General features: G+C 40.4%; 1 protein-coding gene and 1 pseudogene across 1 annotated transcript; one reads left to right on the top strand and one right to left on the bottom strand.

The window, feature by feature from the left end:
• Nucleotides 1-30,663: 30,663 nt before the first annotated feature.
• CGA (glycoprotein hormones, alpha polypeptide) lies at nt 30,664-32,621 on the bottom strand. Its single transcript, XM_026511847.2, has 3 exons — nt 32,522-32,621; nt 31,150-31,334; nt 30,664-30,741 (listed from the first exon to the last, which is right to left on the bottom strand). Exons 1-3 carry the CDS (start codon nt 32,619-32,621, stop codon nt 30,664-30,666), a joined length of 363 nt encoding a protein of 120 aa, XP_026367632.1.
• An 8,969-nt stretch (nt 32,622-41,590) lies between these two features.
• LOC113264705 (60S ribosomal protein L27a-like) lies at nt 41,591-65,697 on the top strand (annotated as a pseudogene).
• Nucleotides 65,698-72,089: the final 6,392 nt, after the last annotated feature.

The following is a 72,089-nucleotide window of genomic DNA, read 5'->3' as shown; positions in this document are numbered from 1 at the left end:
GCCTAGTTATCATCCACCCCCACGCATAGATATAAATGTTTGTTCTTGTGTTGAAAACTTTTAAGACCTACTCTCTTAGCAACTTTCAAATATAAACGTAGTAGTATTAACTAGAGTCACCACACTATGCACTACATCCCCAGAACTTATTTATTTTATAACTGAAAATTTGTACCTTTTGACCACCTTTACCCATTTCATCCACCCCCACCCCCATTGCCTCTGGCAACTAGTAACCTGTTCTCTGTGTACCTATGAGTTTCTTTTTTGTTGGTTGGTTGGTTGGTTTTTTACGATTCCACATATAAATGAGATCACATGGTATTTACCTTTCTCTGATTTATTTCACTTACCATAATGCCCTCGAGGTACATCCGTATTGTTGCAAGGGGCAGGATTTCCTCCTTTTTCATAGCCAGATAACATTATACATGATTATAAAGAACATACCACATTTTTTATTCATTCACTCATCCATGGATACTTAGGTTGTTTGCATGTCTTGGCTATTGAGAATAATGCTGCAATAAACATGGGAGTGTGGATATCTTTTCAAGTTAATGTTTTTGTTTCTTTTGGATATATTTCCAGAGTCAGACTAGATGGATGACATGGTATTTCTATTTTTAATTTTTTGAAGACCCTTCATACTCTTTTCCATAGTGGGTGCACCAACAGTACAAGATGAACCTTTGATATGTTATTCTACTCAGCTTTTCAGGGTAGGTGGGTGGCTCAGTTGGTTAAGTGTCCAATTCTTGATTTCAGCTCAGCTTATGATCTCATAGGTGGTGAGATGGAGCCCACATGGGGCTCTGCACTCAGCGGGGAATTCTGCCTGAGATTCTTTCTCTCCCCTCTTTCTGTTCCTCCCCCACTACTCTAGAAAATAAATAAATCTTAAAAAAAAAAGTCTCTCAAACAAATAATAATAATAATGTTAAGTTTAACACATACACATATACCCACTCTGAAAATATGAAAATCTTATATAAATGTCAGTAAGTGGCTTTTTCCCCCATTCTGCTAGTCTTTATTTCTAATTTTTCGACAATGAAGCTGAATTACTTATACAGTTTTTAAGGGTTAAGTTTGTTAAAATGTTCATGCATGGAAGAGTAATGGTTGCTAGCCAAACTTAGGGTGCTTGAACTGAAAAATTAGAGAGTATTTCATCCAATGTTTCTATGTTACAGATGAAAAGACAGATACAGAAAGATTATGTCAGTTTTGCTAATAATGATCTGAATGTATAGATGGTGTAACTCAGTGATGCTCAACCCTGGCTGATTTAAAGAATAATAAAAGTATGCCTGACCAGAGCCTATCCCAAGGTAGGATTGTAGTTAGAGCTATTGTGGACCAGAAGTTCAAGGTTCTCCACACTGCCTCCAAAGGATCTAAGAAAAATACTGGGGACAGGAGATCATTTCACCAAAAATAAAATCAACAGAAACTTTAACAAACATCTCTGTATAAATTCCCTTTCCTAAACATATACTTGTCTATTAAATGTGTGAGCCAGCTCATTCTGAAACAGAGCTTGGCAATAGGGATGATGTATCTGTCTCTTATGGTAAGGGTGTGAAGTTCTTCTTTGCACCCTTTAGACACATTCACATCTCAGATTCTGCAAAGCATAAAAAGAGTAAATATTGATTGAATGCTTACTATATGTCAGGCACTGTTCTACATATTTTATTCGTTTTATCATCTCAATCCTAGGAGGTAGGTATTACCACTATCCCCGTCTTACACGGACACTGCAGCTCAGAGAATTTAGGTAACTTTGCCTACAGTGACTAAGCAATTTAAGTGGACAAGCCTGGAGCTGAACTCAACCATGTTCCGAACATGTGACCTTAAGCTGCACACTGCCGTGTTATAGGATGTTTATACGTAATCAGGTCCAAAGAATTAACTTGAATTCCGAGTACCAAAGGAGAATCTAAGTTGTTTAAGCAGTTCCCAAGGGAAAGTCTCCAAGCTTTAGTATGTGGACTTCAAGTCTGTGCTCTGAAAACTGAGGTGGCCCGAGGGTGTCCACTGTATAGGGGAGTGTGGCTGCATCATCAGATGTCTGCTGCCTGATCAAGTATATGCATTTAAAATAAAAGAAGTATTCCGGGGTTCCGGTGTCTATAAACAAACCAACCAACCTCTGAGATGAAGAAGAAAAACAAGCCACGGTTAATATTCCTGCCCCACATGGAAACTGACATTTTCCCAGCAGTACAGCAAACAGGTTAGACTGAATCCGTGTTCCTCAAACTGGAATCCACAGATACGTTCTCAAGGGTAACTTTCTATGAGAAACTTAATGTTGTCTTCTTATTTTAGTCACAATCTTTTTTAAAAAGCATATTTTGAGTCATCTGGATAACTAACTGCCTTATTAGCGAGACTGCCATGTAATTCAGTACTTGTGTTTGTCCTTGCATTTCCAATCCTCTCATGCCCAAGGATCACCTGTAATCATGGTAGTTATCTTATGTATAAGTTGAGCAACAAGTGTGACCACCATTCTGTTGTTATATCCTAACACCACAAGCATGACAGTTGGCCCACATTTACTTTCACCCATCAGTTGTAAATAAAAAAAGTATTTTTCCTTTGCTGTTTAAAGACTTTTTTAAATTAAGACTTTATTTTCTTTATTAAATTGAAATTGACTGAATATTATTAAAAAGCATATAGTAAAGCAGAATAATGTGTTCCTTGTCACCAGCTAATGGAAAGAACATAGATATAGATATATAGTAGATAAATAATTCCGTTTGCACCAAGTTACATAGTAGCCTTTCCCCCAACCTCCCTTCCCCCCTGGGCTCACTCAGTGCAAGCTAAACTCATATTTTCCAGAAATGTCAGCTCCCCAGATGTCCTTGAAGACCTGGTTTCTCTCCCTCCGCTCACCTTCTGCCCTACGTGCAGGTTGATGTGATTAACATTTGCATAGCTCTTCACAACCTTAAAAGCGCATTCACCTACATTATTGTATTTAATTCTTATAATATGCCTGTTATTTTCATCTCCATTTCACAGACGAAAAGATCAAGGCTCAAAGAAATCAGTAACTTAAGGATAAAAATAACAATAATAGATAACATTGGCTACAAGCACTGTGCTAAGTACGTGACATGCGTTACTCATTCAATCCTCAGAACACGTCCAGTAGCACGATTCTGGGGTGGTCGTCAAGATTCCCTGCTCTTCTTCCCCACCCCTTGTACAGTCTCTGGACAATCCTCCATACTGTGAATATGGTGGCTGTCTCATTAAAGTCATTAAAAGCAGAGCTGACAAACTCGTTACATAAAAAGCCATTTCCCTAGCTTTTTCCCCTGGTCACCCTCTGTTCTCCTCAAAATCCAACAACGGAAGAATTAACATCTGGTACAGCGCATCTAAAAGGCACCCCTGAGGGGCTGGTGCTTGTGCCTATTTATTGTTAAATATGGTGATGTGAACCCTGACTAAGAAGACCGAATGTGCCCCAGCTTCATGTCCATTGGTGTCCTTCGCTTCCAATATGTCTTTCGGGCTTGCTCAGTCTAACATGATTTTACGTGATTTACAGGCCGGAGTGCTCATACTCACCACGCCTCTGTGGTATTGCATCAGTCATACAACGAGGTGGCTACAGGTGGCAGAACCCAACAGTCTGAATGGAGCACCCTGGCTTTTGGCAAAGTGCCATTTTGCCCTCCTGGGTCATCACGGCCATCTAGCAGGGAATAAATACACAAATCCTAATCCTGTCCTCCTTCCAATACCCCAGGGGGCTCAACTCTGACTCATGAAGTACATAAATGCCCAGCACCCACCTCACCAAGGGGAGTGTGTGAAGACTAACCTGCAGGTGACCTGATAAGGCTGGAATCCCAGAAATGTGTCCTCAAGTCTCATGTTGGGGTGACATAGAAAACAAAGCTGTCTAAGCCCAAGCCTAACAGCTTCTACAACCCTAAGTAGGACACATTAGTTCTGCCTCTAGATAAGCCGAATGAGAAAGAAGGATGATATTTTTGGTTAAAAAGTCTGTGACAAAATGTTTTAGAAATATTTACAGATTAAGAAGTATTCTAAATAATTTATAGGTCAAATTTAATCATCACAACAAGCAATTCCTGGCTCAGGGCCTGTGTTCTTGCTGTTCCCTCTACACTTGAAATACTCTTACCCATATAGACCATCATTTCCTTCATGTCTCTGTTCAAATGGCACATTGCCAGTCCCTGCATAGGGTGTCTGCTCCCATATCCTCCCCTGGCCGTCCTTGTTCCGTCTCTCCCATTGTTTCTCTCCATAGCTCTGTCTCCATCTGCCACACTATATACTTATTTATTTGTTTACAGTATACATATTATATAATTTACATAATATAGTAAATAAATCATATATAATGAAGCATACAGTTACATGTATTGATTATATATACATATTAACTAAATATATAACTAATAAACATGTTACTAAAATATAAGCTGGAATAGAGCAGGGAATTTGTATGCTTAGCTCTCTGCTGAAATCTCAGTCCTTAGTTCTTGAAACATAGCAGGTGTCAATAGATACATGCTAAATATTTTCTACTGAACGAGGAAATTGCACTAGAGAAACTAGGTTAGTTTATGACAGCTCCAGAGTTCTGACCTAAAAGTTCAGATGACAAGTGTGAATTCTGTATGTGGAATAAAAGGGACAGGTGAGAGGTACCCTTGATATTCACTGAGGAATTAAAGGTGAATTCGCTCATGCTGGGAAGCTTGGTCTGTAATAGGTGGCTGATCCTGAGAAGGACAAGCAGGCTCAGAAACAGATGCAGCAGAGCCAACAGGCTCCACCTCAAAATTCTCTGAAAGAGTGTGGTTTCACAGAAAAATGAGATGCTCTGTGAGTCAGGAGAGGGAAGAAAAAAGAGAGGACAAAGAGGGACCAGAAGATCTTTCTCTCTGTTCTAGGCTATATCAGTTACAAGTTTCTAGTGCTGACTGATTAAGCAGGAAAGGAATTTTTAAGTAAAAGGATTTGGGGTTGTTCTAAAAATCAGGGTGGGGTGGAGAAACAGGGTTGGGACTTGACGACTCTTCACTGACAAGGATGGTTTTTCAGCTGACTGATCATTCTTGGGTATACAGCTCAGGAGCTGGCTTAGGGGCTGAGCTATTGGACAAGATGGATCAATGAGGGGATGGCAGGGGGAAGGAAGGAATGGCTGCCACAAGGCACAGGGCTGAGAGGGGATGGGCGGTCCAGGCAGCATCACACCATAATCTTACAGGAGGCCTCTGCTGTCTCAAACTAGTTTCAAAACTCACAAGAAACTTTACTGCTTGAGACACAGAGGAAGAAACAGAACCAGCAGGAGAAATACAGGTAAGTAGGCTGCCTTTCCCATGGATTGGCCCCCAAAGGGCTCCAAACAGAATGTGCAGGGCATGCCCGGATGCCTCCTTCCTGTCACACAGCAGAGAGAGTGACAGGTTCAGCCTGCAACGACACTGTCTGAGGAGCTAAGGATGGTCAGTAGAGCTGAAAACAGCAACACGTCACATATTCCAAACATAGGGAAGAACTGGGAAATAAGCCGCAATGCAATGTGACTAAACAGCCAGGATAGTTCGTCTACTACACTTCATGCACTTTCCCAGAGAAGCAACTCATGCTCTGTTCTGTAGCCACTTACTCTTCGCTTCTGCAAAACTCTATCAGGTGTAACATCTACATTCCAAGCCCTCAACATACTAGAAGCAGGAGGAAAGCCAACACACCAACTTCCACAAGAAATAGCAGATAAGAGTTCGATGTTGTGGGAAGAAACAGATAAAATCAGAAGCCTACGAGTCTGACGACATTTCATACAAAGGCAAAAAACAAAAACAAAACCTTACATATCTCAGTAGCCCCATGATATCATTAAGTTAGAACAAATTATAGTGAAGGAATTGCTCTGGGGCGCCTGGGTGGCTCAGTCAGTTAAGTGTCTGCCTTTGGCTCAGGTCATGATCTCAGGGTCCTGGGATCGAGTCCTGCATCAAGCTCCCTGCTCAGTGGGGACCCTGCTTCTCCCTCTCCCTCTGCCCCTCCCCCATCCTGCTCATTCTCTCTCTCATAAATAAATAAAATCTTAAAAAGAAGAATTGCTTGGGGGCACCTGGGTGGCTCAGTCAGTTAAGTGTCTGCCTTCAGCTCAGGTCATGGTCCCAGGGTCCCGAGATCGAGTCCGTCATTGGACTCCCTGCTCAGCAGTGAGTCTGCTTCTCCCTCTGACGCTCCCCACTCTCGTGCTCTCTTTCTCACTCTCTCTCAAATAAATAAAATCTTTAAAACAAAAGAATTGCTCAATTGATTCATTCATTGATATATTCAAGAATATTTATTCAGCACCTAACATGTGTCAAAAGTGGGCTAGTTGCTTGAGGCACAACCATGAATGACACAAAGTTCCTGCTCACAAGGAAGGCTTGATCTAAATGAGGATACATATCATTTTCATGCAATCCAGTTGATAGTGGATCACAAAAAAATAATAGAGAAAAGCCAAGAATGCTATTACAACACAGAAGACCAGCACAAAACCTCATCGAGAAAACTCAGGAGAGGCTTTCCAGAGACATTAGGGTCTACACCAGGGCTTGAGGGATACATAGGAGTTAGCAGGGGAAGCAGAAGCAGGAGAAAAGATCTTCCAAGCAGCAAGAACAGAATGTATAAGAGTCCAGAGGCAAATAGCAGCCCAAGGTCAGTTTAATGGGCATGCAACCCATTCTCAGGCCTCATGCTCAGAAGCCTAACTCCTGGATTGGAGTTAAGATGGCGGAGGAGTAGGGGACCCCTTTTTCAGCCGGTCCCCTGAGTCGAGCTGGATAGGTACCAGACCAGCCTGAACATCCACGGAATCAGCCTGAGACGCAGGAAGATACATCTGGATCTCAACAAATGAACATCTCCAGTGCTGAGTAGTGAGGTACGAAGCGGGGAGCCATGAAACCGCGCACAGACATAGGAAGATAAACGGAAGGGGGAGGGAGCCGCCGCGTTCGGGCGCCAGGAAGCGGTAGCCATCTGCACGGGGTGGGGGCGGACTCGCGGACTGGCATCCGCGAGAAAACAGACTGGGACTGTGAGCGGGGAGCGCGCACCACCAGACTTCTCACGACTCCGGAACTCTGGTGTGCTCACTGGATCCAGACTGAGACCGGGAGCTCCGGGAGCACAAGGGGGCGGCAGGTGGTGTTAGAAACACAAAGGACAGAGACGCGCCGGCCCTGGAAGTGAGGGCTGGGACGCCGGGTGTGGGGCGCACATCCAGGGACGCTGCAGGGTTGGGCAGCACCAACAGAAACAGAGTTAAAGTGGCCAGAACATCAGTGGAGAACGGTCCACGATCCCTCTGTTCTGAGACAGAGGCTGAGATTCGGCCACTGCTGCTCTGACTCTCAGAAGAGGCACAGCAAACCGCCAGGGAAAGCCGCCAGAGAACAAAAGCCTGGATGGCTCACAGCGTGCCCATCTCCATCCCCCCTCGCAGGGGACACGGAGACTCTACCCAAACAGGGTTGCCTGAGTATCAGCACAGCAGGCCCCTCCCCCAGAAGGCAGGCTGAAAAATCAAGAAGCCCACATCCCGGGGTGCCTGGGTGGCGCAGTCTTTGAGCGTCTGTCTTCGGCTCAGGGCGTGATCCCGGCGTTCCGGAAAGGAGTCCCTCATCGGGCTCCTGCGCTGGGAGCCTGCTTCTTCCTGTCCCACTCCCCTGCTTCTGTTCCCTCTCTCGCTGGTTGTCTCTCTGCCACATAAATAAATACAATCTTTAAAGAAGAAGCCTACATCCCTAAGATCCCTATAAAACAAGGGCGCACGGCCTGGGTTCCGGTCAATAATTTGGGCTCTGGACAACCCCACAACCTCTCCTCATCAGAATGACAAGAAGGAGAAGTCCCCCCCAGCAAAGAAAAAACAATGAGTCTGTGGCCTCTGCCACAGAACTAATGGATATCGATGTAACCAAATTATCAGAAATGGAATTCAGAGTAACAATGGTCAAGATGATGTGTAGACTTGAAAAAAGTATTAACGAAAATGTTAATGAGAATATAGAATCTCTAAGGGTGGAAATGAGAGCGAATCTGGCACAAATTAAAAATTCTATGAGCCAAATGCAATCAAAACTAGAAGCTCTGACGGCCAGGGTGAATGAGGCAGAGGAACGTATTAGCAAATTGGAGGATGGGTTAGTAGAAGAAAAAATGAAAATAGAAGCTGGACTTAAAAAAATCCACACGCAACAATGTAGGTTACGGGAGATTACTGACTCAGTGAAACGATCCAATGTCAGAATCATCGGCATCCCCGAGGGGGTGGAGAAAAACAGAGGTCTAGAAGAGATATTTGAACAAATTGTAGCTGAAAACTTCCCTAATCTAGCGAGGGAAACAAACATTCGTGTCCAAGAGGCAGAGAGGACCCCTCCCAAGTTCAACCATGACAAACCTACGCCATGTCACCTCATAGTGCCATTGCACTACTGGGTGTTTACCCCAAAGATACAGACGTAGTAAAGAGAAGGGCCATATGCACCCCAATGTTCATAGCAGCAATGTCCACAATAGCTAAATCGTGGAAGGAGCCGAGATGCCCTTCAACAGATGACTGGATTAAGAAGTTGTGGTCCATATATACAATGGAATATTACTCAGCTATCAGAAAGAATGAATTCTTAACATTTGCTGCAACATGGACGGCACTGGAGGAGATAATGCTAAGTGAAATAAGTCAAGCAGAGAAAGACAACTATCATATGATTTCTCTCATCTATGGAACATAAGAACTAGGATGATCAGTAGGGGAAGAAAGGGATAAAGAAAGGGGGGGTAATCAGAAGGGGGAATGAAACATGAGAGACTGTGGACTATGAGAAACAAACTATAGGCTACAGAGGGGAGGGGGGTGGGGGAATGGGATAGGCTGGTGATGGGTAGTAAGGAGGGCACGTATTGCATGGTGCACTGGGTGTTATACGCAACTAATGAATCATCGAACTTTATATCGGAAACCGGGGATGTACTGTATGGTGACTAACATAATATAATAAAAAATAATTAAAAAAAAAAAGAAGCCTAACTCCTTGCCGTTTGGTTTAATATTCTGCTCCCACTGTCTTGAAATTCTGAATGATTTTATCTTTGAACTTGCGTTTTATGAGTGAAGGCCAATGGATAATGTGTCACGTGCCTGAGCGGAGGAGACTCTCCCAACACACAGTGGGTCTCCGGCATCCCTTGCTGCTCCATTTGCCCACGGCATTCACCTGATGAGCACTGGATTCTGGCAGGCCCACAATTTGTGCAAGTTCAGCAAGACTCACAGCAAGTAAGAAATAAGCATGTAGAATGTATGGGTGTCAAAAAGGGAAAGAAAAACAGTTGAGTGAGTTTTGTGAAGTGTTTCCACTGTCCTGAAGAAAACCATATCCATACGCGTGTATAAACTACAAAATACAAATTGTGCGATGTCAGTAAGCGTGCAAGATAAATGCTTATACATATTCAAAACCAGCATCACACAATATAAAGATGAATGATAAAACTCATGACAATTCAGAATTTTAGTTTTTCTTTACTTACAATGATATTAAGCGGCAAATGAAAAACACTATAACAACTGGAGAGAGAGACTGTGGAAGAAAGGACAAACTATATATTTTTCCTGCTTTTGGAGAAAGGGCCCCACATTTTCAGTTTGTACCAGGCCATGCAAATTATGTAGCCCACTGTGACAACATAAGAAGTTTGTGTAATGTAGAAAGTTCCAAATTAGAGGAACATATAATGTATTGAATCAGTGGTTGTTGGGAAGGAAGGAGAGATATGAGTCAGGGAAGACCATCGGCAATCTGGTTGTAAGGGTAGGACAGTGGCTTTGAATATCAGTGAGAAAATAAACCTTATAGGAAGGGCTGAAGTCTTGCCAAAAACTCACCTAAAGCTAAAAGTCACTGATGAAAGAAAAACAACCCAACAGATTTGCGCTATATGGGAAGACTGCTTCCATGGCCGCCACAGGGGGGAAACGGTATATGTGTTCTAAGGGGTATATACACAAATATTTGTAGCACAGTGTGTAATAGCCCCAAACTTGAACCAGCCCGGGTGACCGTGAGCAGAAAGATGAATGAATACACAACGGCACAGGCATACAGTGGAATGCTGTGGGATGACTGGACTACAGCTACCAGGCAACGACACAGACGGACCTCACAAACAATGTCGGACCCAAAAAAGGAAGTCACAGAAGAATAACAAAATACGACAATTCCATTTATCAATTTCAAGTATAGGCAAAATTAAATTACATATTCTTAAGATGTGTACATAGATGATGAAACCATAAAGAAAAGCAAACCATTAACACAAGTGTTAGGATAATAATTATCTCTGGGGAGAAAGAAGGGAAATCTCAGTGGGCTCTTTTTTTTTTTTAAGGTTTGTTTTATTTATTTATTTGAGAGCGAGCATGAGCAGAGGGAGAGGGAGGAGCAGACTTTCCGCTGAGTGCAGAGCCCTACACTGGGCTGGGTCCCTGAGATCATGACCTTAGTGAAAGTCAGATGCTTAACAAACTGAGCTGCCCAGGCACCCCTCGGTGGGCTGCTGCTGCTTCTTCTGCTGCTGCTGCTGCTGCTTCTTCTTTTTAAGATTTTATTTACTTATTTATTTGAGAGAGAGCGCGCAGCAGTGGGAAGGAGGGGCAGAGGGAGAGGGAGAAGCAAACTCCCCGCTGAGCAGGGGATTATCCCAGGACCCTGGGATTATGACCTGAGCCGAAGGCAGATGCTTAACCCACCGAGCCACCCAGGGCCTCTCTTGGTGGGATTCTAAGAGACATTTCTTTACCTAAAAAATGGGTTCATGCAAGGATATTCATGTTAATACTGTTCCTTGGACTGTGTGTATATGTCTTATAGACTTTTTTCTATTTATGATGTATTTTACAATAAAAATATTTAATATGACCATTTTATTAGACATATAAAAAATTTGCTTTTTTAAAAGTACTTTCAGCAAGCTACATATAGGGGGAAAATCTGCATTCTAATGAAAGCTATCAAACAGAAACTTGCATTAAGCATCACAAGTAAGAGCAGAACATGAAAAGCACCCCCAATGGGGTCAGGAGAGGTGCAAGGCTGCACTGTCACTGATAGTCTTCATCCTAGATAAGCATACAATTTTTTTATAAATCTGAAAACATTTAATTCATTAATGAGTAGTTGGTACTTATGCCATTTATCATGTTAGCAAAAGCTAAGCTGACGTTCTCATCACAAGGTGACTTTGTGGTATTCCCAAGAACAATTACAAATATGCATTCCAACTCATTTAATAATGAATTAATGTTCCCAACAGTACTAATTGTTTTGAACTGAACTTTGTGGACTTGTAATTCTATTTCTCTGCTTCCTTTGACCATGGATTACCTTTTAGAGATCCTTGTCTTCAGAAGATGAAACAATGGGGCAATTTGGTAGAGCAGAAATGTGTAGACCTCGGGGTTGGTCAGGTGTATGTGCCAACCCAGCTCAATCACTTCCAAGCCGGGTACAACCACAGGCACATCATTGAATGTCTCCAGTCTTTGGTTTGATATCTTAAAAACTGAGGATAATAATGTAGACTTCAGGGTCCACTTTGCAGAAATGCCATTTCAGCCCTCAAAGTTATACATGGTAATAATACATGCCCGGATATAAAAGACAACTCAAAACAATGTAATTGAGGAGCGCCTGGCTGGCTCAGTCAGCGGAACGTGCGACTCTCGATCTCGGGGTTGTGAGTTAGAGCCCCATCTTGGGTGTAGAGATTAAAGAAATAAAATCTTTTAAAAAATAAAATAAAGGGGTACCAGGGTGGCTCAGTCGGTGAAGCGTCTGCCTTCAGCTCAGGTCGTGATCCTGAAGTCCCTGGATCAGCCCCTGGCTGGCTCCCTGCTCAGCGGGGAGTCTGCCTTTCCCTCTGCCCCTCCCCCACCCATGCTCCTACTATCTCTCTCTCAAATAAATAAAATCTTTTTAAAAAATAAATTAAATTAAAAATACATAAATACATAAATAAAATGGTGTCATTGTGATTATTTTTTTAATTGCATAAGAAGCAGCTGGCTAAATTCCTGAAACTTACCCACAGAATGCTGCCAAGGAGTCCTGGACAGAACTCAGCTGTGCTGCCACCGTTCTTGTTGGCTGTCCCCTATTCTACATGTTTATCAGTAGCGTGAGACACAGATGGAATGGTTATTATATTTCTAGATGATGTAAAACTAGACCAGATGAATAAAATAATTCAGTGGGCCCCAACAATACTGGGACCAAAACCAATGAGGGAAAATTTGATGTGAGTGGAACGAAGGCCCCGTGCTTGGTCTTTCTGACATTGGTACCTCACCGCGCACCAGCAGCCTGTCATGTCTGAAAGACCTACGTGGCTTTGAGCTTGAGAAGAGCGAACATGAGACCCCTATCACAGTTAGATCAGCCACCCTTATCCACAGGGATACATTCCAAGACCCCTAGTGGATGCTTGAAACCTCAGATAGGAAGACATTATATGTGTTTTTCCTATATAGACATACCACTGATAAAGTTTAATTTATAAATTAGGCCTAGTAAGATATTAACAATAACTAATAATAAAATTGAACAATTATAACAGTGCACTATAATAAAAGTTATATTCATATGGTCTCTCTCTCTTTCAAAATATCTTAATGTACTGTACTCACCCTTCTTGTGATGATGTGAGACGATAAACTGCCCGCATCATGAGATGAAGTGAGGTGCATGACACAGGCTTTGTGACGTAGCATCAGGCTACCACTGGCCTTTTGATGATACATCAGAAGGATCATCAACTTCTGGACCACTGATCGTGTGTAACTGAAATTGCAAATAAGGGAGGGTTAATGTACTTGACAAGCAGGTGGTGTCCACAGGAAACAACAGGGACACATGATGGGACGGCCCCGCGCAACAGGCAGGGAAGGAAGCTCTCCTCTCACCAGTCTACTGCCCTTCTCAGAGGTCCTCCCACAGTGGCGGCGGGAACACGCAGACTTGGATTACGTTGATATTGATCCAGTGTTTAAACTACTAAAGTGTCTATTTCAACAACAGCCTCAGGAATAAATACTACAAGTTATCACAAAAACTCGGGTTTGTATTTGGGGGGGGGGGGGGTTGGTTGGTTGGTTTACTTTGCTTTGGTTTTAATACATGGCAGCAACGACATAATGAAACGTCATGAAATAACCAAAGGAACAAAAGCAAAGAGAAAGAAAAGGTGAGAATTACAGTCATGGCGACTGCAATGACCTCTTCATATGCCTGCTTCGGAGTCACCCATTTCTTCAGCCCATTTCAAGGAAAAATAATCAATTGTTTCTGATACTTTCTTCCATCTCCAAATTCTTTTTTTTTTTTTTTTATGTTTTTGGCCACACATCGCCACTGGGCGGTGCTCAAAGTCCACAAAAGTATCTTGGGGTCGCAGAAAGCAAGTAACTAAAAAGCAGGCAGCTGCTGACCGGTTTTCAGACATGCACACAAAACATTTAAATATTTTCTCTCTTGTGTTGATGCATAAAGGAGCACAAACACTGAAAGAAAGGGGGTAGAAGGAAGTGGCCATCTTTAAAAAGAAAAAAACGCATCTCTGCTACTGAAGGAAAAACAAAAACAAAAAACCAGCCAGCTATGGAAAGAGGTTGCTGAAGCAGTTTTCAGAGATCAATTATGTCCAGTCTCCTGACGGTGTGATCGGTGGCCCACAATAATGACAGAATTGAGGTGCTTATGCAGAGATTTGTTTATTTTTTGATTCAGCCTTTTCACTTGCACAGAGACATTTGCCTCTTCTGAAGCTGTTTTGCATATGGACGCTGTGTGGACGTGTGCTTCTCTTATGGGTGTATGTTAAATGTGTTCCTGCAAAGAAGGCCAGGGATGCCCTTGGGGCCCAGACAGTCCGTCTGGCTCCAACATCTATTTGATTTGGGAAAATCAAATACAAATGCCGCTCGGACAACCAATTATTGCCCTGTTTTAGATAAAGCAACTTGCATTTTCCCCCTTTATCAAATTCCTGAAAGGAAGGGTTGCAACCCAGAGAAGAAAAGAATAATGAGCTTTTCATTACCTATAGAGCATGTGCTGAAAGGTCCTCTGACAAAGAGAAGATGGAAATCAGATGTGTCTTGATTGGCTCTCGCATTTTCTTGTGTAGCTATAATAACATTCATTTCAATTTTCAGTTTCTTTTTATTGTACTGATTTACCCAACACAGTTTTAACAAAATATAGTTGGGTAATAACAAAATAGCTGGTGGTGCTGGGTAATTAAAAAAATAACACCCTGACACTGAATGAGCTTTTATTACATGCCAGGTGCTGAGCAATTTGCTTCCACATTCCCTTTAATAACCACAACAACCCTATGAGGAAGGAATTATTATCACCTCTACGTGGCAAGTATAGAAATGAAACCTCAGCAAGGTTAAGTAACTTGTGCAAGGACACACAGCTAGGAAATGGCAGTACCTGGCTCACCATCTCTGCACCAAAACACATGCTCCTCCTTTCCTGTAAGCTCATTTCACGGAGTCCTCAGGTGTCCTAGTTAATGCACTGCTCCTGAGTGAAGGAGTCCTGGTTATGAGCTACCTTGCTGGCCCCGCCCCTTCAGCTCCTTGGTCCCACAGAGCAACGCTGTGATCTGAGGGTGAAGGAAGACCCAGCCTTCCAGTGGGAATTTCACCTAAAATAAGCTCCCCATCCCCTCTGCTCAGCAGAGTCTTGATTCTGCTGACCTTCCTTTCCATCCGTGGCAGTCACTGGAGATCACCCAAATCTAATGAGCCATGAGGTTACTTAACCTCACTTGTGTTTCTGAATCTTTGAAACACAAATAATAACAATACCTACCACCCAGGGTGTTGTGAGAACTGAATGAATGTGTACAATGCTTCCAACATTGCCTGGCCCACTATACAAGCTAACAAGTGTTGACCATTATCAGTGTCATTGATCCTACATATCTGGGTTTGCACCCCCTTTTCCCATCACAGCCTCTCTACCTGCCAGCCCTCTGCACACATGACTGCTGGTCCTCCACAGAAACATCTGCACTTCCAGGTCCCTCCCTCTCCAAGGAATCTTGCAGCTGGCTGACAAGACTATTGTCACTAAAATGCCACCAGGTTCCTCACACTCTCCATATTAAATAAAAATAATACTTCTCCATGTTCTAGAAGCTAAAGTTTCCTGTCCTTCCACTATCCAATGTTTTCAACAATCTGCTTCCAACCTGTCTTTCCAAGCTTCTCTCCCCAGTTCTTGCTTTATTTCACTAATGCCTATACCAAGCCTTTGTACCCAAGGCTCCACATGCCTGTATGACCACCTCCATTTGTCAAAAGTTGACTTACCACTTAAGACATAGATTAAATTCTACTTTCGGCCAGCCTGAAATAACTGTTTTCTAGTAGGAATTCCCGCAGCTTTCTTTTTTAGCCACTCATTTATTTCCCTGCATTTGTTCACTTGTTTTATTGTTATTCCATCCTTGCTTTTATGACCTTTTCCTCAGGTTGGTTATAAGCAGAATGAGAGCAGAAACTCTTGAAACTGTATACACTTAATTTCTATAGCTAAAGGTCCTGAGCTGGTGTATGAGAAGCTCTGAAGGAATGACTTACCAGAGCAAAGCTAGACAGAATTCCTCCCCCAGACTAACAGGAGTCAATATTTGCGGTCCTGAGAGCCTGAAAGCTTAAGTGGAAGCTCCTAAGAGGGTGGGTGGGAGGTGTTTGGGCCTCTGCATTTCCTGAGGTAGCAAAGCATTGTTGGAATTGCCAAAGGTTGAGAATAGCAACCTCACTGGCACCAAGCACTGGGCAGATTAATTTTTCCTGAGGGCTCTGGTCAACCAAACACTCCATCAATCTCTAAGAATGTAATAGAAACTGCTATTACCAGGAAATTTTAAGAATAATCAAGAAAGAACATACAGTATATTTTTAAAATAATTTTAACATTCTTGAATGTGGAGCTATTCCCTAATTAAGTATCAGAGTCTTCTGGCCACAAAGCTTGTGAAGTAAAATGTATTTTGTTTAAAAAAAAAAAGAAAAAGAAAAAAGATATGTTTTGTTTTGTTTATCTACATATTTTATTGCTTTAATGTGCACCGCTCCCCATAGGTTTGATTTTGATGTACCAAACACTGACCACTCTGAAAAAAACAAGGTCTATGTCTTGGGGAATTTTTTGGTAGGTCATAATGCTTGCACTGGTCAAGTCTAGGTAGGCAGTGCTACAATGGCCCAATTCTCAGTGGCTCAATCGAACTAAGCTTAGTTTTTCACTCATGCTACATGCCCATTGCGGCTGGGGAGCCCTGCTGCATATAGTAGTTACTCAGGAACCCGGGCTTATGGAGGTTCCATCCCCTGGAAATTCACCCTGGAACCGTCCGTGGGAGGCAACGAGAACGTACATGAACGTCACTTTCACTCATAGCTCATTGGTCAGAAGAGATCACATGGCTCTCGCACCTGTAAGCGGGGACACACATGGACATCTTCTTGGTGAGCACCCCTGTGTTCATCCAAGACACATTGATCTACATCTCTCCTCTAATGGATATCAGTTTCTGTGGCTTCTGTAAAAGGTTCAGGAAACTCAATAATGTTTCTTAAATAAGTGAACACATTGGAAAGAACACATAGTCCAAGCAAATGACTTCAGTATGTTTAATTCCTGGATCAGGAAATTAAATTACTTCTGAATCCCACCAATATCTGTCTCTTTGAGTGAAAATAATCATCTAGGCCTTCTTTGATATTTTGGTTAATGGAACAATCACAGAATGTGACTAAGTGGAATATTTTTCTCTTTCCCTTCTGAGTAGAGAATGGACAGACAATAAACACTTGAATTTATTTGGTCAAGAACAAGGTTAAAGACTTACCATTTTCCTTTGTGCTCTGACTTCATGGAGTTGTTGTTTGTGGTAGTAGTGATTTTTTTTTATTTCCCAGGTCCTATGAGAAGGAATATGCATTAATAAGAACCCCCTAACCAGCTTTCTTCACGTAAAAATGTGAAGTGACATGACAAATGAATCTATTGGGAAATTCCTCTAATTTGGGTAGAGCCAAAACTACAGGGACTAGCAATAATCATTGCTGCTTTCTCTTGCTAAAACTTAGCCCAAGATGTTTATTTGAGAGAGTTAAGGGAGAAGAAATGCAAAATAAAGGATTTTCAAGCATTACTTCAAAATTAAGACCAAATATCCTTGAAGAAAGCAATTTCAAAAATAAAAATAGATGACACCAGTCCCCGTTTTAATTTGCATTCTTATACTAAAGAGGACTTTCAGAATCATCTGGAACAGCATTTCTTTACAAATGATGGACATTAGAAACACCTGTGGAGGGGTGCCTGGCTGGCTCAGTTGGTAGAGCATGCAACTCTTGATCTCAGGGTTGTGAGTTCAAGTGGGAGTTGGATGTAGAGATTACTTAGAAATGAAATCTTTAAGAAACACCTGTGGGGGCGCCTGGGTGGCTCAGTTGGCTAAGCATCCTACTCTTGATCTCAGTTTAGGTCTTGACCTTGGGGTCATGAGTTCTAAGCTCTGAGTTGGGCCCTATTTTGGGTGTGAAGCTTACTTAAAAAAGGAAAAGAAAGAAAAATCTGTTGAGTTTTGAAATGTACACATACTTAGGCTCAAAAGCTAGGGATACTGATTCATTGGGTCTGGGGTTGGGCACAAGGATCTGTAATTTTTAAAGTCTTAAATGAGATTATGATTTTTTTAAATTAGGAAATTAAAGGAACCCGTTACCTAAAGGAACATGACATTCTGGCTTTTATTCTTCAGTGCAATCACTAATTCATCCTCCGTCTATCGAACTAGGCAAACTGCGTCAGGCCATCAAGGGAAAGAGTCATTATCAGAGCAGCAATTACACCTAGGATTTTCTTAACCAATAATCATTCTCCATTATTTGCAGCCACATAAGTGATAATTAAACCCTGTTTATCAAAGTTAATCTCTGAACTGTGTATGGTCTTCCTCTGGCTATGAGCAGGTTGTTGACAAGAGAACAATTAGTATTTATCTTCTCTCTGTACTTGGGACAAAAGCAAATTCTTTGTGATGTGGCCCCTGCCTACCTTCACCCATTCCAGCTATACTAGCCAGCTTTTTCTATTTCAACACGTCAGCTGGACTCTTGGTGGGGCAGGAACTGGGGCAGAGACCCAGCTGTGGCCCTGGGAGCAGTCCAGTCTGGCTTTATTGAGGAGTGGCCGGTCAGTGTCACAGAGATCCATCACAAAGTGAGGAGTGTGTGGGGTACGTGGTCACCAAGAATTCAGAGGTGATTGGAACCTGGGGAGCCACTAGCAGTTAGACTTTCAGAGTCTGGAAAGGCATTGAATTAGGGCTCCAATAAACATAGAAAATTATCTTAGATACTTTCAACAAGATTGAAAGTCAGGAAGATTTTGTCACAACAGTTTGTGATTAAAGAATTAAGCAGCTTAATTGAATTTCTTTACTAATTCTTTAAATGAAAACATGAATAATTCTTTTACTGACCCCTTTACATAGATTGAAAGCAAAACTCAGTTGAGAACCATATAATTTCCTTAAAGCATCCCCTTTGTCCTGTGGGCCTCCCGTTCAGATTTAGCCAGGGCCCCACATTTCCCTGCACACAGCACTGAACCACTGTGCTGGAGTCCTGGACGACTTCCTCACTCACACCAGGTCAGAGCAGGCCCCAGAGCATGGGGACAAGCCATTCCCTCTGACTGACGTGTCCTTGGACTTCCTTTCCTGCCTTGTGAGGTGCTGTCTGTGGGTCAACGCCTGCCTTAGACATTCCCACCCATGGAAAGTGGTCCCTTGCCCAAACCTTCCATCCCAGCAGAGCCGAATATCCCTCCTCTCCACCTTAAGCCAGCACATCTCAAGGCACTCTCAGGGGCAGCCAAGGTTGAGAATCATTGTCTTAGAAAAAGTATCTATTTCACATTTATTTGAAAGTCAACAATTTTTTCTTTTCCACTTAGACTGAACCCAAATGAAACTATATTAAAACAGCATATACAGTGTGACTACGTAAGTCTGCATATTTATCCTTTTTTGTGTGTATGGGTTAAAATATCTGTTTATGATGATTGTTTCTGAGTAGTGGGATTATGAGTAATTTTTTGTGCTGATTTTTGTGTTTTTCCATATTGATAGAATTGTTTTAATGAGGACTTTTTAAATAAAATTAATAGTCATTTTAGGGTGTCTGGGTGGCTCATTTGGTTAAGTATCTGCCTTTGGCTCAGGTCATGATCCCAGGGTCCTGGGATCGAGCCCTGCATGGGTCTCTCTGCTCAGCAAGGAACCTTCTTCTCCCTCTCCCTCTGCTGGCCACTCCCCCTGCTCGTGCACTCTCTCCCTCTCTCTGTTAAATAAATAAATAAAATCTTTTTAAAAAATTAATAGCCCTATTAAAAGAGACTTTCTCTATCTTATTTTAAAAAGTCTACCCACCCCCGCTCCATTATTCTCTATCACTTCATGATATTGGTTTTCTTTATAGTTCTTAGCACAATTTGTGGTTAGATAGTTATTCATTCATTGGTTTATTTTCTGTCTTTGCCTTTTGACCATAAACTCCTCAAGGGAAGAACTGTATTATTTCACTCACCAATGTATACACAAAACCTAGCTCTGGGCCTGACACAGAGCAGCTGCTCTGAAATATTTGTTGCTGGAGGGATGGGTGGACAGACAAATATGAGATATAATAGAAGAAGGTCCAGCATGCCTTGAGGAAAAAAGAAGAGAATGAATACAGTTAGAGAAGATTGAAGAAGGCATCACAGAGAAGGAGACACATGAACTGAGTCTGGAACAATGAACAGGATTCTGGGCAGAGTAGAAGGAAAACTTTTCGGGCAGTGAGACTATCCAGAGCAAGGCTTCAGAAGCAAGAAAGGATATACATGTTTGTGAAACAGAACCTGGGTGTGGCCAGAATGTAGGCAGAATTATATGAAAAAATGAGGCAGGAGGGTTGGCTTGGAGCCCACTGGCAGGAGCATTGGGTTGGAGCCCACTGTAAAGAGCCTGTAATCACAGCATGTAGTGGGGACTTTAATTACAAGGCAACCTTAGAACATATGGGCAAAAGAAAAGGAAGGCAAAGGACAAAACTCTGAGAAATACCTTCTGGAGAGACAGAGATGGGAGACGGCTTCAAATAGAGTGGAGTTGAGGAAAATCAGGAGAAGAAAATGTGCTGTAAGCCAAGGAAAAAGAGTTTTAAGGAGGAAGAGGCTCAGAGGGTCAGATGCTGCAAAGAGACAAGAACAATAGAATTTGGCACATAAACTGATCAATAATGACCATAAAAAGACTCAATACAGTAGAGTAGGGGATGCAGGCATATGATTATAAGGAGGGTTTCTGCTAACTTCTTATTTTGAAATTATTATAGATTTGCACAAAGTAGGGAAGTAGAACAGAGTCCCCACGTACCCTTCACTCACCTCCCACAAACATTAACGTTTTGCATAACCAGAGTACAATGATCAAAACCTAAAAGTTAACATTGGCACAGTACTATCAACTAAAGTTCGGATTTGATTTGGATTTCAGAGTTTTCCACTAAAGTCCTTTTCTTATTCTGGGATCAAACCCACAAACCCCACTTGGCAGTTAGCTGTTGTATTACCTTAGTCTTCTCCCATCTGTGACAGTTTCTCATCTCCCCTTGTCTTTCATGACTTTGACCTTTTTAAAAAGAACTGGTCAGTTATTTTGTAAGTTTTCCCTCAATTTGGATTCGTCTGATGCTTTCTCATGGTTAGATTGAGATTACGCATTTCTGGTCTGTCTTGGCATGTCATTTTGGGGGCTTTGATGTGAATAACACCTTATTACTGGTGTGAGGTTATGCCTTTCCCCTTTGTAATGAGTAGGGTCTTTGAGCAAATTCTTTTTGATAATGCAAATATCCTGTTTTTCCTCAAACTTCTGCCCACCAATTTTAGCATCCAACAGTGGACCTGTCTGCAACAATTATTACTGTGGTGATGACTTTCTATTTTTCTCATTCCTTCCCCTTCTATTAATTGGGATTCCGCCATAAGGATAAGTTGTATCTTGTCCTCATTTACGCATGCAGTTACGCATTTGTATCAGCATGGATTCATGGATATTTATATTATGGGTTTAACCCATTATTGTTGCTATTTATTTTGTTGCTCAAATTGTTCCAACTCTGGTCATTGGGAATTCTTTTAGGTTGGTTCCTGTGCTTTTCAATATGCCTCTATCAAGTGGAGTTTCTCATTTAGAGATTTGATTTCAGCTTTTAAAATGAAATCAGCCTTGTAGAAAGATTGCGCTACAATACTCTGCTCTGATAAAAACTCTCCACTCATTTCCTCCTCAAACCTTGGAACAGATTGATTAGGAGCCTTGGAACATGTCAAAAGCTGCTATAAAGTGGCCAGTAAGATTTTAAATTATGTGCTGCCATCTTACAGGTGGGTATGAGAAGAGGTGTGAGAGGAGGCACATTCTCCTAGGGCGAGTGTCAGAACCACCTGTGGGGGGCCCCAACCATACCATCTCCTTCAAAGTGGCAGTGAGCACCTGTTACTAATGTGTATGCACACAGTCCTTCAGGTCAGTTGTGTTGGGGGGAAACATAAAGGTAGAGAAACACTAATATAGGAAATTCTGGAAGTGAGAATGCAGCTGTTTGTCAACCCCTCTTCTAACCTGCCTTTGGCCATAAATTTATTGCCCTTTTATAACATAACTTTAAATGTACAACTCTTGAATTCCCAGGCTCATTGACCTTCCCAAGATGCAATTCTGAAAGGCAAAGGGACCATCTGGGACTCAAATGGGCCTGAGCTAGGAGAATTTGAAATATTGTAATATTCCTGGTGTGGGGTAAGCATCAGCCTTCAGGAAGGTCTCCTCCACCCCCGACTTTCACCACAAATTGCTGCTTCCCATTTTTATGTTGAAACTAGTCATGCTAAAAAGTAGAAGTATATTATTTCTGTTCTAAAGTCAAAGATTTACTGAGTTTCTGATATCTGGGATAAAAGAGCCTAAAAACTTCAAAGGTTGATGCAACTGGAGGTGCCCTTAGGAAAATTGTGGGATTGATAACAGAATTTCTTCAAAGACATGGGGTAGAATTCTTTGAGAGGAAAGTTTGTGATGTGCCCAGTGAGAGAGCCCATAAACCTTCCCAACTTCAGTCTTTCTCTATCTCTCTTTTTCTTTCTCTTCTCTTCATGCTTCTGAGGGGGTAAGGAGGGCCAATTAGGGCAGCAAAGTGATCCAGCTACAACCCCTCTCCCCCAGCAAACAATGGATAGGTGGAGGGAAAGTGTCCTTCAAAGTTCAGGAGCTAAATAAGACTTGGAGATGTAATGTACAGCGTGGTGACCATAGTTAACAATATATTGTATATTGTATATTTGAAAGTTGCTGAGAGAGTGGATCTTAAAAGTTCTCATCACAAGAAAAAATTGTAACTCTGCGAGGTGATGGATGTTAACTTGTGGCAATGATTTCACAATAAACAGATATCAAATCTTTATGTTGTATACCTTGAGCGAATACAATGTTACATGTCAATTATATCTCAGTAAAAGTGAGGGGGAAACAGATAAATTAAAAGCATAGTGGTTCCAACAATATCTCCCGAATAAATTAATTTAAAATTCAATTTTATGTTAAAAAAAAAAAAAAAGACCAGTGGGGCGCCTGGGCGGTGCAGTCGTTAAGCGTCTGCCTTTGGCTCAGGGCGTGATCCCAGCATTCTGGGATCGAGCCCCACATCAGGCTCCTCCGCTGGGAGCCTGCTTCTTCCTCTCCCACTCCCCCTGCCTGTGTTCCCTCTCTCACTGGCTGTCTCTCTCTCTCTGTGTGTCAAACAAATAAATAAAATCTTTAAAAAAAAAAAAAAAAGGCTATGATCACTAGTCCCAATTTATCTCTACAGCAAACTGGGACTAGAACTTTCTGAAATCTTAATAGTAAGTCATTCTCACCATCCTACCCAAATTCATCTCTCAAGTTCAAGTAAAGAGTCACGTGAGCAAATAAGCCCAAAGAGATGAAAAAAAAATATTTAGTGGCCCTTTTTCCAACCACAGGAGAGAAAATGGACTTGGTGGAATGAACCTATGAAGGCACTTAGAAATATTTTTATGTTCAGGGGTGCCTGGGTGGTGCAGTCATTAAGCATCTGCCTTCGGCTCAGGGCGTGATCCCAGGGTCCTGGGATCGAGCCCCACATCAGGCTCCTCTGTTAGGAGCCTGCTTCTTCCTCTCCCACTCCCCCTGCTTGTGTTCCCTCTCTCGCTGGCTGTCTCTGTCAAATAAATAAATAAATAATCTTTAAAAAAATGAAATATTTTTATGTTCAAACTGGTAAAAGTAGTGAACCAAATGAAGATAATGTTAATGGTATTTCACACATCTTAAATTATATAGCAGGTTACTATATAATTAATTCTATTTTCCTTCCTTAGCTTGCCAAACATTTTTCAGGATCTCTCTTTCCTGAATGTTCAGTAGATGCATTTCTGTATGCTTCGTCAGAGACAGCAACCAGTCTTTTTTTGTCTTTTTTTAAAATCTTGTCTTCTATCCTACTGCTTCCTAACCTTTCCCCTCATGGCACACAGGAAAACAAATGGGATGAACTGGGGGTATTTGGAGATGTCCATATAGGCCTTGATTAGAAAAAAGTGTCAAATTCATCATTATGTCTTTTTAATGACAATCTCTTCCAATTCTTGATAGTCCTTACCAGATGAAAACTTTGTGCATGTTAGGAGTAAAAGAATTTTATAGCCAATATTTCACAAACATTCAAAACTTTGTAATAGTTTAAACTCTATGTAAAGGAACCAATGGGTTTTCCTTTCTTTCATTGACAATTGTCTTGTTGAAATTCATGTAATAATGTGAATACATTTTGAGCTTTCACTATAGGTCGTCAAATCTCTCTGAATAATGTTGAAGCTATAATTTGCTGAATGCCGGTGCATTAACCCTGTCACCCTGCAGCTAGCTGAATGCCTCTAAAAGGGCACAGGAGAGGCACATGAACAGAAGGCTCACATCAGTATGAAGACAAATGCACCCGGTCAGCTAGACCCATCCTGCCAGGCGTCCCTGGAAAAGCACACAGGCTCGCCAGCCTCACCCATCACCTCCTCCAAATGTTCAATGTGCCGTTTGTCCACAAGGTGCAGCGTCTCTGCTGCTGACTGACGGGCTGGAGGAGAGAGCACGGGGAGGGGCTCTCCTTAGCCAGGCTCAGCTTCCCAGTGCCATGGTGAACACTTCCGTCTTCCGCTTCAGGGACCACAGGGCACACCGTCAGAGCTCACTCTGTCCAAGCAGAGGTCTTCCACATCACAGAGTGGTAACAGAGACACGCAGTCACTAGACTAACCAAAATTTAATTAAAATAGTTAAGGAATTATCTCCCTAGGGGCCCCTGGGTGGCTCACTCGGTTCGACTCAGGTCATGATCTCAGGGTCCTGGAATCGAGTCCCACTTTGGGCTCCCTGCTCAGTGGGGAGTCTGCTTCTCCCTCTCCCTCTGTGGCTCCCCATTGCTCATCCTCACTCTCTGTCTCTGTCTCTCCTCTCTCTCAAATAAATAAATAAAATCTCAAAAAAAAAAAAAGTCTCTCCCTAATAGTCAAAGTTAAGGCTTTAATTTCTCCCACCATAACTTCAACACAAGCATCTGCCAGCACCCTCTTATCCCACGCCCATAGGACTTCCTCCGTCTTCACAAAGTGGCAGGTGCATTTCTAGGTCAAGCCCAGGTTTCCTTTCTTCCTCTTCTTTCATCCCTCTGAAACCATCTCAGGCAAACTGCTACTTCCGCTTTGCCTCCCAGTTCCCCTCTGTTTCCCAGGCCTAGCCCTGATGCTGCCTTTTTCTAATTATCCCCAACAGGAGCTGCAATTGAGAAAAAGCTATGTGGAAAGAAATCTGTACATGCTGAAATTCTACTTACTGTCAACTTACTTGAGAATCAATCACTGTTACAATTTACAACTGAATAAGTGACTGTAAGTCAATCACTTTCTGATCAAGAGCATTTGCAGAAAATTGATATAGTTTTCTGTGCTTTCCGGCTTTACTCTCCTACTTTTCTGCACACCTTTCATTCATGGAAATGGCTTTAAGCAGCGGAATATCTTCATTGGAAACAATCTTTTCAATGATGTGCCAAACTCCCTGTCTGCTTCTTCAGAGACTCCTCCCTGACCCCCATTTCCCTCCTTCTCTACCCAAAGCCTCAGCTCGCAAGCCCTTCAGATGAGTGAGCTCTGGAAGTCAGGCTCAATAAGCAAGAACTTATCAGAGCATGGGCTTCTCTAGGGTTCCAAAAGGGAATTCATTAAAAAAACATCCAACCGTTATTTCCATTTTATGTCTCCCATTTTGAAGTTTGATGCAATAATTAACTTCTTTCTTTGCTTCAAGCAAACTCAGACTTGGCTTCAGGTCTTTGGAAAACAGCATTTAATATTTACAATTCCATATGCTACACAGTTTGGAATAGGAGAATATGGAAATCCTACTTGGGTTTCAGAACAGAGAAATCGCTTTGTGTTTCTCCTAATGAAGTTCAAAAAGAAAGTGTCAGAAGGAGGTGTTGAATGAACAAAAAATAATAATAATAATAATAATAAATAATAATAATAAATAAAAACAAAACAAAAAGCAGTAGAGGTAAAACTAAGTTCCAGCTTCCAGACAAAACATCCGTGGACAGTTCATAATTCAGACCTCATTTCTTTTAATAGGATGGCTTTTCACCCTGGGCAAATCTCCAAGAGAGTTCACCTATTCAGGACCCAGGGAAAAACAGGTTCTTTGCAGTTAAACCAAATACTTCATACCTTGAGAGGAAATTGGAATTTGAAAGAAGCAACACAAAGCTGGACTTGGGGAGACCCAGGGTTCCACACATTCTCAGACCCCGTACAACCAAAGTTCTTTGTGCCTCCTTTATCCAATTGTCAGATGGAGATAGTGCCCCCTGCCCTGACTTGCCATCCACAAGGGGCTGAGTCAGACGCCCCTACATGAGGCACACAAAGCTCTGAGAAAGTAAAAGTGCTGTACTGATGTCAGGTGGTTTGACACCGATTAACTTTTCATCAAGTAAGGGGAGCTTTCTGGACCTCTTGAGGTTTGTGGTCCTAACCAACTTCTTCATGTCAGCTTCAGGGTCATTTACACGTGGATTTTTTGGTTTTATCTTCCTGTTGGACGAGACTCTGGGCAACTATCTTCTAGTTTCCCCATAACTAGTCAAAGCAAAACCAAACTATTTGGGGGAATATTTTCTCCAGAAGCCTCCCAACACTATAAGAATAATTAGGAATCAACATTTGGAATCTCATATTGGAATCTGAGACATGTGGAATCTAAGATTCTCACCAGTTTAAGACATTATCTCCCCACAGTCATCTTAAGATAAAGAGATCATGATCATGGCTGCCATGTAAGGTTGCACAGTGTGTGGACTACACAAAGGGATTAAGGACAGACTGATATCCACTTTTCTGTGCCATTTGGTTATGAAGCCATTTACTTAAGGTGCTCTGCCTGCCCAGAGAGGGCATTTTCATCCATTTGCACAAAGGCTTCATAGAGGCTAAAGGTAGTGACTTTGGGTGATTACTTGAATTCCAGCAGCCGTGGGGGAAGAGGTGGCATTGTGTAGAGCCGTGGCTTTTTCTTTCTGCTTTAATCCAGGTCAGCCACCTCTGAGGCTGCAGACTCCTCCAGCACCCTTTCTTAACTACCCCCCACCCCTTCCCATCCCACATACATTTTTCCTGCCCCAACTTTTTTACCCCCTTCATTCTTCTTTCTCTTCCCTTCCCTGTGTCTCTTTCTCTCTCATCTTTTCCTGCCCCTTTCCTCCTGCTCTCAGGAGACAGACTAATGCACCGGAGTGATCCCTGTTCCCTGGCTTCCTCATTGAGCCCTCATTATCAGGGCGTCCCTCTAATCACTTAGGAATTTCTGCTCAGGGTCACTTCTTGACACAACTACAAAGTAACAGAAGTCTTGCTTCTTTGTTTTATCATTTTATCATTCTGCCTGACACCCCTCTCTCCCTAGGGACCAGGGTCCATGACCCATGCAAGCAGACCTGGTGGTCTCTTTAACTTATCTTGCGGTGTTAATGGTCAACTGTGTTGCCTCAGTCAGATGTGTTATCATGTAAAAAGAGGATGCCTGGGAGACTGTATTTTAGTCCCAGGAAGGAATCTCAAATGGGAGAATTTCAGGCAGTTTTCCGGCTGAGATAAATGGTAGAGAATTTTTTAATAGAATAATCCTTCAAACAGGTACTCATTCTACCTCTTCCTTTTAGGAATTTTTCACAGATAGGCTTGAAACAAAATAGCCAACCTCCATGCCTGCTTCTTTACCTCCTGGCTGTTTATATATTTGAGATTGTAATCTGTTCTCTCGAAGGCTCATATCAGGGCTTTCAAATTGACTGCCCCACAAGACATAATAATCATTTTCTCAGCCAGGCTAGCCCAGAATCTATCCTTGGTAATCCAGCATCTTCTCTTCTCTCACCCACCACTGATGACCTTCAAGGCTGTCCCTCGGGGCTGGAGTCCTTTCCTGAGCTCCATATCACTGTACATGCAGCCTAGCAGACATGTTCATGTGGTACTCCTTAGACACCTCAACTCAGCAGGCCCCAAACTGAATGTCATTTTCCCATTCTGCTGCCTTGCAAAACGTTTCCATTTCCCAGTTATTGACAAAATCATCTACCAGCCACCCCAAAAGCCAGGAGCTACACCCACAATTAACTCTTCATTTCCTCCTAACTCTTTCCAAATCTGTCTCTTTCTCTTACTCACACCCTCACTGCCAGTAGACTCGCACCATCTCGTGTCAAGACAATTGCAAAGACCCCAACTTGTGATCCTGTGTCCAGTCTCTCACTTTCTCGAATCACCCTTTGCTTGCTAACAAAATGACTTCTCCAAAGTGCAAAACTGACCATATCAACTCCTTAATAGCAGCTCCTCCATTTAAGTACTCCTAAGGCAAGCTCCCAATAGGTTTGGGAGGGGTCAAAAGAGCAAGATCTGGAAGGCCCCACCTTCAACACAAGCTTTCTTTTTTTAATCTGATTTTTGCAATTTTGCATTCAATTCTATAATACATCAGTCCTTGTTTTAAAATCAAAGTAACATTTCCCCAAATCTTCAAGCAAACTTGATCCTATAGGAAGGGGTATGTTCATCCTGTAGCTTCAGGAACCGCAGGCCCTCTAGTTTGAGAAGCTACTGTCCTAGTTGGAATGCACATTTCTTTGCATGTTATACAAGGACCTTGACAAGTGTCCATTTGTCTCTGCAGCTGCAGCCTTCATCTATCTCCCTGCAATCCAGTCACACTGAACTTCTTGCAATTCTGTGATCATCAAACATTCCCATCTCAGGATGTTTACTTACGCTGTTTTCCTCCAACTAGACCGAGCCCCTCCCCCTTCTTTCTACTTAACTTCTAGACCCAACTCAAGTATCATCTGCCCGGTGAAGCTGTCCATGACAAATCCTACCAGGCCAAGTTAACCATCCCCAGTTTTGTGCCACCAAAGTCCCAAACCTCTCCCATAGCATGTATCCCATTAGACTGTAATTCTTTGCTTATGTCTCTCTTCCCCACTGGACAGTAGACTACTTCAGAGGAAGGTCTGTGTCTTATTCATCTTGACCTGGATAGGCCCAGCACCATGTGTAGCACCTGCAAAGATGGGAGGTCAATATGGCCAAGACATTTCATTGTAGTGCTCTCTAGGGTTGATTTGAGTGATCTGAATGACCATAGGCATGTCCCCTTCCCCTCTGTCAATTAGATGATCCCAGACAGACAAGAACACTCTGATGAAGGGCATATCAGCAGCTTTCCTCTCCCACTGAATTCCCCCACAGGCTCTCCAGACCTGACATATAGTAGATTCTCAGTGAATATCTATTAGATGTCTGGATGAACTAACGATCACCACCACTATTCTCTCGAATTAAGCTACATTATATTTTCTCCATTTTGTCTTTCAGGAAATCCCGATAACTCTGAATCCCCATAATGTAACAATGTGTCAGCACTTGCTAGACACTAAATAAATGTATAATAAATGAATGAATGAACAAATGAAGTAATATCTTCATGTGTTTTTCTTAAAAAGTACCTGCACTCATTTTAATTTTTCATCCTGACACCCGGTGTGTTTACTAAACTGTTAAGAACTAGCTTTTCACTTAGAAATGGAATCTTGACAAATTGATGATAACTGAAATATTTTTTGAAAACCTTATCTGTGACCAGTGTGATTTTTATTTTAATGTCAGGCTCTTTTAGGAGTAGAATTTTTTAGTGGCTTTGATCTCTTCCATAGCTAATATAATTTAATGTATAAAACCATGATCCTCAGAGGAAGGGCTATCTCTGTTTTTAAGTATAAATACTCAGTAAATGTGGCACTGCTCTTAAGCATTTGGATATAACTACATAAAATTTTACTAAAGTAAACGCTTGGCATCCCACCTCGCCCACAGTGAGGGTTCAGTGAGTACTTTGCTCATCATGTATTCATTCCCTTCTAGGTTTGAGTGTAGAATGTAAGAGCCAATGCCTCTGGAATATCAAAGCAATGCCCAATTTTTGTTGAGGACAACAATGCCCTTTCCTTAACCACCATTCAATTATAACCTAGTTGCCAGGGACTAATAAAATGTATTATTTTTTTGGCTGGGTATAAGCCAAGTGGATAGAAACTTCAGGCTGGGAAGGATTTTGTCTTGCTCAAAACCTTCAGCAGTGCTCTCTAATTTTTTTCCCTAATTTTGCACACTTCTCCCAGTAGAAAGTATCTGACCAAACATCCTCAATATATGCATAATTAATTATTTATAAACTTTATACACTTATTACAATACTGATGTATATGTACTTTTATAAAAGTCATCAAAGGGGTGATATAAAAATGCATAGCAGTAGAAGTTCTTATGCTTTCTTTCCTCACCCCAACAGGTTGTTTTATAACTAGCCCACTGGCTAAAGGATGCAGATTGCTCTGGGAGGCTTGGTGGGATCAATGTTCTCCAGTGTGGGGTCACTGAGTGCATGGCTCACCCATTGGCTCACACCCTTCAATTAATCTTAGCAAAAGTAACTGGTTTTAAACTCTTAAGAAAAAATTAGAATCCAATGATAGAATGATGATTTAAAAGGCTTTATTTCTAGAGGAACCAGCTTTTTATGGTCATGCTAAATGCTGCATTTCACTCCAAATGAAAAGAACTAGATTTCAGATTATACTGTAGGATAAAAAGAAAGGCAATAAAGCTGCAGTACATCCTCGAAGCATGCCAAAAGGAGTGTGGTAAGGGGAAAAAAAGGTTTTATCTCACAAGGCCATAAACACCGAAAAAATTAATTTTTCACTCCAGGAAATCAGAGGTCATCAACATGCTCTTTGCAAAAGATTTAAGATTTGTGATAATAGCAAGTACTGCAGTGGCACTCCGTGTGGTTCTCCACTTTGGCGTTTCCCATCACTGTGGCCTAAAAGGGAAAGGAAGAAAAAAATGGATGGATGGATGGTTGGACAAAATTGAAAAATGTTAAATAAAATTGTCTGTAGCCAGCTGGACTAAATAGATGCTTGCTCCATTTGCACATTCTTCATTTCAGCTAATATCTCCCTCTAAAAGATTAGGTTTGCACTGTCTGTGTATGCTATACTCTCTTCGAACCTACCCCTCGTCATCTCCACAGCTATTCCTTTCATTCTGAATAAATCCAGACTATCCCCACAAGGTTACTTTTGATTTAAGGAGACAAATCCCTGTACCAATGTCAAGCAAAGGATGGGTCATTAGAAACCTCTGGCATTAAACCCCATGGATGTGTTCTGAAGACATTTCTCAGGTTGGACTGTTAGAAAACTTCTGGGGCCCTCTAAGTTCTCACCTTGGTAAATGCTTTGGCCACACAGCATGTGGCTTCTGAGGTGATGTTCTTTGGGACCAACATTGTCTTCTTGGACCTTGCTGGGGTGGGGTACGCTCTGGAGAAGCAGCAGCCCATGCATTGATAAATTGGGGCACCCAACTTGGAGAAGTATTTGTTTTCCTTTAGCTTGCATTCTGGGCAACCTATCACCAAAAAAGACAAAGAGTAAAATAATCCAAGAATGATTCAAAAAGAAACAGGAGCACCTGGCTCGTTCAGGTGGTAGAGCAGATGACTCTTGATTTCGAGATCATAAGTTTGAGCCCCGCGTTGGGCATGGAATTTATTTTTTTAATTGAAAAATAAAATAAAATAAAAAGAAGTTGAATTTTCCCTGATTATGAGATGGTAAATATTCTTCTTCCATTGGAAATAGAAGGAAAATAATAAATACTTTTTGGCTATCTGTTAATTTTCATGCATAGTATCTATTTGTACTGATTATATTTATTTTCACAGGAAACAATTTTTGCAGATATGCATGGGAGATCTCAAGAGCAGTAGTTTCTCCCATAAACATTAAAAAAAAAAAGAGTAGTAGTTTCTGTCTCTTCAACCATGGATTCTCTATCCCAATGCTAATAGCGTGCCTTTAGGGAGCACAAAACTTGACAAATGAAAACAGCATGCTCATCTGAAAGGAGAATTTTGCCCAGAGGCAAAAATTTTCCCCTTCAGAACATGCTATTGTTTTTCCCCCCATGGAAACTCCAAATATTGACAGAGAAAAATATGTGAGGATTAAGAAAGCGTGATGAGTGGAGAGCCTGACATTACATGGAGCACCGCACTTGAAAACAGGGATTAAAACATTACCACCTGTCTAGGAAAAACCATAACCAATAGTAGCTCACAGCTTCACAGCATATGGAATTTTATCAGCTACTATATGAGATTTTTCAAACATTACAGCAAAACAAATGTACTGCGTAAAATGGTTTTGTTTTTCTCACTTGTTAACTGATGTGAAATTCATCTACAAAGGCAATGTTTAAATCTATCTTCAGGGATAAATGTAAAAAGAAAAACTGAGCTAACTGAATAAGGAGCATTTTCTGCTTAGAAAACTCAGATAAAGAATAATAAGGATTCTATTTCAGATGAAAATGTTCATGCTGCTATTTAAATGGACGTTAGATCAATTTTCACTATACATTTTCTGAACTTAATTTAACTTTATGTTTACAATCTCAAAGTGCCTGGATATGTATCCAGCAGCAAAGATTTATCACATCTGAAAAGAAGGTGGAAATGTAATTAATGGAGTTATTGATGTACATCTAGAAATGTGCTTTTTTTCCTATTACTGCAAATCCGTTTGGTCACATACCCTGCATTGTAAACTCTCCATCAGGAAAGGAGTGGAGAATATGCAGAAACACAGACAGTGTGGTCAGAATGACAGCTGCATATTTTCTGTAGTCATGCATGGCTCTCCTGCAAAACACACAAGGAAAACAAAGTTACTCTAAAATTGCCTTACCAGTCATAAAAAACAACTAGTAGCTTTAACATCACTATTAATAATAGCCATCAATGTCTTGACCCCTCAGCTTACAGCTCCCAACACACTCTGGAGCCATGTAAATAAAAAAACAATTTTTCTTTAGGAAAGAGCTAGGGAATCGAATCTTTCCATTTCACATATAAACCAATAGAATTGGACTCGATGCTGATAAAAAATTCTCTTTCTAAATATATCATTCTGCTAAGCCTCAGGGTCCTTATTTGTAAGACGTGTAACTTAAACTAGATAATGTCTAAGAAGACGGACAGATAGATGATAGGTGATAGACGGATAGATAGATAAGCTCATATACAATAGATAAGCTTATATATGATATACAAAATGTATAAGCATTTGAGTTCATCCTTTCTATTCCTCCATTCCTAGGTAGGAGAACAGAAGGAAAGGACAACGTCTTTCCTGCTTTTTAGTCACTGGAGGTAGGTGAGCCTTAGAGCTCACAATAGAGCCCAGCAATGTGGCAAGAGTAGACAGCACAGAATGTTCATCAGAGTTTTCCTAAATGCATTTCTTGACTTATTTATACTTGTAGATGCAGTTTACCTAAGCATTTTGAGTGCATAAGATCAGGCTAGCCAAGGTCAGCTGAGTGCTTGACCATAGCCAGCATTGACTTCAACAAACCTGAGAATGGGGAGACAGGGAACTGGACTGCATCCCTACCTATCCTACAAAAACCTCATATAAGATAATATGGGCAAGTTTTTATTCCCATTTTTTAAGTGAAAGTGTTATGGATTGCTTACATTCAAACCATGAGAGATAAGATGAACAGAGCATCAGTTACCAATAAAAAACAATTCAGAACATTTAAGGGAGAATTAGCACCAACTTTACAGAACCTCTTTTAGAAAACAGAGGAGAAAGGAATAGTTTCCAACTCATGTTGCAAGGCCACAATTACCCTGACACAAAAACCAGACCAATTCAGTATGAAGAAAGAAAGAAAGAAAGAAAGAAAGAAAGAAAGAAAGAAAGAAAGAAAGAAAATGAAAGACCAGTATACCTCATAAAATTAGATGCAAAAAAACACAAAATAATAGCAAATTGAAACCAGCAATGTATAAGATTTATATATGACCAACTGGGAACAATTCACATATGCAAGTTTGGTTCAACACTTGAAAATCATTTCATGTAATCTACCATACTACCATATCAATAAGATAAAGAAGAAAAAAAATCATATGATGTATAAGTTGACACAGAAAAGAATTTGACAGGATTCAATACTCTTTCATAATAAAAAGTTTCCACAAACAAGAGTCAAAAGAGTTTTCTCAACTTGATAAAGAGCATTTACAAAAAACCTGCAGCTGACATCATACTTAATGGTGAAAACTGAATGTTTCCCCCCCAAGGTCAGCAACATGGCAAAGATGTCCACTCTCACCTGTTATTCAGTATAGTACTGGAAGTTCTAGCCAGTGCAGTATGGCAAGAAAAAGAAATTAAAGGCACACAAACTGAAAGGGAAGAAATAAAGTTATCCGTGTATGTAGATGACATGATTGTCTATGTTTAGAAAAAAGGCGGAGGGAACCTACAGAAAAGGTCCTGGAACTAATTAGTAAGTTGAACAAGATTGCATGACGTAAGATCAACACACGGAAATTAATTGCATTTCCTCATACTAAAAACAATAATGTGAAAACAAATTTAAAACACAATACCATTTACAATTGCTCCAAAGAGAAGAAAATACTTAAGCATAAACCTACCAAAATATATACAGGACTTGTATGCTGAAAATTATGAAAAACTGATGAAATAAATTAAAGAAAACCTAAATAAATGGTGAGACATATCGGGTTTATGAATTGGGAGATTTAACATGGTAAGGATGTCAATTATTTCCAAATTGATCTTTGTATTGAATGGAATGCCTATCCAAACCCTAGTACAGCTTTTGTAGACATAGACAAGATTATTCCTGAAACACAAAAGATCTAGAACAGCTAAAACAATGTAAGAAAGAAAAGTGGGAAGAATCACTGTTCCCAGTGTTAGGACTTAGTATACAACAACAGTAATCGAAACTGAGTGATACTGGTAGAGGGATAGATACACAGACAGTAGAACAAAATAGAGAACCCAGAAATAGACCTACACAAATATGGCCAGCTGGTTTTTGACAAAGATGACAAAACAACTTAACAGGAATTCAAGGGCGGCCAGTACTTTTGGACATCCACAGGGAAACAAACAAACAAAAATTGAATGTAAACCTCATACCTTGCATGAAAATTTTTGAAAATGAATTATAGACAAATGTAAAATGTGAAACTATAAAATTTTTAGAAAAAAATGGGGGTGCCTGGGTGGCTCAGTCGTTAAAGCATCTACCTTCTGCTCAGGGTGTGATCCCAGGGTCCTGGGATTGAGCCCCACATCGGGCTCCCTGCTCCGCTGGGAGCCTGCTTCTTCCTCTCCCACTCCCTCTGCTTGTGTTCCCTCTCTCACTGGCTGTCTCTCTCTGTCAAATAAATAAAATCTCTAAAAAAAAAAAAAGAAAGAAAATGAAAGAAAGGAAAGGAAAGGAAAGGAAAGAAGAAAGAAAGAAAGAAAGAAAGAAAGAAAGAAAGAAAGAAAGAGAAAGAAAGAAAGAAAGAAAGAAAGAAAGAAAGAAAGAAAGAAAGAAAGAAAGAAAGAAATTAGGGGGCCAAGAACTAGGTTAAGAGTTTTTAGGGTTAACAACAGAAACATGACCCATAAAAGAAAAATTAATAAATTGGACTCATCCAAATTATAGGTTAATCCTTTGTTAAGAAGATAAAAATACAACGTACAGACATGAAGAAAATATTTGCAAACCACATATCCAACAAAGGGCTAGTATCTAGAATAGACAATGAGCTCTCAAAACTCAACAGAAAAGAAATACAATTAGAAAATGGTTGTTGCAGGAGCACCTGGGAGGCTCAGTCTGTTAGGTGACTGACTCTCGGTTTCTGCTCAGCCATGGCTTCAGGGTCATGAGATTGAGCCCCATGTCGATCTCTGCGCTCAGTGGGGAATCTGCTTGAGATTCTCTCTCTCCCTCTCCTCTGCCCCTCCCCCACTCACTCTCTCTCTCTCTCTCTCTCTCTCTCTCTCTCTCAAATAAATAAATTTAAGATTTATTTGAGAGAGAGAGACAGCCAGCTAGACAGGGAACACCAGCAGGGGGAGTGGGAGAGGAAGAAGCAGGCTCTCAGCAGAGAAGCCCGATGAGGGGCTCCATCCCAGAACGCTGGGATCACGCCCTGATCCGAAGGCAGATGCTTAACAACTGAGCCACCCAGGTGCCCCAGTGAAATCTTTTTTTAAAAAAGAGAGAGAGAAGAAGAAAATGGGTTCTGCAGCAGAAAGGATATATAGATGGCAAATAAGTACATGGAAAGCATTTAACATCATCAGCCATTAGTAACATGCAAATTAAAACCACAGTGAAATAGTATATACCCATTAGAATAGCTAAAACAAAACATAATGATAACACCAAATGCTGGTATGGATGCAGAGAAACAGGATGATTCAAACACTGCTGGTGGGAATATAAAATGAAAAAATCATTTGGGAGCTTCTTATAAAACTTACCATATAACCCAACAGTTGTACTTAAGTATTTATCTCAAATAAATGAAAATTATGTTTATACAAACTTCGTGTATAGAGGTTCAGAGCAGCTTTATTTATAATAGGCAAAAACTGGAAACAATCCAAACACTTTCAACAGATAAGTGGTTATACTAGCAACGGTACATCCACACCAGCAAATACTATGTAGCAACACAAAAAGGAACACATTACTGATACACAGGCAAAGCAGGTGGATGTCAGGGGTGTTGAGTTGAGTGAAGGCTGCATGCTGTATGATTCCATTTATATAACACTCTATATAATATAATAAAATTAGAGAGATGCCGAATAAATTAGCAGTTTTAAGGAGCTAGTTTTGGGGAGGGAGTTGAGGGGGAGAAGCGTGGCTATAAAGGGAGCCACGTGCTGATGGAACAGTTCTGGATCTTGATTGTGATACTTGTCACACTAATGTACACATGGGATAAAATTGCATGAAACTACACACACATTCACACACACGTACACACGTACACACACACACACACACAATACCAGTGAAATCTGACTTGGCTCTGTGGGTTGCACCAATGTCAATTTCCTGGTTTTCACATTGAACTACAGATGGGCACAGTATTATCTTTGGGAGATAAAGTATACCCAGGACTTCTCTGTACATATTTTTGCAACTTCTTCTAAATCTATAATTTTTCAAAACAAATAGTTTATTTTAAAAAAAAGGCATTCTAAAATAAGGTTTAAAACTGCATGAGTCAAAATTTGTGGTTATTTTTCATGCAGATTGACATAATGAGACCATATTTTTGCCAAAGGTTTATACCAACCTGTACATCTTTTAAGAAAAAATTGTCAGATGAACTAACTGTTTATAATATGGAAAAACAAACTGTATAAATATAGGTAAGGCTAAAACAAAGGTATGTTATTATTTCTCCGTGACGTATATACTTATACGTAAGTAATTATGGGCTTTATTTACCTCCATACCTAATTAGCACCAAATAAATATTATTCTAAGTTGGTGGTTCTCAAAGTGTGATCTGGGGACTCTAAACACTTTTCAGTGAGTTTGTGAAGTCAAAATGATTTTCATAGTAATCTTAAGATGCTATTCACTTTTTTCACTCTCGGCCTCTCATAAGTGCTAAGGAATTTTCTAGAGGCTACATGACATGTGCGATTGCAACAGATGGAGTAAAGATGCCCATGGGAATCTAGCTATGTTCTATTAGGCCAGTCTTTAAAAAGAAAAAAAAGTTATGGAAAGATAAAACCATACCACCTTTCTTACTTATTTTTTTGTTTTGGAAGTTGTCATTTTTTTATAAATATTTATTTGTGTTAACATGCGATGGGTTAATTCTTATTGTTTTAAAATGAATAAATATGTTAAAACTTTTCCTAATGCAATTTCTAAATCAGTAAATATTGAGAAATACAACTTCATAAAAAATTCTTTGAACTCTTCAACAATTTTTTAAGAGCATAAACAGTTTCTGAGACCAAGAGGCTGAGAACCACTGCTTAAGTGATATACAAAGCCACAAGGAAATTTTCAGAATTGAAACTGGTTTCCTTTTTTAAACTAGTATCATTTTTGTGCTTTGATATTGCAGCTCATATATTATGAAAATTCAGCATTATGCAGTGAACAATTATATCAGAATTAATTCAGAGAGAAACATTTATAACAAGATTGCAGAATGTGAGAGCATGAAGTCAATGCACATTTCAGAATCTGCTTTATGACAAAGTGAAGATTGAAAAAGCAGAACCAAAGTCACCATTGCTGTAGCTTTCAGGAACAGAAGTGACTTTATCTTTATTTTAAAAAGAAATGGGATTAAACAAGCCGAAAAGGATTAACCTTCAAAACTTGAAAACATCTTAATAAATATTTTTATCATTCTAATCACCTTTAGGTCCTTTTGTTTTGGAATTTGGGAGAAAAACGTTAAGAATCAGGACAGGAAAAATAATTACATTCAGCTGGGATTTATGCTATTTTGCACCATATGCTCAATTGAAATCAGGTTTCCTAACCTCAGCCTCTTTTGGCATTCCAGTGAGTACCTTGCAGACATCACAGACTCTACACATCTGACCCCAAGGTCAATGCTCCAACATGCTCTTATCTCCTGCCACCTGCCACATCAGGACGGTGTGAGTCCAAGAGAATGTATGTTTTCTCAACTTGGCTGGGAAAGCCTCTCTCCTCCATCTCCACCCATCCACCTCAGTCCTGTAAGGAGCTGCCCAGCTGCCAGCTTCCCGTGAAGGTTTCACACAACCCCAAAGCCAAAATACATAATTCTCTCAATGGCATCCCCCTACTGCTTGGTTAGAATTCTTAGATGAAGTTCCACAATCTGCCCTGAACTTCAGCCAGTTATGTTGGCCTCTCCATTTCTGTGAAAACCTCCTAGGGGTAGGAACTATGCCCCTCTGACCCACCACCATCCTAGGCATAAGCTCTTGCACAGAGCAGATGCAACTATGTTGCACTGGGACTTTAGAACAGCAGTAATAGTATCAACCCGAAGTTGCTAATGTAGAGCTGTCATTAAGGAACAGGATAACTCTTGAATGGGGACTTAGAATAAATGTTTAATAAAGTAATTTCAAATACTAAATTCATTAGAGACTGTATGTTCTCACTGAGTTCCCTAATTTGTAGCTGGCTAATATGTGAATCTATAAGTGTTAAATATGCCACAAGTAAAAGCCACTCTATGCTAAGATATAAAAGTCATAAGAATTCAAAAGAAAGCATTAATAAAAAGCATACATAAGAGCTTCAAGGTTTAAATTGGGTGTCTCAACTCTTAGTTTACTTCAAACTATGTGTGCACAAATTCAAATTCTTGATAAGACGGAGAAAAAGATAGCATTCTTGAAAGTATACACGAATATTATTGCCATGATTTAATATTATTATGTAAAATGTTTTCATAATACTATTTATTGTGATTATATATAATTAATATAGTAAATGATTTACAAACTAGGTAAACACTCTACCAGTATATACAAGCTAGCTAGCCAGCTAGACCAAGTATCCTGTACACACACACACACACCCTGTATATCAAATGGGGTACAAAAATAGACACCCCACTTTTTGACGTGGAAGTGGCACACCATACTACAGAGGGAATTTAGTCTAAGATATTTTTGTGGTTTTCTTTGGAAATACAACCTGCTATCACATGAAAACTTTGGGGCAATGAATAACCAGGGCACTTCTCTTTGCAGTTCCTCTGCTCTGTTTTTACCACAGGAAAAAAATCCTTATAAAGTTACATGCCTGTCTATCGACAATCCCTGCCTGTCTGTCGTAGTATGGAAAGACTTCGAGGCTTATTAAATATGTTTTTGCACACTTACATATGGGTGGATGTGTGTGTCTCTATGTGTGTACAGATCTGTACACACATATACACACATATATGTAGATGTATGTATATGTGAAAGATTGCTTCTAGAAGATGACAAGTGCTTGGTACAATGTAACATCCCGCCCTTCACTTGCAAAGATGCTGCCATTGCTCCCCACTGCCACAGAGTAAGGTTTTCGGTTTTTCAGAAGGTGGCGATGGCAGGGGTGACTCATCCACGCTCGCCACACCGAGAAGCCCGGCTGACTCATAGCACGCTTTTGAGATGACTGGCTAAGACTAGAGGCACAATTCTTCGTTAACCAAACGGTAGAAATCTAACTGACTTCTAGAGGTTTACTTAACCTGAGGCTTCACCTCATTGCCCCATCTAACCCAGCTAACTACCAAGGAGAGGAAAAGTCAGCGGCCTTCTGTGAACAGTAACAAATGAAAGGGAACCTTTAAAGTAAAGCCTTGAATCCCTGGCACATCGCCTGGCGTTAGATAGGTATTCAATGATTGTTTATTCAACAGAGGATAGGCCTGTTAGTTTTAGCATCTTGCTTGGTGAGAGAAGATAGCCACAGCTCACCTTGAGGACAGATCTGAAGGAAGAACAACGCCAGGGAAAGCGGAATGTTTGGAATCCATCATCCAGCAACTTCCACAGAGTCGGGACACCTCTGCCTCCTGCTCAATAACCACCTCCGTCTCCAGGAGGAAGAATTTTAAAAGCCTGGAGCCGGTAGTAAGGAAACTCAGCTTGGAGTGACCCTGGCAACTATTTTTCTTTGCTCATGCACTCTAGTTGTAGTAAGTGGGTTTCTACCTCGTTCTTGTAGTGTGTTCTGAACCGCAGTTTCAGCATGATTGCATGATCCCATGCCCCAGCCCCTAGCCTCAATCATTCTCCAGGTTCCCAGTTCTTCCAAGTAGACATTCAAATTTGGCTTCCAGGCACCACAGAGACTTTCAGACCCATACACACATTCACTGATAGTTTTTCCAAAGGTGGTGAGGTAGATGGCTGAGCAATTTGGGAGGGGGCAAGAGAGGCTGGTTAATGATCCCTCAATCTGTCCCCAGTCATCTCATCCACTCTTGGAAATAGGTAATTACTGTTTTCTCTATCTTATAAAAAGATGAGTTTGGGGGGCATCTGGGTGGCTCAGTCGGTTAAGCGCCTTTGGCTCAGGTCATGATCCTAGGGTCCTCCCAGGGAGCTCCCTGCTCTGTGGAGAGCCTGCTTCTCCCTCTCCTACAGCCCCTCCCCCCACTTGTGCTCTCTCTAATAAATAAATAAAATCTTTGAAAAATAATTTAAAAATAGAATAAAAATGAATAAACAAAAAGATGAGTTTGGGATAATTTGACAGGAGTTCAGTGCTGTTAAGTGCAAAATGTAAGGTCCCAGTTGCACCCTTGAACGATTTAGAGGCTTTGAATAAGCACCGGCTACATGTCAGGCACCGTCCAAGCATGGATGACACAGACTTGGAGAGGCTTCCTGCTCTCTGACCCAGACAAAAAGGCGAGTAACTGAGAGTGAAGAATGCCGTACTGAAGGCATTTGTAGGCACTGAGGCATCTGCTGGGTGGACGACATGAAAAAAGGGAGATGACAAGCAAACGAGAATGAAGAACATCTGCTTGACCGAGAGAGACTCTGTACAGCACTAAATCTGTATTCTAGTGTTTTGATATTTGTGCAGGAGCTTCATGGACTCAGTAGTCCCCATAACTTATGAAGCAGCTACAGGTGGCAAACAGGGGACCTCAAAGTGCCCCAGGATCCGGAGGAAAATAAGGCCAAGTGAAATCGCACAGCTGAGTGGCAATATTTGGGATGGGTTTTCTGTCTCTCAATCACTTAACAGCGTTTTGTGCCTCTTTCGTTGGGGCTGCGGACATGCCATCCAGATTGAGGAAGACCTGGAAACTTCGGGGGCACGTGAGCCCCGGCCACGGCTGCCTGGGCCAGCACTGGCAGCCCCCAGGGGCCAGGGTCCTGCTAGCAGCACGCATCATTGGCACAGGATCAGCTTCGACAGGTAACACCCAGGTTACTTTGGAAAAGTCGGTGTGAGGCATGACCACTCAACAAGGAGCCAGAGCTTCAGGCCAGCTGTCGACCTTGATAAACTACGGGACCAAGTCTGTCAGTGGACTCGGGGAAATGCTGCCAGAAACAGGCCCGGAGCTGCTCCTATCATTGAAGGGGTGCCATCTGGCTACTACCAAGTTGTGGGAAGGGAAAAAGCTCCAGGCCAGATTCTTCAGTAGAAGAGCTGAGGAGAAGAATTGGGGGGAAGGGGAAATGGGGAGGGGGGGCTGCGTCCTGGTAGCTCAAAACCATGTCGAGGGAGGTTCATTAAATGCCAAAAATTGTTTAAAAAAAAAAAAACCAACAACAACAGTGCTTTGTGCCTGCACAAAATCTTTAAGGGGAGCCAACTTGTTTTCCAGATGAAATGGGGAGAAAGGAAATGGAAAAAAGGGGGTCCCGTGGACAAGAGAAATATACAGCACAACTTGTACAAGTATGCTTTGCAAAAAACAGGGGTTTCCACAAAGAAGCACAGAACAAAAGATGACCCTAAGATATTTATCTTAAAAAATATTTGTTTTAAAAATAAAGGAGAGGGGTGCCTGGGTGGCACAGCGGTTAAGTGTCTGCCTTCAGCTCAGGGAGTGATCCTGGCGTTCTGGGATCGAACCCCACATCAGGCTCCTCCGCTATGAGCCTGCTTCTTCCTCTCCCACTCCCCCTGCTTGTGTTCCCTCTCTCACTGGCTGTCTCTATCTCTGTCGAATAAATAAATAAAATCTTTAAAAAATAAAAAATAAAAAAATAAAATAAAAATAAAGGAGAAAAGCAAGCAGTAATTAGAAGAAAATTGAAGGGCTTATGGATTTATGAAAATGATTTTAATCCCTTTATGACCACTCTTTTAACAATCATATTTTGAGAAGTTTCTTATCTTACTCAAATAAATTTAAGAGACTTATAATAAGATGCATACTGTCTACTTTAATTGTTATTTAAAGGCACTTTACAATGTTAACTTAATTATGTAATTAAAATCTTCATTTTTCCATTACCCTCTGGTTTTCCTAGCACATCAGCATTTTTTAAATTGTCTGCATACAAAATAAGAAATTATGATAAGACAAACTCTATGCACCATAACATATTGTTCTAAGTGAGAATTTCAAATGTTTGTTGTTTAAAAACACCCAATTTTTAAAATTAACATTGGAGTAATAAATGCTGGCAGGAATAGAACATTGGATAGTATCAATTTATCACTCAGAAAAGTAAAATATCCAAAGGCTAGAAAAGTTTTGTATGGAGCATTATTATAGCAATATAAGAATGTTTCTTGTAAATTTTAAAATTTATGCATTGTATTTTGTTGTGTTTATCTGAGCTATTTCAATGCAATCTTTTGACACACCAGGCATCATTCCCATTTAAAAGCATTAAAGCATAAAAACATATTTCATTTGCCTTGAAGTTTTTCAATAATAGAATGGACAGGTCAGGATTATTGATTTCTCCTTCCTGGCACTTTACTTTATAAGGATTTGTTTTTCTGTGATAAAAACAGCAGAAGAGCTTCAAAGAGAAGCTCCTTTGTTGTTCATTTCCCCTAAGTTTTCAGATGGCAGGTTGTACTTCCCAAAGATGGCAATAAATATATCTCTCAGCCCACATTTCTTCTGTAGTATGACCTTGCCATTTCCACATCAAAACACAGTGTGTCTAGGGGCACATGGGTAGCTCATTCAGTTGAGCGTCTGCCTTCAGCTCAGGTCATGATCTCAGGGTCCTGGGATCAAGCCCTGCATCTGGCTCCCTGCTCAGGGGGAATCTGCTTCTCCCTCTTCCTCTGCCTGCTGCTCCCTGCTCATGTTCTCTCTCTTTCAAATAAATAAATAAATCTTTTTTAAAAAATCACAGTGTGTCTATTTTCTTACCCCATTTGAGTGAGGTGGCCCCTCTGACCACCGAAACCAATAGAATATGGCAGGAGCAACACTGGGCCACTTGTTGGTTGTACCCTGGCCCTAACCTTGTAGTTCTTGCTTCCTGTCTCTTAGAAGACAGTTGCCATATAGAAAGTGCTACTACTCTGAGACCACCCTATGATAAGAAGCCAAGTCACATGGAGAGAGAAAAGAAGGCCAAGAAGTAAGAAATGAAGAAGACATCCCAGAGGACCAGTCCAGTTGAGCCTCCAGATGACTCCAACCCCAGCTACCACTGGATCGCAGATACATGAGAAACCCAAGTTAAAAACTGCCCAGGTGAGCCAGGGCCACCTAGAGAACCATGACAGAACAGTAACCTGTTTTACCCACTAAGTTTTGGGGTAGTTTGATGAACAGCAGTAGATAACTGGACAGTTATCTATTGCTCTCTCATAACAAAAATGTTTCCTCCAGGGTCTGAAATATAGGACCCCAATCTTGCCTTTCTGCTTTCTCCTCTTTCTACTGTCTCCTTACTTTTCCTCTGTGGGAGGTTATTTATATAACACGTATTCAGTTACTCTATTTGGGAAATGCAGAATGTGTGAAATAAAATTGGAGTTAGCATTCTACACCGTATCTGCAATACTGGCTTCGGTAATAATAATAACTCTGCTTTAAAAATAACTCCTACATTCAATGGAGCACTTGCGTGTGCTGGATGTTCTTTTGGACACCTTGACACAAAAACATAGTCAATACGCATGACAATCTTGTGAAGTATTATTCTCATTTTGGCAGATAAAGAAATTCTTGAGGCAAAGTAACCCAAAGTCACAAAATTTGTTGCTAGTGGAGCCAAGATTTTAGAATATCTCTTGACAATTCCAAACCTCAAGCTCTGAACCACGCTTCACTATACTGCCTTCAAATCTTTATATTTTACAATGAAGTTCTTAAATGATTTTTTCAGATGGCATATCCTTAAATAAGATGCTGACATTTTTTGTTTGGAGCAACATTATGTTGTGCCAGCTTAAATATAACTTGCCCATGTAATTTTTTATTTTACATATTTATCTGATTTCACCTTCTTCGGAACAGCCTTAAGAAAGCCATTTCATTTGGATAAAGAGGCATTTTAAACCTGATCAAGTTATGAGGACTAGTGTCTGACTGTGGGAGAGAGAGGGAAACATTGGCTTTCACATACATTCCTTTGTTTGATTCTTTTTACACCTCCATGAGGAAAGCGTTATTATGGCACCTATTTCATAGACTGGAAAACTACACTTCAGAAAATTAAAGGGATCTGCTAAGATCACTTGGAAAGTGAACTCATCCTAAGATCACACTTTTCCACCTGTACCACCCCTATGGCCCAGAAGTACATAGTTAGTCCATTACCCCCTTTAGGACATTGATTTGCGTATAGATCATGCTTTACAATTGTCTTTTCTAATTTGATTCCCAATATTGCGCTTGATTCCACACTCGGTTCAGCCTGAGCCTCATCTAAATCCTCTCTTTCTCTGAGACCCCAATGTATTAAGGATGCTAGAGCATTTTTATAACGTTATCTCTGAGTCTGATGAACCAAGAAATTACCAGATTACTTTGTGCAACATTACAATAGGTAATGCTGAAATGTTATACACCAAAACCAGAATTTGCAAAGATCATAAATTGATACCAAACTACTCCAGGATTCACAATCTGTAAAAAGAGAAGCTTGGTGCTATGGGTCATACTGTTCTCAATGGAAATATTAATTGATTCCTGTACATTTTCTCTTTGTGAAAGCAGAATATCTTGATCTATTTTTGAACAAGATGCACATTACCTTCTGATTTTGCTATTTCTATTTCCCAGCTCTTACTTTGAGTTTTCATGTAAATTTGAGTCCCACATTTATAAGAAATGTACAATGAAACCGAGAATCTGTTCTGGAACATAATCAATTGCTTTTCTAACATTGTTCACATGCTACCTTTTTCAGCAGGAAATGGTAAGAAATATGACTCAAAATTTCAAAAACTCTATTACTGAAAAAAAGAGAGAGAAAAGAAACTTAAACCAAAACCAAAGTTAAAATTGAAATAAAAGCACATGAGCTTTTCATAAATGGTAACTGTTCTTATCTTTTTTTTTTAAATAACTCAAGACTATAGCAAACTATTACAATGCAATTTGGATGACCAATATTTTAAATAATTGATTTGGTGTTAGGTAATTATTTAAAAGACACCTTCAGAAAGTTAAAAAGATTCCTCTGATCTAATATAAAAAAATCTTATTTTTGAGTAAGGAAGGGATTGTAAGGGCTTAGGAAAAAAAGCTTCTATGAAGCTTCCATGGAGCTTCTGAATTCCCAAGGAAGCCATAATTCTTCCATGTGCCCAAATCCTGTTCCTCAGCACTACTAAAGAGAGCACTTTAGTTTTCTAGTTCAATTTCCCAGTAAGCTGCCATTTCAACTAGTGCTCATGTAAATATAACTAAGGTTAGCAAAAGTTTCCAGAAACTCTCATTAGAACACACCAACTAGGGGCGCCTGGGTGGCACAGCGGTTAAGCATCTGCCTTCGGCTCAGGGTGTGATCCTGCCGTTATGGGATCGAGCCCCACATCAGGCTCCTCCGCTGGGAGCCTGCTTCTTCCTCTCCCACTCCCCCTGCTTGTGTTCCCTCTCTCGCTGGCTGTCTCTCTCTCTGTCAAATAAATAAATAAAATCCTTAAAAAAAAAAAAAAGAACACACCAACTAGATTTGGTCAAGAAATTCAGAATTACAGTCATCCGTAATAATTGGGGAAATAGCACAGACTCTTATTTTTGTAGCATTTTATGAAAGAAGAAAATGGAAACAATGTTGTCTGAAAATTGTCAGTGTTACTATATTCAAGTCTACAGGAGAACGTCTGTCCAAAAGCTATCAGAAGCTATGGTCATTCGGCTAAACAAGTGAGCTGCTTTATCACCAGCCAGATGGAAGACCTAGTTATGCATCATTTAAAAACGGATTAAGGGCCCATAGGTGGCTCAGTCGGTTAAGCGCCCAACTCTCGATTTTGACTCAGGTCGTGATCTCAGGGTCCCTGGATCCAGTGGAAAGTCTAGCTCCCCACAGGGAGTGTGAGCGAGATTCTTCCTCTCCTTCTCCCTCTGCCCCTCCCCCCACTCACAAGCTCTCTCGTGCTCACTCTCTCCCTCTGTCTAAAATAAACAAACAAAAAAATTTTAAATAAATAAATAAAAACTGATGGTAAAACAATATCCGCAACTTACATAATATCTACTCTCCTTCTACCTGACCCCTGTAAGCCACTCAAACTAATGTCTTTCAAATGACACCCAAGATTTCTTGAAGAAAATTTTTAGATACTGACGGGCACTTGCACATCTTAGCAGGAGACATTGGTTTCTGGCTTCTGTTAGATAACATCTTAGCCTGTGATCACAGACCACAGTTTTGCAGACTTCCTCCCAATTCAATCATGAGCGCTGAAAAGAGAATGTGTAAATGTCTCTCTTTCTCCTCACTAAGGTTTATTATGCATAGCTGACCTATATTACAGAATATTTTACTCCTCCCTCAATTAAAATCCCAGAAATTGTTTCATTCATATTACCTTCCTCCGGACTTTTTGCAGGATGTGTTCAGGGCAGTTGATGGTGGATCTGAAGAGGGATTTTAGCTTTGCCTTATGATTTCTCAGTAACTACAGTTCGTAAGGTCTTCACTTGTCTTTTATACCAGCAGAGTGATAAAAACTGCATGTTCCCACCTGCATCTAAGCCCAGGGATCAACAGTAAATTCCACCCAATGATTGAATGGTCCTTCATGTAATTACCATGACATCAATTTGATCTTATCTTGTTTCAACCCTTAGATCACTTTTTTGTTTTGAGCCATTTTCAGGCAGTGGTGACTGCAAGGTCAGCCTATGAAAAGAGAGTACATTCATTTTTTACGTAATTTTATCAAGACTTACACACAACATCCTGAAAGTTGACACTTTCCTATAAACAAGACTCTATGAGTATTACATTTAATTAGCTAAGTACCTGTCATTTACTTAAAACATCAGGAGAGGAACTGTAAATTTCAGATAATAGATAGAGAACATTACCAGGCTTACATTATTCTAACAGGAAACAGGAAAATAAAACACATACCTATTTAGATTTTTCTAACATTACTATGTATTTGGATTTGATAAGGATGCATAGAGAAAGTATGAGATGGTTCTGAGAAGGACTGATTAGTTCTCAGTATTGTGCCTTTTCTTCTTTTTTTTTTTTTTGAAGATTTTATGTATTTATTTATTTGAGAGAGAGACAGAGATAGAGAGAGAGAGAGCACAAGTGGGGAGGAGAGGGGGAAGCAGGCTCTCTGCTGAGCAGGGAGCCGGACCTGGGACCCTGGGATCATGACCTGAGCCAAAGGCAGATGCTTAACCGACTAAGCCACCCTAGTGCCCCTCTTTTTTTTTTTTTTTAATTTCACTTTGGTAAAGCTCAGTTTCCTCCTAAACAAAAAATACATATTACAGCTTGCCAGCTGTGGGGCACTTAACTCCAAGATTCCCAATCCATGGCTCTCTAAAACTACCCAGCTCTTCAGCATTCAGCTCTGGCTTTTATCCAGAGATTATGATCCCTCCAAGTTTCCTCTCTCCATCTACTCTGCTCAGTGCCATTTCTGTAGGAATTGGCTTGGATATAAACTATGAAGGACCTCCACAGGGGAGGGTTTAGAAGATCTGTGTGATACAAAAAGCAACTCTTGTTTCACATAAAGACACAGACCAAAGAAAGCAACGTTGTTCTGTGATTTATTATCTGTGATAAGTTGATTTGTTTCAGTTCTTACACCTTTTCAGATTTCCATTATCTCCTTCCAGTGGTTTCTCTTAGGATACACTCTATCCATTCACCTTTTTCTGGTGACAATTGTTGTCACCATTATTCATGAATTTCTATCATTTACATCTCGAAGGATTAGCAGTACATTTTCAAAGCAGCAGACTTACTGTGGAAATCTTGAGCCTTGATAGCTGCAGGGGAAGGAAATCTCTCTAGTCTTAGGGATAGCCTCTTTTCCCTCCATTTTGTTCTATTCTCTCCCTTCCCTTTGTGCCTTCTTTTGATCCTTCTTTCTTTTTTATCTGCATGATTAAGTAGAAATGATGCTTCTTGTGTTCTCTTATTAAATTATTTTCATTTGGTTTATTATTTAGTAATGGGTTTCATTTTTATTTCAAGTTTCTGTGTAAGAATGGGGAATATTAGGGGTTCATATGAAAGTTCTTTTAGTATTTTTAAAGTTTAGAGTGCTTTTGTATTCTTTTTTAAACATGATGTGGCAAAATAAATAAATCAGGCAAAGGAGTTTTAGAAACAGGCCCTTCTGCATGTGACCTCTCCCCCTCCCCAGACTCCCAATTTCCCTATTCAGGAGTGACGTTTGAATCACTACATTCTGTACCTGAAACCAATACTACACTATATGTTAACTAACAAGAATTTAAATAAAAACTTGAAACAAAAAGAAAGGAGTGATATTTTTAGTTTTATTGTTTCTGCATTTATCCTATGTATACATAAGTAATTATACATAACTCCCATTCTCCCATTCCCCATCCAAATTCTCTTTAACATGATAAAAAGAACACAAAAGTTGGAGGAAACTGCGTTTGTGCTCATAATTTAGAGGCATTTCTTTCTGTTAATATAATATAAATTATAGTTCTCCATACTTTCAAAAATGAGCATGTATTACTTTTTTAGTGCATATATTACTTTTAATTATAACTGGGGAAATGAATGTTTAGTTAATGGAGAAATAACAATTTTCAGTTACAACCAGATAAAGTACCAGTAGCTAGAATATGTTTTTAAGTCTCATTGTTTTATGTAGCTGCTCTCCCGTATTATTAGCAGTTCTATCCCATACCCGGCCATTCTCCTCTTAGATAACTGGTAGGGCTGGTGGGTGAGACATCCAAACCACTCCTCATTCATTTATAGTTAGTCCCCAAAGGCTAAAATTTGGAGTGCATATTTCCAAGAAGGTAGACTGGCTGAAGACCCTGGGATTACAGGCCCACTAGTCACTTTTACTAGGCAAGGTCCCGAAAACATATCATGCTATGGAGAGTGTGTCAGGAACATCTTTGTGTAGCAGTATGACACAGTGAATTTCTTACATGCTAGGCTAAATGCATGAATTTTCCCTAATGAAGTTTTGGCATCTACACACTGAATATTTTTTAAATAACCACCTTTGTAAATGTTTCATATGCTTAATTGATTTGTTTTATTAAACATAATTTGATCTTTCTAGTAGCAAAGTATGATTATCACAAACATTGTGCTATAATCAGAACAGCTGAGGCATGTTAAATGCTTGCTTTCTCGAGTAGTTTATTCTTCAGTAATTTCAATAATACATGACACGATTTTAAATTTTCAAGCAATTCAGGAGTATGTATAACAAAAAATAAGTCTTCCTTTTACCAGAAAATCCTCACTCCCATTCCCAAAGTTAATCCATTTTTAACAATTTCTTAATGTTTTCTGACATTTTCTACATATATAGACATGTTTTCTGAGGTTTTACTGTGTCAGGGAGCAAGAATTTCTGTCCCTTCAAAGGTCCTTTTAGCTGGACTAAGAACCAAATTGACATGAGACAGATTAACGGGAAAAAATCACATTTAATAGGCATACATACAGGGAATCCACATAGACATGGAAACTCCAAAAACAGGCAAAATGAGGCATATATGCCATTCTGAACTAAGGAGAAGGGATTATAGGTGTCTGGGAGAGGGGGGTCTGGGACTTCAGAGAGAGGGGTCTGGGACTTGAGAGGAGAGGAATGCAATTTACAGGATGATAAGAGGAGCAGATATTTGGTAATTAGACGTTTGCCCTACCATATAGATGGGTCACTCAGATAAAATTTATCTCCGTGAATAACCCTTATTCAAGGGAAGACCCCCAATTTAGATTCTTCTATGTGGTTAAGGGAGGGACAAAGTTTCTCTTGAGTCTTCAGCTCAAAATAATCCCCATGCCAAAATGGCACATTCTACCCAGGGGCCTATATTGAACCCCTTCACTTGAATAGAAACATACACTTTGTTTAGTACCCTGACTTCTTTTTATTTTTTTAAAGTTTATTTATTTACTTATTCATTTTAAGTCATCTCTACACCCAACATGGGGCTCAAACTCATGACCCCAAGGATCATGAGTGACCTGCTCTTCCGTCAGAGCCAGCCAGGCGCCCCTTTCTTCTTTTTAAACCTAATGATGTATTTTGGTGGTTTTTTCCCACATCCAGATATGCAGATCTAACCATACTTTTTAAATAGCACAAAGTATTACGGACCATTAATTATTTAACCAGCCCTCTGTTAATGATCATTTGCATCATTTCCAGTTTTTTACTATTACAAACAATGCTATAATTATCATCCTTGTTCTGGTTGCATGTGCAATTATAGTTCTAGAATACATTTTTAGAAGTGCAATTGGATCAGAGAATATGAGTATTTTAAACCTGTATAGAGATTGCTCAAGTGCTCTTTACCGTTCCTCAAAGCCAATGCTATAAAATGTGTTAGTTTTTATGAAATAGATGAAAAATAATCTTATTTTCATTTGCATCTATGTAATTTTGAGTAAGGTTAAACGTCATTTCACAAATTACAGTTTATTTATGGGTTATTTTTGTACTAATTGCTGGTTCAAAAATCTTTCACAAGTTGTTAATTTCATCTTTAATTTTAAGCTTGAGTTTTGACTCTTTTATGGTATTTTTATCATACAATAGTTTATGTAGGCAAAGATATCTATCTTAAACTTTTAGACGTGTTGGTTTTATGTAATGCCAAGATACTAAAAAGAAGTCTTCGTTTTTTACTCTACAGTGTGAACTGCTTTATTTATTTTCAGTTTAGATCTTTAATTCACCTATAACTTCTTTGAGAGTGAAGAGTGAAGTAGAAACCCAGCTTCTTTTTAAATCTAAATGGAAAATCAGTTGTTACAATAGCATGTAGGGAATAATCAATCCTTTATTTTTCTGGACTAATTTGAAATGCTATTAAATTTTCAAATATTTGGGGTCTAGTTTTGGGTTCTCTATTATGACTCATATCAATAAAAATCATTCTATAAATGATAATAGATGTCTTAAATTTGTTAAGATAATTGAATAGTAGATTTCATTGTTTAGTGACTATCTACCAAGCGTACCAACCAAAGTACATTAAAAACCAAAGAGAAATTAGATGTAAATCATATCCTTAAGTTGCTAACAAACTGCTTGCAATAAATCGAGGTATTAGGATTTTTCCTCAACATTCTCTTTGACTTGTCATGAAGCTACTAAGACAGAATCCTGATTTCCTAAATTCCACTCGACTCTTTGATGCTATGTGGCTACATTTCTTGCAGTATGTCCCATTTTTCATCGATAACCAGAATTTTCAGGCTGTTTAAGATCCAGGTTCCTGGGTCCCGTCTGAGACCTACTGCATCCAAATCTCTGTCAGTTGAGCTAAGAAATTTGCATTTTCTATACCAGAGCTTGAAAACCATGACTGTTCAGCCTTGTTTTGTAAGCCAGAAATGTAGTTAAGGAACAAAACGGTTTGTTTTCATCTTCAGCTGCCCCTGTAGTACAACTAAATTGAAAATGGTAAAGTCGTTTATTCAGCTCTGTGAGCCTTCACACTACGCAAACAGCCGAAACACACAGCAGTGGGAATCTGCGATAAAGAGAGCCCAACGCCCCAAACAACGACCCCGCGGTCACAGACACAAAAACAGCAACAGACAGTTTCTTGGTTGAGATAAGGCTTTTAATCAGCACAGCAGGTAGGGTGACTGACAGTCTGAAAGAACAACGTGAGACGTGATGTCTCACACATGCAGCAGCAACGAAATCTGCCCAGAATTGATGGACAAGAAGCAGGCCGACCTGACACATGCAAAGTAGCTGAGGCTATTCTCCACTGTTTCAGCCAAAACGGCGTAGCCTAATCAATAATGCAAACATCCTGTTGCTCAGGCTAACAACCTCTGTCACTTGAGCCCTCCGAGAGAGAGAGAGAGAGAGAGAGAGAGAGAGAGAGGAACTGCAGGTACACTTATGCGTCATCTTCCTCTAGTCTGAAATGTCAATAGACTAGGCAAATAAGGCTGTGGAGAAAAGGGAGGAAAATCTCACAGGTGAAAAGTAATTTGTTTAACATTTTCCCATTTCTTCCACTTTGCACAGGTCTCCTCCCACTCCGTGGCAGAAAGCTTTCAGGGATGGGCTATCGATGAAAAGCTTCACAAGAGAAACGGGTTTTGAGCCAAATCAATGGTACTGATAGAGAAGTTTAGTTATATTTATAGTGCAGCGTGGGAGGGACAAATGAAGCCCAACAGAACAGAACTTCCTACCCCAGTTTTGCAGGGGAAAGCTTGGGGAATGAGATGTCACGTGGGTTTGCCTAAGGCATCTCTGTCCTAAAGGGCTTGGCCACTTTGCTGTGAGAGGTAAGGGTGCTACATTTGGAAACCTGTGTGTTTTCCTTCTGGGACTGTATAAACGGTCCTGTGCAGCTTTAGGGACAATGAGGAACTTGGTGAGAGGGAATTGGAGCCACTTTTATTAAGCAAAAGGAAGTTTCCTTTGGACAATATTTTTGGTGCAGGTAACAGAAATCCCATTGTTCCTACACGAAGGAGAGCCAGCAGCACCAGTTGTCCTGGCCTGAAACCTTGGCTGCTATCCAAAACAAAATATGTTTAAGGGAAAAAGAGACCCTGTCACAAACATCATGCTGATATCCCTCTCCCCCACATACCCAACCACCCTGGAGCTCAAACTGAATTGGAGGGTGGAAGGATTCTGCCTAATCTCAGCCTCTCATTGCTGTTGAACCCCCTCATTTGGGCTGATGTGAGTTCCAGTCATCGTTCACTGGGAGACTCTGCCTCCCACAAAGGTGCCTCTATGTTTTGCCAGCCTTCTCGAGACACTATGAATCAGCCATGACCCACCAGCCCTTCTCCACATCCACATAGCTCCCATCCTCTCATCTTCAGGATCTACGTGCTCTCTGCTATTCGGGGACCAGTTGGAAATAGAGGTAAACATTTCCCCCACTCATCCTTCCCTATGCCTGATCCGATTCCATGGGAGCTGTTTTAACTTGGGTCACTCTCCGAAACACTAAAGCTGGATTCCAAGGAAAAAAAGAAGAAAGAGAAGGAGGAGGAGTGGGAGGTAAAAAATTTGTATATACCTGAAAATTGTCAAAAGAATAGAATGCCATAAAATATAGCATTAGAACTGTTGATAAAGAGATGGAAAAAACCAATGTGGAGATTGACACCTAGAATTCAGAGAATTGAGACAACACAATCTTTATTTGAGTATGTGGCCCCCTCTCCTTACCCCCCAAATACTGTATTTTTTTAAAATAAATTTTGGGGCACCTGGGTGGCTCAGTCGGTTTAAGCATCTGCATTCTGCTCAGGTCATGATCTCCGAGTCCTGGGATTGAGCGACATGTTGCGCTCCCTGCTCAGTGGGGAGTCTCCTTCTTTCTCTCTCCCTCTCCCTCTGCCCCTCCAGGCTCTGCTTGTGCTCTCTCTGCCTTTCTCTCTCTCTCTCAAATTAAAATAAATAAAATTAATTTTATTTTGAAAATTATTTATGTCCTTTGAGATAAAGATATTCTGGATGTGGTCCCAGAACTAGGGTTGGAAGCTCTGACCTCAAGCACAGTCCACACAGAATTAGTCTTCCCTCATAATTTCCCAGGAAATCTCTATTCCACACCTGGCATCATTGTTGAGCTTCATGCCAGCATCTTAGTTCAGTGTACTAACTATCTATTGCTGTGTATCAATTACCCCGAACTTAGCAGCTTAAAACATATATTATCTCATGTAGTTTCTCAGAGTCAGAATTCTGGGAGCCTCTTGGGTGGATGGTTTTGAATCAGGGTCTTTCATGAGATCGCAGCCAAACTATCAGATGGGGCTGCAGTCATCTCAAGGCTCAGTCGGGGTGAAGAATCCACTTGTAAACTCATTCATGTGGTCACTGGCAAGGCTCCATTCCTCAATGGCTGCTGGGCAGGGACAGCGTGGTTACCAAGTAGATGTCTCCTTGGGGCTGCTGACAAATGGTAGCTGGCTTTCTTGAGAGACAGAAAGAGAAGACACCCAAAACAGCCACTGCCTATGAGGATACAGAGCAACTGGAATTGATAGTGGGAATGCAAACGGTACGATCACTGTAGAAAACAGTTTAGCAATATCTTATGAAGTTAAATATATAACATATATGTATATTATGATCCAGAAATCTCTCATACATATTTATTTAAGAGAAATTAAAACACATGTCCATGCAAAGAACTGTATGTGAAAGTTTATAGTAGCTTTAAGCATAATAGCCAAAAACTAAAAATAGTTCAATTGTTCAACTAGTGAACATACAAACTATGGCACACGCATACATAGGAACATTATTATGCAACAAGAAGACATGAACTACTGATACATGCAACACATGAATGAAACTCAAAATCGTTATGCTAAGGAAAGAAGCCAGACACAAAATGCTGTACAAAGTATGATTCCATTTATATGACTTCCTGGAAAAGGCAAAACTATAGGGACAGGTATCAGGTTAGCATTTGGGGGATGGGGTGAGTGGATTGACTCCAAAGACATACACCAAAATTTCTGTATCTTGACTGTAGTGGTGATTACATGACTGTATATTTTTGTAGATACTCAAACGATACATCCTAGAAAGGATGGATTTTTTCATATGTAGATTACACATTGCTAAATCTGATTTTAAAAAATAATAAAAATAAAGGTAGGAAGGACATTTCATCAGAGGCAACACAAGAGAAAAGGCATGGAAGTATGACAGTATGGTGCATGCAAGAAACAGACAGCAGTATTACAACACTCAATATTACAAGGACATAACATTCAAAGCAAGGGGTTGCAGGCAGTGAAATCCTGAAATTTCATGTGCATCTCCAGCTTTCACCTCAAACTTAATATATCCGACACTGCAGCCTGCTTCCCTCTCTCCCCAAAAGAGCGCCATCTTGCCTGTTGATGATGTCATTTTCCTAGTCACTGAACCTCTAAAGCTCAGAATCATTCTTGACTACTTCCTTTCCCTGTCCTACCAAATCCATGCTACTCTCTTGCAATGCCATGTTTTTTGTGGTATTTATGGGGGCAGCAGTTGTGCAATGATGACAGTAGTGATTTTCTTTTTTTTTAATTTAAATTCAATTAGCCAACATATAGTACATCATTAGTTTTTGGTGTAGTGTTCAATGACTCATTAGTTGCATGTAACACCCAGTGCTCATCACAACACGCACCCTCCTTCATGCCCATCAACCAGTTACCCCATCCCCCCACCCCCCTGTCCTTCAGTAGTGATTTTCCATTTCCCTCATATACCATTCTTTCTTACCTCACCGCGGTCATACAGTTCAGGTTTTGATTTCTTCTCACCAGGCCGCCCTCTGACTGGTCTTGGTACTTCTGGTCACTCTCCCTTCTTGCTAAATGAGGCTTCTGAAGATGCCAACCTCATCCCACTACATCCTAATAAAAAATGCAAGGTCCTTGTCGATTAACAGACCCTTTCCACTTGATCCCAATCTACTTGTCAGGTTTATTCCTCAATACACCTAAGTCAACAAAACCTGCTTCAGAGCCAGCCGGCTTGAGTGTTCATTCCCACCTGTGTGCATTTTCAGATCTTCCAGTTCTGCCCAGGGTGCCCTCTCCTCTACTCTCCACATATTTAACTCCTTCCTGTCTGCCATGACCCAGCACAAATCCTGCCTCCCCACTCTCACTGCTCGCCCTCAAAAAGATTCTGCAAGTCACACTTTTTCCTTCCCTGAACTGCAGCACTCTTGCTCCACCCATTTGGGGTTTTTTGGGTTAGATTGATAATGGTAGCTTGTATTTCTACAGCCCTTGAAAGGTTTCAAAGCCCCTTCCTATTCATCATCCTGCTTGAGGTCTTCTCAGCAAACCTGTGAGACAATTCCTATCTCAGAGATAAAGAAGCTATGGTTCCATAATGCACAGTGAATTGCCCATGGTCACATGGCTAAGTAGAAAATTTTTAATATATATATATATATTTTTTAAGATTTTGTTTATTTAGGGGCTCCTGGGTGGCGCAGTCGTTAAGTGTCTGCCTTCAGCTCAGGGCGTGATCCTGGCGTTCTGGGATCGAGCCCCACATCAGGCTTCTCTGCTAGGAGCCTGCTTCTTCCTCTCCCATTCCCCCGCTTGTGTTCCCTCTCTCGCTGGCTGTCTCTCTCTGTCAAATAAATAAATAAAATCTTTAAAAAAAAAAAAAAGATTTTGTTTATTTATTTGAGAGAGAGTGAGCAGGAGGGAAAAGGAGAGAATCTGAAGCAGACTCCACGCTGAGCTCAGAGCCGGACTCAGGGCTCTGTCCCACGACCACAAGATCATGACCTGAGCCAAAACCAAGAGTCAGATACTTAAATGACTGAGCCACCCAGGTGCCCCGAAATTTTTAATATATTTTTTAAATGAACACACAAAGACAGAGCCAAAATATTGACTTGGCAATCAAGAGGAAGAAGCAGGACTTGTTTGTTTGGATTTTTTAAATTTTAATTATATGTTCTACTTAACCCAATGTATCCAAAGAGGCAGAACTCTTTTTAATGGAGAAGAAACTATTTAAAGTCCAAAAAAGACTATGTAAAGTCAAAATTTGACCACAATTACATTCAAACTGGCCACACTGTCTGCTTGGCTTTTGTGAGACTGGTAAGATAAAGGGCAGAATTTAGTCTAAATAGTTCAACATGGGGAACCTGGCTGGCTCAGTCAGTGCAGCATGCGACTCTTGATCTAGGGGTTGTGAGTTCGAGCTCCATGTTAGGTGTAGAGATTACTCAAAAATAAAATCTTTTAAAAATAAATAAATATAAGTAAACAGTTCAAGAGATGACTTTTTAAAAGCTCAAAACTGGGAAACTATACCCTCAGCAAGCACTTATTCCTGCTTTTGCGACTGCTGGAGCTGACTGTGTGGGAGAGTTAACTGCTGTGTAAAAAGTGAAATTAAAATTGAAAAGTTCTTATGTATATTTTTAGAGAACAGAAACAATTAAGATTGAATGTAACTCAAAATCCAGTTAGTAGAGTTGGCATTTAAATTGGCTGTTTAATTAGCAAAATTCTATATGATTAAAGTAGTCTCTTGAAAATAGTCTTTCAAAGCAAAGCATTTTAATATGCTCCAGTTCTTAGATGACCTGTATCGCTGGATCTTCATGTTCCCCTCTGGAACAGACTTGCTCTGCAGGGCTCCTGGACTAATGATTTAAAAAGGATTTTGGGGATCCCTCCTACATTGTTGGTGGGAATGCAAGTTGGTACAGCCACTCTGGAAAACAGTATGGAGGTCCCTTAAAAAGTTAAAAATTGAGCTACCCTATGATCCAACCATTGCACTACTGGGTATTTACCCCAAAGATACAGACGTAGTGAAGAGAAGGGCCAGATGCACCCCAATGTTCATAGCAGCATTGTCCACAATAGCTAAATCGTGGAAGGAACCGAGATGCCCTTCAACGGATGACTGGATTAAGAAGATGTGGTCCATATATACAATGGAATATTACTCAGCTATCAAAAAGAACAATTTCTCAACATTTGCTGCAACATGGACAGCACTGGAGGAGATAATGCTAAGTGAAATAAGTCAAGCAGAGAAAGACAACTATCATATGATTTCTCTCATCTATGGAACATAAGAACTAGGAAGATCAGTAGGGGAAGAAAGGGATAAAGAAAGGGGGGGGTAATCAGAAGGGGGAATGAAACATGAGAGACTATGGACTCTGAGAAACAAACTGAGGGCTTCAGAGGGGAGGGGGTGGGGGAATGGGATAGACTGGTGTTGGGTAGTAAGGAGGGCACGTATTGCATGGTGCACTGGGTGTTATACGCAACAAATGAATCATCGAACTTTACATTGGAAACTGGGGATGTACTGTATGGTGACTAACATAATATAATAAAAAAATATTAAAAATAAAATAAAAAGGATCTTATCAGAATGAGAGCAGAAAGTGACTCTTATTTGACAATAAAATACACTAGGCCTTCAAAAACTGTTAGCTATCTCTAGTAAATAAATAAAGGATTATAGGGAGAAAACTTTTTTCCATATTGAAGTCTTAGACTCCTAGCCTACATTTCATCCGAAACACTGAGCGGGTGACTACCTTTGAGGACATTGATGAATCAGAGAATTCTTTAGGTTGTTCCCCTCATCTAAAACATGTTTTAAAGGACACACTTTTAAAAACCCTTATACACAACCATAGGAAGTTCTTTGAGAAAGGATATGTAGTTCAACCCCTTTTTTTCATTTAGAAGTAGACCAAAACCATAATGAATAGATAACAATCCAAATTTTTTTATTTTTTTAATTTAATTTTTAAGTAATCTCTAAGCCCAATGTGGGGCTCAAATTTACAGCCACCAAGATCAAGAGTCTCATGTCCTACCAACTGAGCCAGCCAGGCACCCCCAAATTGTTTTTTAAAACTCCCCATGGCAGAGACTAGCTAGATATTCACCAAATGTCTTCCTGTGCACCCAGATAAACTACATTTTCCCGACTTCCTTGCATCTAGAAGTGGGATCATATGATCACTTCTTTGGAATGAAGTGTGAGAAGGGATGTGTTACTGCCCCACCATTGCAGTTAAGAGGGACATCCCTTCCCCATGTGCTCTCGCTTTTCCCCTTTGTACTACCTGGATGATGCCAGGGCCTTTGAAGTGACACACTGAAGCTGGCAGAGCCACAGCATGGAAGGAGCCTAATCTTTAAAGGTCTGTATATAGGAGACCGTCCCCCACACTGTGATGCACAGCCCCGTACACCCCCACCTCCCACCACTGACCGGGGCGATTGATTTGTGATTGTTTACTAGACCACTGCATGTTGGCCTACCTGCTAACTCTACATTGCCTCAAAAAGAAAGTCCCACTACCACTGTAATTCACACCGCAATGTCCAAACAATGTCGCTTCGTGTCCTTTTGTATTAGTTGCCTATAATAGGGGCCTGTGGATCCTAACCTTTTTGGAGTCAAGGACTTTCTTGATTCCGATAAAAATTCGAAACCATCTCTTTTGAAAAATAAATGCATATGTTCTCAAAACGTTGCCTAGAATTTCAAGATAAGTCTTAAGAACCTCGAGGAGCTCACCAACAGATTCCCAGCTTAGACCCCTGCTATTAGTCATTAGTGTATCAGAAATGTAGAGGGGCTCTGAGCAAGTATTAAATGTGTATTATTCCAAGCTTTCCCATTGTATTCATCATTCCTTTCATATACAGCTGCCCTGTCATATTCATGCCTGTGATCTTTGGATTTTAAAAATACAGAAAATTAAGTATTTCAACATCGATGTTTCTCTCCCAAAGCCAAAATGTCAGTGTAACAGTCCCAATGCCAAACGTCAATTCTGTGACCATGCCTTTTGATTTCTGGATCGATTGGGACCAGCCTCCTCATCAGAGCCATCAGCAACGTGATGGTCAATAGTTTGTGCCAGGTACTGTGCGATTGCTTTTGGAAGCAGAATCTTAACTACCTAGCATGATCCTTGAAACCTTTTCAATTTTGCCTTGTCAAGCTCCCCAAATTTGTTGTCATCACTCCCCCACATCAACTATTTGTTCTTTTATTTTTGTTCTTTTTTTAAAAAATGTTTATTTAGCTATTTTAGAGAGACAGAGAGAGAGAGCACAAGAGAGCATGCACAAGCAGGGGGAGGGGCAGAAGAAGGAGAGAATCCCAAGCAGACTCCCTGCTGAGAGTGCAGCCCATGTGCTCAATCTCACGACCCTGAAATCATGACCTGAGCTGAAACCAAGAGTCCCATGTTCACACAGGTATCCAAATTTTCGTTCTTTTAATATCACACTGATCATGGCGCCCTGAACCTACCATGTTCTTTCATGCCTCATGACTTTGCCTGCAATGTCCTTTCCTCAACTGTCCAAAAACTCCTATTATCCTCGAAGATTCAGCGCTAGCATCATCTTTCTGGTTATCATCCCTGGCCTGCCCTCTCCTGAGGGAAGCATCCCCAAGAGTGCTCCTACTGTGTTGTCCAAACCCTGCCATAGTTCTCATCATACACGGTGAGGATTTACTGCTTTGCTTCCCACTGAATGTTGGCTCCTTTGGGGTAAAGACTATCTTCTATTGCATATTCTTTACGTAGCACAGTGCGGACACAGACTGAAGCTTGCCGCCCATATAGCTGTCTGTGTTCCAGACAACATTAGGGCGTGAACAGTTGTGAAGTTGTTTTTACTTGATTAAGCTATTAAACTCCCTTGAGTACCCTCAACAGCTAAGATTTCTTTATTGTATTATGACCATTGGTAAATTAAAGGTAAGGATTCTAATATGTTGGCTTTCTGGGATATATATATTCTATAGATAGAAAATATATGTGTGTATATTCTAAAAAGAACTTATCACATATATAAAAATATAACATTATAAAATGTAACTGTATGTTCAGTAACTTTCATTGAATGTCTCCCATGTACCAGACATGCTCATCCAGACGCTTAAGATGGACGAACCAAAATTTATACCTGAACAAAATATGTATGATCCCTGCCTTCCAGATGCTTATGGTTGTGTAGAGATAATAAATACTAAACAAGCACGAATAAATACATACTTACAAGTTGTAATAATGTTCTGAAGGAAAAGAGGAGACAAAATGTGAAACAAAATTTAAAGGAAACAAAATTTAGCTGGGAAACAGGTCAGAGAACTTTTAGAGTTTTTCTCTTCAGATTAAAAAAAAATCCATCAGAAATGAAGATGAATTAGCCACAGTTACCTCTTTCATCCTTAGGTAATTTAACACTCACATTTCCCAAATAAAGGCCCACCCTGAATTTTGGATGTATAGCTTCTATCTTACGTTCCTCTATCTTTTACTTTTTTCTAAATAGCCCATGAAGGATTGGCAGTGACTTCCTGGGGAGCCCTGTCTTAAGCTTTCTGGTGAGTGACTCCCGAGGATTCAGACGTATTTATCCAAAAGGAAAAATTCTCTCTAAAAGTATTTAAGCATAGAATCTGGATGTGCTGAGAGGTAGCATATAAGATAAATCTAGAAAAAGTTTTGGCTGTATCTCCATCTTGGATGTAGTTATAGATGATATATTTATTTCCCCCTGCTTTCTCTCAAATTGAATATTTGGATAAGGAAAAAATTATTATTTTTCCCCTTTTTCCTTTATATAGTTTATCTAGAAGTCGTTTACCCTTGAGATTGTATGGTAAAATTTAAGGCCCTGCAAAGGTTAAAGGGACCAAGAATCTTCTTGATTCTATAGGTGGCTTCTTGCTATCAGTGTCTTCTAAAATTCAGCATTGCTGCTTCAAGGGCAATTTTGCAGCTCTCACCTCTTATCAGTGGATTGCTGATCACAGACATGCCCACTCTCTCAACCAACTGGACTCTCCCAGCAAGCAGCTTGATAAAGATTGTAAGAGTCAAAAACCATAAATAGTAATAAGTCATCTGAAACAAAGTGGAAGATGCTAATGGTTTATTATTCCCTAAAAATGATGACTCTCTTTAGTTCTCTTTAAAAAAAAAAAAGGAGAAGGAAAGAAATAACATACACACACACTCAAATTCACCTTGGATTACAACAGGGTCTGTGTTGAAGTATCAGATCAGAACGTATAATGAGGGAAAGCTCTGGGGCCAAGTTATTCAAGGTATAAATTTGTGAGTTAAACTGTGGAACCTCAGATCTTGGTTGATGAAAACATCATCGCTTTCATCAGTGATTTCTGAGGGTCAAAACCCAGACTAAGCAGTTGATATACATCATATTACCATAATATGGTCATAACAAATCTGAACGAAAGGAACAACCCTGAGAGATTGGAAATGTTATCTCCGTTTTACAAATGAAGAAAGACACTTAGAAAACTGGAAAGCAGTAGAGCCAACATTTGAACTCAAACCCCAAATTTCCACATTCTAGGATCTCTCCTATTAAGTACTAGTATTGTTTTCATGTGCTGTATATTGACTTTAAAAGCTCAACCTAAATGAATAAAAGAGTAGGAGCACAAGGTTTTGTGACTGTAAATTGTTAAGCCCAAAGCATTGTTTTTGAATTCATGCTACTTTGTTGACCTTCATTAACTCAACTCTACACATAGAAGCCTGTCAGTTTAGACACCAATAGTACTTTAATCCTATTTTTCAAAGGCAATTCTTTAACCTGGTAACTTACTACATCTTCCCAATGTGTATGCTAATTCTGTGTTTTTTAAACTAATGCGGCTTTCTCAAACCAATGTTTGCTGTGAAGAGCAGGCATTCTTTAGAAAAAGCCATTTCCCTATTAACATTATTAAGTTCTCCAATTATCCTGTGGAGAAATCTATTACAAAAATGTATTAGTGGGAGAGGGGAGGAAGAAAAGATGTTTTAGTTGAAAGCCAATAGGTAGGGTATCATTTCCACCTCCGCCCCCCCCCATAAGGTCCAACAGCAATTCCTATTGATTCAGCCTCCAGACTTGGGCAAATCTGTTCACCTGTGTGTCTCTCCCCACCCCCTCCCCCCACAAAACCCCGCCAATCTGTTCTTCAGCAGTGCCGGTGAGAATCTTTTAAAGCATAGCCCCATCCACCCCCCACTTACAATCCTTTCATTGCTGCCCTTGCCAACTGGGCAATGTCCCACCCCCCTCCCATGGCCCCCTGAGCTTTGAGGGGTCTGCCTGACTGAGGCCCACCTCTTCAGCCTTTCTGTGTTCACCTGTTCTTGAAACATACCAGTGTCCCTCTTCCCTTTGCATGTGCTGCTCTGCTAAACCTTAACTTGCATTTTGCTTGTCACCCCCACCACCCATCCTTCCCTTTCAGGGGTGGAGTGAGACAATCCATCCAAAACTTTTCACACCGGTCCATCTCTGTCCTTCTCTGTTACCTGACTGTCTACTCTCTCCATTATTGTCTGCTCCAACCATGTCCTTCTTGCTGATTCTAGAGGTAGCAGGCAGTTTTCCACTTCAGGGCTATGCCTTCTGCCCCGAGTGCACTTTCCTCAGACACGGCTCATCCTCTCCCCCCACTTCACATCTGCTCCGGTGTCAGCTTCTTGGTGGGTCTTCCCTTAGCATTACATTTAACATCACATCTCCTTGCACCTCCTACTCCTCTCTTCTTTTGTTTCTCCCCAAGCAGCCATCACCACCCTCTAATACGCTCTATCGCCTACATTTTTTTTTAAAGTATTAGTTGAAATGTATGGGATTACACAGTGGTTACAAATTAATCCTGATTTCTCAAAGGCTTACCATACTGCAGCTTTATTTCTTGCTCATACTACACATCCATCACAGGTCAGCAGGAGTTTCAACTCCACTCAGGAACCCAGGCTGACCATGGCCCCACCAACGGGTAGATGATCTGTATGGAATGCATGGCATCCTTGATCAGAAGAAGAGAGGGACTGGAAAATCATACACAGACTTTTCACTGCCCCATTATGAAGATCACTTGTGTTCCCATTTCATTGGCCAAAACTAGTCACGTGGGCTTACAAACTATAAGGAGAATGATAAATGCAGGAGATCAAATAGAACATTTGGTGAGCATTACTGCCACAAATAATAGCTTTCTTGTCTTTTATTCATCCATCTTGTCCTTTGACAATAGAAAAAATTATTGGTCAGGTTACATGAACTCAAATAGAAATCTTTCTGAAATTTTGTTTTCTTGTATGCTTATTTAAAATCTATATATAGGGGCACCTGGGTGGCTCTCATGGTTAAGCATCTGCCTTTGGCTTAGGTCATGATCTCCAGGTCCTGGGATAGTGCCCCACGTCAGGCTCCCAGCTCAGCAGAGAGTCTGCTTCTCCCTCTCCCTCTGCCTCTCTCTCTCCCCCTGCTTGTACGCTCTCTCTCTCTCAAATAAATAAATAAATATTTTTTAAAAATATGTATATATTTGAAGTAGTTTGAGAATAAAAGTCTGAAAAAAGAAGAGTGGTGTTTTTGTTTTTAAGAGTGGTTTCTTGATGTGTTAGCTAACAATTTCCATTGAGGCAAAATGGAAATCTGCAATGCCCCCACACACACTTTGATTTATTATTATTATTATCATTATTATTATTATTATTTGCTCTTGAGATTTGACACTTTTCCATGATCTGGATACATGACCCAACTATGAAGAAACGAAAGAGAAACACTCTCTTATACAGATGATATGTCTCTTTTCAAACATTTCAAGATTGACTTCAAGAAAGAATTAACCATGGGGCGCCTGGGTGGCTTAGTTGTTAAGCGTCTGCCTTCAGCCCAGGGCATGATCCTAGGGTCCTGGGATCAAGCCCCACATCAGGCTCTCTGCCCCACTGGGGGCCTGCTTCTTCCTCTCCCACTCTCCCTACTTGTGTTCCCTCTCTCACTGGCTGTCTCTCTCTGTCAAATAAATAAAAAAAATCTTTTTTAAAAAAAGAAGGAAATAAAGAATTAACCATTATGTCCCCCAGAAAGTATTCTAGAATTAAAGTCATTATTTTTGTTCAATAGCACTCAGCATTAAATGGGTTCATAATTTAAAACTCCATAAATCTGCTTATCAATATTTCACAATCAGTTTAGCTTAACATGTTCACCAGGACATTGTATTTCTTAAAGGTATACATCCTCTGGATCCTTTACTAAAATAGTTTTATGGCCAAGGCCAGTGTCTAAACTTTTTCTAGGATGAAATAATTGTGGACATGATCAGGGTGAAGGACTTTGACCTTCTGAGACTGCCTTTGTCTATGTTTAAGAGCTCACCAAATACCACTTTTGGAGAAGAATTTGGCCCTGCCGAAAGATGCTGCCGTCGCTAGCTTTGTGCAGAGGTGAGGCGGCTGCCTTACCAGGCCCCTAAACTGTGCTTGCAGCCAGTACACCGTTAAATACCAACACCTGTGTCTCTCTGCATCTACATCACCAGGGAGTTTGTTAGATTTGCAGAAACCGGGGCCCTAACTCAGACCTAGTAAATCAGAATTTGAATTTTTAACAAGATTTATATGTCCAGTAACGTTCAAGAAGCACTACTCTAAACCACATTCCTAACCTTGGGTCCACGGATCCCTGGATGGGCCTCAGGAAGACTAAATTCCTTGAAATTATATTTAAGTGTTGTGCATTTGTACAATTTCTAGGGAGAGACCACATGACCATCATCAAATTTTTGAAAGGTTTTGCTTCAAACATATTCTCTTAAAGCTAAGGCCTCTACCTGTAGATTTTGTAAAATATTTTCTAAATTATTCTTTGGTCTTGACTAAAAAAGCAGAGACGTTTATACTTTTACCACTTCTATTTGTTATGTATTGTTGCATAACAAATTACTCCCAAATTTAGTTGTTTAAAATAACATTTATTATCTTTGCTTCTATGGGTCAGGAATCTGAAAATGACTTGGCTGGGTACTTTGACTCAGGTTTTCTTATGAGGATGCAGTCAAGCTGCTGACCAGGATTGCTGTTCTGTGAAGGCTCAACTGTGCCTGGAAAATCTATCTCCAAGCTCCCTCGCGTAGCTGTTGGCAGAAGGCCTCAGGTCCTTACTGGCTATTGGCTGGAGACCTTAGTTGCTCACTTTCGTGAGTCTCGCCATAATCCTGCCTGTCCTCTCAACATGGTGGGGGTGGGGGTGCGGCCCTTCCCCCAGAGTAAGTGAGCCAAGAAAAAGACAAAGGGAGGCAGGAAGCCACACTGCCGTTTATGACCTATCTCCGAGTCCCATGCCATCACTTCGGCATGATTCTATTCCATATAACAATGTTTTTGTGAGGATTAGTTGACATAATGCACGAAAATAAATACCTTAGTCAAGTGTTTCTCACCTGTAAATTCTCAGGAAGTGTAATCGTTTCACTGAAGGCTACCGTAAGGCGCAATCCTATAAAGGTCACTGTTACAGAAAACGTAAAGGAATCACTGAGGACATTGCCCACTATGCTCCTCAGAAATCTCTTCCCAAAATACTGTGGAAGGATTTCGATTTGGTCTCAGTGAAAGGACTAGGTGTCCCATCTCCCCGACATTGTTAGATGGTTGTGTCCTTCCTGTGCTGACTGGTAGAAAGTATATGACCACTCAAGCCTGAATCGTCTACATAGTATCACAAAGTGCGTCGCCCCTGAAGATACACTCTCTTGAGAGCATGGCCTGACCTAACAAGGGAACAAAGACCCTCTCAACAAGCATCTTGTGCTCTACCCTTGCCCTTAACTTCGTAATACTTTCCTACACTATGTTCTATCTACTCTGGTCCCCTCACATATCTAAAGTAATATTTTATTTCGTTTTATTGTATTTAGTTTTATAAGCTGTTGAAAACTTTTTGGAACCTTTCAAATTTCACTAATAAGAAAGGATATATGAGTCACAGGAAATTTTACTTAGTACATTCCTTCCATAATATGAACTTTAAATATTTTTAATAGTAGTTACTTACTGATGAAAGCTATGGAAATTCTCCCTCCCTCCAAAACGCACACACACACACACACACACACACACACACACAATTTAGCAGAGTTTTAGGTGGCTTATGCACTACACTAAAGCCCATCCACAAGTCCCAGGTTTAGGGAACCCATTCTCTGCAGGGTTTCCTTGTTATTTAATTCAGAAGATTCCTCTTCCCCAAACAGTAAAGCACAGTCTTTAACTGGGGTCTGCAAGACCCTGGGAGTACTCTAAGACTTTTCAAAGTCTTTAGGACCATCAATTTCCAAATTCTCAAATTCCATAGGCAGTCTTTTCTAAACTTGATCTGCCTGAGAACACATCATAGTCTAGACGTGCCTGTTCTCCTTTCCCACCTTCCCTTTCTTTTCATAATTGCATGTTCACATTACAAAATAAAGACATGTCTCATGCAGTGCAGAACTTACCACATTGTATTGCCCCGAGAGTAAAAACCAGAGTGAAAACATAAGGAGAATTCAAAATATCTGCTTTGATGAAGCCGTGATGAAGCCAACTTTAACTAAGACACAGTAAGCCCACAGTAGACCTCAACACCTTTCTCTGCCTTAAATCTATTTCCATTGAGAGTGAATGAAGATGCTAGAAATCTTTGTTGAGATGTTTCAATTTTATTTTTTTAAGTAATCTCTATGCTGAAGGTGGGGCTCAAACCCACAACCGCAAGATCAAGAGTCACATACTCTACAGCCTGAGCCAGTCAGGCCCCCTGAGATGTTTCCATTTTAGATGGATACTAGAGTGGGGCAGCAGAAGTCATGGCAATTGTTGCTCAAAGACCTCATTGCCTGAATCATCTACATAGTATCACAAAGTGCATCGCCCCTGAAGATACACTCTCTTGAGAGCAAAACAAAAGAATCTTAGTAAAGCAAAGTAACAGTCTTTTCCTTCTTTCAGTAACAAACTCCTAGCAAAGCTCCATGATTTGATCTAAACACTTATCCTAGCATTAGCATTACGAAGGACAGGGATAATTGGTGGGATGCATACTAACTCATACATTTGACTGAAAAAGAAATCAGATTTCTTCTGATGGAAAATAAGTGTGATTTGGCTCATTGGTTGAACAAAAAGACTGGTGTGGCCATTTTACATGTTGGACATTTTTCATAGATTGAATGAATTAACCTAAAGCTCCAAGAATTTTACCCCTTCTCAGAAAAAAAAAAAAAGAAGCAAATCACAAGCTAGAATATATTTGCAATGGTGAATTGACATCAATAGTTTCTCAATTTTCCCAACACTTTCTGAATATATGGAGATGCCTGTAGTGAACGAGTAAGAGTAACTAATACTCATTTGATAACTCTTAGTGAAGCCTTTTTGGGAGACTTCCCAGAAATCAAAGGACTCTAATGACTGAGTAACAAATACTTTGTAAGTTAGGTGGTTTCTAATTCTATGCTTTCAACAAAATTGAAGGAGCCCCTTATCAAGTTGTCAGTTGCTAAAATATTTTTAGCATATAACTTGAAAGAAATTTTTTAAATTGAGTAATATTGCCACAATAAAACTTCTTCCATTCCATTAGTTATGGGACTAAAGATTTCTCAGAGCTTACCTTATTAAAATAAACAAAAATAGAACTGATGCTGAAAATCCCATCTTCTACTGATAACAGTTACCCATAGATGCATTTAAAATGTGAGTGGTAAGAGTTGCCACACCATGCGATTAGTGTGGACTTAGACAATGTGTGGCCCCAAATGAATGGCAGTCCCCATGAACTGTGACTATTACCACCATCGTCATTATCATCATCACCCTCGTATTTAGCACAGAGTGTACAACTGTGTGTCACAGCTATCTCCACACACGTTTTGTGTTAATATTTATCAAATCATAATTTATGTATGGTGTTTTGGTAAATTGGCACTAAAAATATTTTTTGTGGCAGGGAAGGATGTCAGGATTATCCACTAAAGATTTTCAAATATTGAAATATATTATGTTGGGATAAAATTATGTGGGGAAGTGCAATGGAAATGAGTTTGGAAAGAAAAGACGACAATGTAAAATTCCTTTATTAAAGAAGAGTCCATATATATTTTTTAAATGGCTTATGATAGATATCAAATTGGTACAGCATTTGCATTACATGTGATACATTTAAAAGAGTGATATAACCATTTTAATTTAAAATGTCAAGCTTAGAATATGCAGGAAATTACACACTTTGCAACTACTTAAACTTACAATGGAAAATTTTTAGCACCTAAAAAATGCATTGATTGGGCACATATATAATGAAAATATTATGAAGACCACCGCCCTGGAGCTCTGTCTCTGATTTTCCACTTACTCTATATCACCTACTTAGCCACACGCGTTGTTCAATTAGACTCCTTATCGTCAACTTTAACTGTAAAAGGGAGATCTCCAAGCAGACATCTCTGCACATTTGCATTTTAGTTTATATTTCCAAATGTCTGTGGAACATCTCCAGTTACTGCTCTAACAACCTCATGCACAACTTGTTCAAACCAAACTTACTTCTCTTCCAAATTCTTGTTCTATTTTTGTTAGTATATATATTTTTAAGTTACAAAAAAACTAATAAAAATGGAGCTCATTTTAGAAGGGAATTTATTGGCTCATATAACTGAAGCTTTCAATAAGAGGGACAGTTGGACTGAGTTCAGGGCTCAAATCTTGTCTTTGAAGCTCAGCATCCCTCTGTAGCCTGATTCTACCTTCTTCTGCGTGGGCGTTAGTCCCAGGCGCCATACAACAGCAGCTGCCTGGCTATAGCAGCTCTGGACTTCACTACCTCTGAGTTTGAACTCAGGAGTCAAGAGCATCTATCTTTCTCCTCAAGAAAGACTCCTACTGTCGTACGGGCTCCTTTGGGATCAGTCACCCCTAGATGACTAGGGCCAAGGGAAACGAAGGCCTGGCCAGGATGGAATCACCTGAATCCCCTGCCTCCACATTCTAGGTCCCGATGGAGTCCAATGCATGAGAGCTACACAGACTGAGATTCTGAGAGGGGAGGTCCCAAAACAAAACTTGAGGGCTATGATAAGCTACAAGGGAGTTTAGATGCCAGGCCACGACTCCATTGTTCCCTCTACAACCTCACTTTCATTCCAACCTCATTCTCCATCTTGCTAATAGTATCACCACTTTTCTTGGGATTACTTTTGACTTTTCCTCTTGTTTGATCCCTATACTCATTCATTAGCATGAAGGCAGTCCGGGCTCAAATCCCACCTCCACTCTTCCCTAGCTCCATAAATTTGGGCAAGTTTGCCTCCCTGCTCTTTTTGTTAGTCTCTTCATCTAGAAGATGTGGATATAGTATCTTTTTCATGGGGTTGCTGTGAGAAGTAAATAAGCTAATTCAGGGGTACTTAGGTGGCTCAGTCAGTTAAGCATCTGACTTTTGATTTTGACTCAGGTTGTGATCTCAGGGTCGTGAGATCGAGCCTACCTCAGGCTCTGCACTGGGCATGGTGCCTGCTCAAGATTCTCTCTCTTCCTCTCCCTCTGCTCCTCCCCCATCCTCTCTCTCCCTCTCTAAAAAGAAAAAAAAAAGGCTAGTTCACGTAAAGCATGTAGACAATGCCTGACACATAAAAAAAGTTGTATGCAAATTTATTATTATTATCATCATCATCATCATCATCATCCCCCCTACGCTTGGCACAAAAGTTACAAAGATTAATAATGGAGACACTTAAGCACGTGCACGTCAGTCCCTGCCTTGTCCCACACTGCTTTTCTAGCTTTCTTTTCAGTTTTGATCCAAGATGGAGTTGCCCTGCAAGGCTCTTAACCTACGTTCCTCACATCTCCTGTATTTCCTACCTTCTGCTTCTCTGCTTTGCTCACTCTATTCACTTTTCCCGAAATGTTCCTGCTTTTCACATCCGAGTTTACCAGGGTTTGGTGTTGGTATTGTTTCTTTTGCTTTGTCAGAGTTGCTGGCTAAAATAATTACAGACCAGGCTGCAGTTTTTGAAGCCATAAAGGCAGGCTAGTTAAAGGCACACTTGTTCTCAGTCTGATTTCTAGTCATAGTCCATGCAGCATCTTTTTTTAGCAGTGTAATTGGGATCTTGTGGATGAAGAGAGAGAGAATGCTACTGGTGAGCAATAAAATACACACTTTATCACAAAAACTGAGCAGAACGTATTCTTCACTGTGTGGGGGCAAACTGGAGTTGGATGGAATGAGTTGGCATTCTGGGATAAATAAGCTAAGCAGCCCAGAATTGAAACATCCTGGACTCCTGACCACCTGTAAGGCCCCAACAGGTGCTAATAAGGTTGCCTACCTCCTCAACCTCATCAAAGACATTTGACAAAATTGTGGAACATTTGAACATGTCCTTCTGACCAGCATCACACAGCAAGATTATTCCGGGTCCTGTGCACGCCTGGTCTCTATGAGGAAATGCCTTTCTAGTCAGCTCCCATGGGGGACGCCGAATCAGCCCATCTACTCTATACTTCGTCCAACCCGGATTCTATGACCTCAGTTGTCATGGAAAAAAGTATAACTTGGCATACATAACTCCATAGTTCTTAGCCAAAACTGAGTTTTGGCTTAAAAAAAAAAAAAGTCACGTAAGTTCAAAATCCCACAGCTCTATGTCTGAAATGTAAAAATCTCTTAAAACTGAAATTTTATTCATAACTCAGTTGGCAGTAAAACCTGACCGAACTTAGATTCATTTGGCAGTAAATCCTGGCCTGAACTGAGGAGACCATTTATAATCTTTATTTTA

Source organism: Ursus arctos, unplaced genomic scaffold (genome assembly GCF_023065955.2).
Source record: "Ursus arctos isolate Adak ecotype North America unplaced genomic scaffold, UrsArc2.0 scaffold_13, whole genome shotgun sequence".
Lineage (NCBI taxonomy): Eukaryota > Metazoa > Chordata > Mammalia > Carnivora > Ursidae > Ursus > Ursus arctos.
This window is presented reverse-complemented; position numbering and strand designations above follow the sequence as displayed.

Bases quoted from the DNA above. Each gene is read 5' to 3' on its own strand.
- CGA (XM_026511847.2), bottom strand. From the start codon at position 32,621: ATGCATGACTACAGAAAATATGCAGCTGTCATTCTGACCACACTGTCT. The intron at 31,335-32,521 runs GTATGTGACCAA...TTTTGGTGATAG, and splicing joins TGGAGAGTTTACAATGCAGG to GTTGCCCAGAATGCAAGCTA. The intron at 30,742-31,149 runs GTGAGAACTTAG...TTTCCCTTTTAG, and splicing joins TGGCCAAAGCATTTACCAAG to GCCACAGTGATGGGAAACGC.